Genomic DNA, 72,089 nt, shown 5'->3' on the forward strand with positions numbered 1-72,089 from the left:
CAGAGTCGGAGAAGGTACGGTGGGATTCGAAATGGTCGGTGATATTTTTGTTAACTTGACTTTCGAAGATCTTGGAAGGAGAGGTGGGATATACATAGGTCTGTAACAGTTTGGGTCTAGAGTGTCTCCCCCTTTGAAGAGGGGGATGACCGCGGCAGCTTTCCAATCTTTGGGGATCTCAAACAATACGAAAGAGAGGATGAACAGGCTAGTAATATGGGTTGCAAAAATTGATAACAACAGATAATTTTAGAAAGAGAGGGTCCAGATTATCTAGCCCAGCTGATTTGTAGGGGTCCAGATATTCCAGCTCTTTCAGAACATCAGCTATCTTGATTTGGGTGAAGGGGAAATGGGGAGGCTGGGCAAGTTGCTGTGGGGGGTGCAGAGCTGTTGACAGGGGTACAGAAAAATGCTTATTGAAATTCTCAATTATCGTGGATTTATCATGGTGAGGCCTAGGCTATATTTAAAGTGTAGTCTATATATAAATAATATGTATAAATAATAGGCCTAGGCTATATATAAATAATTATGCTCAAATTGAAAATCATTAAACAAAATAATGAGGATTTCTATCAACCTAATCAAGGTGTTGGCCTAGATTATATCCCACATTCCAGTGTTCGAATTTATAAACACAGCTGCATGGAATTCCAACACTTTGGAAAAGGTCAGTGGTGTAAAGTACTAAAAATACTTTAAAGTACTTCTTCGTTTTTTGGGGGTATCTGTACTTTACTATATGTTTTTGACAACTTTTACTTTTACAACATTCCTAAAGAAAATAATGTACTTTTACTCAATACATTTTCCCTGACACCCAAAAACTTGTTACATTTTGAGGGCTTAGCAGGACAAGAAAATGGTCCAATTCACACACTTATCAAGAGAACATCCCTGGTCCTCCCCATACTGCTTCTGATCTGGCGGACTCACTAAGCATAAATGCTTAATTTGTAAATTATGTCTGAGTCTTGGAGTGTTCTCCTGGCTGTCCATAGATTTGCTTAATATAAGGAATTATAAATTATTTATACTTTTACTTTTGATATTTAAGTATATTTAGCAATTACATGTATTTTTTATACTTAAGTATATTTAAAACCAAATACTTTTAGACTTATTCTCAAGTAGTATTTTATTGGGTGACTTTAACTTATACTAAAGTAATTTTCTAGTATGACAATTGGGTACTTTTTCAACCTCTGAAAAAAGGGTTCCAATACTTTGACGGTCCCCATAGGAGAACCTTTTTTAGCGCCAAGTAGAACCCTTTTGGTTCCAGGTAGAAGTCGTTTAAGTTCCATGTAGAACCCATTGGGGAAAGGGATCTACATTGAACCCAAAAGGGTTCTTTAAAGGGTTCTCAAAATGGGAACAGCCGAAGAATCATTTTAGGTTCTAGATAGCACCTTTTGTTCTAAGGGTGTACTATAATATGACCGTGCAGCCAACGTCCACGAAAGCTATGCCGGGACCCGCTTGTGGATTTGACAGCTCTAACGCGGTTCCACCTCTATCCCGTCAAAACACCAGCTATGTGGGTGTCGGCTAGCGTGAATCTGATTGAATCAAGCCCTATGTCTGTGTCTGTGTGTCCACAATCTCCCTGTCAGCCGTTGTGACTGTTTCTCTCTTTGCTTAACCCGGGGTTGTGTGAGAGGATTGTATGTTTTTAGAAGAGCTGTCTGGTAGTCTGCTAGGCCCTGCGCTCCCTCCGTTCATCATGACAAACTCTGTTAGTCTAAATGAAGCTCCTATGTTCATCTCTGCGTCAAAACCAGGGGCGCTGCGTGCTAGGAGCAAATGATTTCTCCCGGGTCAGGTCTGAAAATCCCTCAACCCTCCTCTGCAGTGTTTTATGTCTTCTTAAACATGTCCTTGAGGACAGGAGATCAAAAGATGCTTTGGACGTCTACTCTGTCTACTCTACAGGTCCTACAGGATGCATGGAGCATGTGTCTGAGAGTTGGACAGTTTCCTAAGTGGCACCCTATTCCTTATATAGTGCACTTCTTTTGATCATGGACCATAGTCACAATGTAGGGAATAGGGTGCCATCTGGAACACAACCTTGGGTTCAAAAGCTCACATATCTTTAGTATAACATTGTTTGGTTTATCGTTGATTTACTGGTTTCCCTATTGTAATATTTTAGTTTATACACATATTTTTCCAGTGGTGTAAAATACCTAAGTAAAAATACTTTAAAGTATTACTTAAGTTGTTAGTTTGGGTTCCTGTACTTTAGTTTACTGTTTTACTTTTACTCCAATACATTCCTAAAGGCAATATGTACTTTTTACTCCCATACATTTTCCCTGACAACAAAAAGTACTTGTTACATTTTGAATGCTGAGACAGGACAGAATTACTGTCCAGTTCACACACCTATCAATATAAAGCATTGTCATCCCTACTGCCTCTTATCTGGTGGACTCACTAAACACAAATACTGTGTTTGTAAATTATGTGAGTGTTGGGATGTGCCCCTCTCTGTCCGTAAAAAAAAAACATTGTGAGGTATGGTTTGTTTAATATAAAGAATTGTATAGCATTTACTTTTACCTTGTACTTTTACTCAACTTTGAACAACTTTGAACTTTTACTCAACTTTGAACACTTTTTACTACATTAATACCAGATACTTGTAGACTTTTACTCAGGTGACTTTTACTTTTAGTCAAGTATGACAGTTGAGTACTTTTTTCACCACTGTCCTTTTCAAGTATAGTTGTCTGTACATGAACAATGTAGCATGCGTTACATAACAAGACATGGTAGGTAGTCTTTGCTCAGGGCCTCCTTAAGGCATCCTTCTCAATAAGTATGGCTATACATACTGCTGGGTGCATACACACACACACACACACACACACACACACACACACACACACACACACACACACACACACACACACACACACACACACACACACACACACACACACACACACACACACACACACACACACACACACACACACACACACATTTCACATTTGAAACCACCAATTAAATTGCCAAAAAAAGGATCCAAACATTTCAAAGCTCCCCGTCTGCACGGCACTCAAGGAAAGCACCTCCTCCAAACAGATAGGCTGCCCACGACAGCTGAAACAGAGCACTACTGAGCCAATTGCTTTTCCTTCGTTTCTGTCTTCTTTTATTTCAAGGCTTTAACTCTCAGTACTGGAGAAGTTTGAATGAATTGGACCCATCACTAATGTGTTAGAATTCATACCTTTTGATTAGTATTTATAACATGTACCTAAGATGCTTATTTTTGTTTTATTTTGTTGTTGTTTTTTCAGCTTTTGTGACATATCACGGAAGAATGCTTCACTAGGAGTTAAAATAATTATTTGATCTCATACTGATATTTCCCGAAAAAACGGGTTGTTTTTCAAAAATAAGTAGTTGTGACATCTAGTGGTGAATAGTGGTACTTCAAAACTGTTTTGCGCAGGTACACTCAGAAGGGCAAGAACAAGCAAAAAGTCAGAGCCAGAGGCAGCTCCAGCGCACAGTATGTGTATGCAGGTGAAAATAATGAAGTGTATAGGACATTTATGTTCATATTAAGATGTGATTATATTTTATGCCAATAAATGTGGTGGTAATGGTGTAAAAATTACAGGGGACCTACAAAGGACAAAAATATAGCAAATTCCATTTTGAAGTTGCTGTGGAGTTTACTTAATTTCATTAACCTGTGGCCAGGAGGGGGAGACGGCTTGCGAATGCACTCTCCACGGGGCCTTATTAGCTTTCTATTCAACTGTGAAGCCCTAGAAGCAGAAATTAAACAGTTGCTGTAAACTTGGAGAGAGACAGACAGGCAACTTTCTATTGTGAAACAGTGTCTGCCAAACATTGACCAGTAGAGTAAACAAACAATTCTACTTCCCTCGTTCTCTACAAACTTTACTGACTGTGATGCAAGAACGTTGAAATCCAAGCATTTGTGCCAGGCTTAAAAAGTATTTGCCTTGCGTAAAATAGCATGTGTTCCATGCGTAAATATGAGGCATATATGCTATTATCAATTAGAGAAAGAAATATACAGTACCAGTCAAAACTTTAGACACACCTACTCATTCAAGGGTTTTTCTTTATTCTTACTATTTTCTACATTGTAGAATAGTAGTGAAGACGACATCAAAACTATGAAATGACACATATGGAATCATGTAGTAGCCAAAAAAGTGTTAAACAAATCTAAATATATTTGAGATTTGAGATTTTTCTGTGAAGCAATTATTTGGGCTGCAATCAGAGGTGCAGTTAACTCCAATGAACTTATCCTCTGCAGCAGAGGTAACTCTGGGTCTTCCATTCCTGTGGTGGTCCTCATGAGAGCCAGTTTCATCATAGCGCTTGATGGTTTTTGTGACTGCACTTGAAGAAAATGTCAATGTTCTTGAAATTTTCCAGATTGACTGACATTAATTTCTTAAAGTAATGATGGAATGTAATTTGTGTTTGCTTATTTGAGCTGTCCCTGGTCAATACAAAATACCACATCCCATGAGTCACAGAATGGGAATTACACCTCTGCCATGAGGTGCTACTTCAGTTTCCTGACCAGAGAGAGGTCCTAATATGGACTTGGTATTTTACCAAATAGGGCTATCTTCTGTATACCACCCCTACCTTGTCACAGCACAACTGATTGACTGAAACACATTATTAAGGTAAGAAAGTCCACAAATGAACATTTAACAAGGCCACACTTTTAACAACAACTAAAATGCATTCCAGGTGACTACCTCATGAAGCTAGTTGAGAGAATGCCAAGACTGTGAATGCCGTCATCAAGGCAAAGGGTGGCTACTTTGAAGAATCTCAAAAATAAAATAACTTTTTTGGTTACTACATGATTCCATGTGTTATTTCATAGTTTTGATTTCTTCACTATTATTCTACAATGTAGAAAATAGCAAAAATGAAGAAAAACCCTTGAATGAGTAGGTGTGTCCCAAATGTTGACTGGTACTGTGTGTGTATATATATATATATATATATATATATACAGTATATGTATATATGGAGTGAAAGGTCATGGCATGTGTCTTTTCAGACCGCAGAGCAGGTGAGAGCTTCCAAGGAAATGTTTAGTAGCTTACGTCTCCCTCCCTCCTTGCCGGTCTATTCTGGGCTGATATCTGCTTCCTTGCTTTTTATCTGCGCCAGGAGATCTGTCTCCACTCCTCCAGTGGTGGGTTGTCCGTGTTCTCACCCAGCTCACGTTCTGAGATAGCCAAGGCATGGGGCACGAGATAGGATGGAGGAGGGACTCCTCTTGCCCCCAAAAATAATTACCATCTTGTGTACTTCATTTAAACTGATTAGAATCTCGATAAGATTGTTAAAATAACGTTTTTAAGTTTACTTTTGCAAGTTAATCAATAACTTGTCTGTTGTCTGTGTAACAGACCGCTAATCACCAGAAAATCATCAGCTAATCATCAGTGGCTATAAGTTAATAGGCTACTAGTTCTGTAACATATTATAATTCAGATTATATCAGTTGTGGAAAGTTGAGTTGGGAGCAATCAGCAAAAGATGTATTACTTTAAAATGGTGCTGTCCATGCTGTCGATAATGGCACAGATACAAAGAGTAGTCCTCTATATCTATGGCCTGTTGTTTACACATGCACCTTGTAGTTACAGTTGTTTGTATAAAAATATTATTCATCTAACTCAAACAATCTTTTCATAATTATGCAAACGCCTGAACATGTTACTTTGTGACCAGTCTCCCCTAAAAACATGGAAACCATGTGTTTGATGTGTTGGATACCATTCAATGTATTCTGTTCCAGCCATTACTATGAGCCTGTCCTCCCCAATTAAGGTGCCACCAGCCGCCTGTGGGTAAACATCAGTGAATCTACAGAAGCACACAGAACACATATCTCAACTGTGATGGACAAATAGATTAGCATCATCATGTCATTGTCTGGCCCTGATTTTAGTGAAAGGAGTCTGTAGCCTACTCATCATGAGTCATGCTGGGTTGGTTGGTTGAGATCAGGAAGAATGACAATTTTTCATACCCATGGGAATGCATGTGAAAATGTGGTCAAAACAGAATATACAATTACTGTAGCTGTTTGTTTTTTTTACAAAACAAAAACATTACATGAATAACCGTATATAACCATATAAATAATTGTAACCTAATTAAGGTGCGCAAGAGATTTTGAGTTATCTGGTTTAGGCTTCTCTTGTGCTCTTTTGAATCATGCACATACTTTTGATTAACTCGTGCACACATATTACTTAATTTTGTTCCACCAGGCCCGGTAGAGATTCCGTTAATGTATTTTGTAGAAACAATATAAAAATAGTAGCCTACACTGATCAGTGAACAAAGTTGTGAATAGTCTTGGCCTTTTTACCCCGAACTGTCACCAATCATTAGTTGCGATCCATGAGTCTGCTAAAGGAGCCTATTGATCAGTCATTGACTGATTGCTTTAGACAAATAGTTTGTTATCCGAGAGTGCGAGGTCGAGTAGCTCACTCTTTTAATTGAAGATAACAGAGTGGGCAACAATGGCCCCATAATAGAATGAGAGTTTTGTGATTATTGCTGCAGAAAGAAAAGAAAAGAAACAAGAAGGGGTGCTCTAATTAGAAGAACCGTGGCTGGCGGGATCTCCCCCTGCTCCCCCTGCCATTGTGCACGGGTGTGGGGAGGCTGTGTGGCCGGTAGGCAGGCGACAGGCGCCGGTTGCTGGACAAAGGGCTGTCTGCTGCCAAAGGGACTAGGCGTCCAAGCACCCATCCTCCCAAGCACCCATCCTCCCAAGCTTCCCAGCCTGAGCTGTGGTGCTTAATTAACCCTTTCACGGTGATACGGGACAATTTGTCTCCAACCAAGGCATCTCTCTCACGCATAAAATATGTCCATACAATAACAAAGTGTTCATCTGTACTAGCTCATGTGAACACAATATTTGCGTCATTTTTGGAAAGTTATGCCTTCAGTTTCTGTAAGCCATTCGTCAACAACAAAAAAAGCTTATAAGTCCTATGACATGTTGAGCGCTACTGTTTAATTTAATTTGTGGCAAATTTCTTAAGAAAAATTATTATTCATTTGACCCTCCTTAAAAAGTCCATTCTTGTTGATTTGAGTAGACCTATGGACTACCCTATGTGTGTCATACAGTTTTTCCCATTCACTCAAACAGTTAACTGCGTCTATAGGCCAAGTGCTATTGAACGTGCAGAGGATATGTGCAGTTGAAGTGGAGAGGGGGAGACGAAAGTTCAGTGTCTCGCCCTCCTTTAAATACTCCTATATTACTATTCTGTTCTATTAATAGTAGAATACAGACAATACTAGAGGAAACACTTATATAAACACTAACAGTAGCTCCGTTTAAAAAGAGATGCCCTGCATGTCATCACTCACGCTCCTCTATTCAACGGCATCGCAATGTAAATATGACAATTATAGGCCTTATAGGCCTAATAGTTATGAGAATACAATTCTTTGGAACTAATGACAGTTATACATTCTACATTGCTCTTATGAACAGAAATATACAATACATCGATTTGCCTTTTCAATATGATATGTAATATTTCGTTTGAATTTGTTACACAATCATCACTGATAAAGAACTAGAGAAATACTGGGCTGAAAAACTTGAATTTTATCCTCAAATATACTGCCGACAGGGGGCACCATACACTAAGATAACTACTTAGGTCTTATTTCAATTTGTAAGGGGTATTATCATTCATTTAGAGGCCTCATTCATCTGATGTTGGGAGATAATAATCATCATAATTAAGCTATAATTATAAAAATAGGTAGCTTATATACATTATTAATAATTCATTTAAATTATTATTATTATTATTATGAATTTCAAAGATACTTTAACTGTATCCAATAGGTACAAAATATGAGTGAACACAACTTTAACACATTGTTTTATTTGAATTGAAATTGTGAGATAATTCAACAAAAATCGCAACCAGCATAAGCGAGATACGCTTTCAATTTCATTTTAAATATATTTATATATATATATATATATATATATATATAGATATGCATTATGCCCCATTTAAAGAGAACTGTTATCATCCTCTCCTGTGTTGGAGTGAAATGACCTGAGGTTTTCCTACATCTCTGCCTCTCCTGCAGATAATAGTCAGGTAATGTGACAAATAGGCAGCTTTCTCTCTATCTATCTCTCTTTCTCTCTTTGCTGATATTAGTTTTTGCAGACAGAGATAAACATGGCACACATGTTAGTTTCCTTCATGTGTCACAGGCAGATAATCAGCTATGCATTACAGATAAAAACTTTCTGGTTCAAACCAACAAGCGCCTAATAGCTTTCATTTTCAGAATACGTTCATGTAAAATAAAAAAGAATAAAAAGCAACGAGTTAAACTCTAAATATTATATACACGTCAATGTACAGTCTTAAATAAATTAATACCAATTGCATATTCTTGGATTCCTTTATAGCTTATTTACAGAATTTATTTTAATTACATAAATAATTCAAACAAAAAAATCTGTCAGAAACGATAGGCCTAAGCGTTCTTCTATCAATTATTTTTCACGGAACGTTCATTTTATGCATCCCTTTTGAAATAATAGCCTATGTTTTAAAAACTTTTGGGATGTAGCTTGTTTTCCTGTCGTTTTACAGGTTGCACCTTCTCCATAATGCGGGCAAAACGCACGCCGGTGTTCATTCAGTACTTATGCTGCTGTAGTGCTCTCATCATTTAAAAAAAGCACGTCTATTGATTATAGTTTGAAACTGTTCTCTCTTCAGTCCCTAAAAACAATGCCACGACGTTGCCACTGCCGTTTAACATCATTATGCTCGACATGAAGAATGTTGTTAGTAGGTTTTCCTCCTTGCGGTATCCTCTTAGTGTGCTCTAGTTTTAGCCAGACGCCTAAAAATTCAGTGCCCACTTTTGGTTTTCATATTATTTCGATGCTTCAGTTTCCTATAATATTGAAAGCGTACCCCACACAGAAACAGTAAGTGACGACGCTGGTTCTCTCTCCTTCATTCCCTGCCTCTTTTCTCAGTCCAGGCGCGCGAAAAGGTAGGCCTGTATTGACATTTCCTCGCATAATGTGCTGTACAAAATGTCTCATAAAGTCCTCTGATATTTCAAGCCAAGTCGTGGTGGAATATATTATTCCATTAGTGAGATCACTTAGGAGAGTCTCTCGGGGGATACGTCTCTCTCTGGCTCTCCAGGCCGCTCACTAGTCTCTCGGGGGGTACGTCTCTCTCTGGCTCTCCAGGCCGCTCACTAGTCTCTGGATGTTTTGGAGCTCATTGATAGAGTCCTTCATCGATTTGGGAGAGCTGGTCCTATGACTCGACCCCGCTTTGTGGTTGTGGAGCTCAGGCACGGGACTCGTCTCCCTGCTGCCCGATTTGGACGACTCGGAGCTGGGGTTTAGGCCGACTGGCAGGCCGGTGGTGAATAGACTTGTGCTCTGGGCCATAGACACGGGGAGCTGATAAGGGTTGAACCGGAGCCGGGGGCGGGAGCTGGTGAGGAAGGGATTTCTCGAGAGCGAACTGGCTGTAGTGCTAGCGGGCATGGCGGAGGCTGCGGCGGCAGCGGCAGCCATGTAGGTGTACGGGTACGGGAACAGGCCTCCAAAGGTCGGCATGGAAATGCCCTGAAATCAGACAGGAGAAAATGGCAGTTAGTACCGGGACCGTGATAGTGATATATTCAGACCACGATGTAGCCTACTCAAATGACTAGGCTTTCTGAACCTTGGGGAGCCAGCTCAACGACCAAATTACGCACGGCCTGAATAGCTAGTTCACTTCAATAATTAAACCTACAAGGAATTCGTCTTCTACGATGTTAAAGAACCATTTAGAATAATGAAGGTTATATGGATGGGATGTTAAAAAGGAGAATACTTATTCGCATTACAAAGGGAGGTAAATAAAAGCCAGGCCTCTCGTTTTTACTCCTACACATTCCCTATGAGTGGTTGATTTATGGGTGGCCTTTTTTTATAAATTTTTTATTTTACTAGGTAAGTAAGTTCAGAACACATTCTTATTTTCAATGACGGCCTAGGAACAGTGGGTTATAACTGCCTGTTCAGGGGCAGAACGACAGATTTGTACCTTGTTAGCTCGGGGATTCAAACTTGCAACCTTTCGGTTACTAGTCCAACGCTCTAACCACTAGGCTACCCTGCCGTCCCGTCTTCTAAAGCATGTTCTTTTAAAACAAATATCAGACTGCTTTGAAACACCATTAACAGAACTGTTGTTCAAACTAATACAAATAATAATATAGGCCTAGACATGTTTTGGTCGCTCTTCTGGCAGCATGTATCCTCTCACTGCGGTAAGTGTCAAAGAGCCCCAGGGCTCCCTAATCCTAGTGGCAGTGACCTGATAACTGCGCATTTTTAGTTATGCCGAGATTGGGCCTGCTAAATATGTCCAGTCACATGTGCAATACAAGGCGTCTACAGTGGACATACTTTAGTTTACTTGTAAGACTCGTGCTTTGTCAGTCAACGTCTATTCTAGTGCTAAATAATAATGTTCCCAACGATGGTTGGCGCCATCAAACGAGCATAAAGGGCTATAAGTGATCACTGAGTTCAAACAAACATTTTTTTACCGTGTAGAATTAAAGTCGCCCTTACCTGAGAGGCGAGCATGTGCTGCGATAGATGGAAGGGGAAAGGGTTCGGCGCGCCCCCGGTGCCCTGTGCGGAGAGGCTGCAGTTGTCCATACCACTTGCCCCGGATACCGAGGCCAATAGATGTCCCATGCTCATGGCAGAAAACGCACCTGGGCCCATAGCGAACTGCCCAGGGTGAAATAGCATTTGTCCGGCGTTCATTGGATTAAAAAACTGCTGGCTGTGCAAACCAGACAGGGCCAGACTCTGCAGGTGGCTCGCGCTGAAGTGTGAGGGGCTCTCTGTTTGAACCATGAGCGGGGAGAAACTTTCTTTGGTTGCGCTTATCGCGCCGCTGTCTGCGGTGTCCTTTTTTGACGAATCTGTAGTGTCTTTCCTGTGTCTGTTCTCCGTTTTGTCTCCTTTCTCAATGTTCCTTATACTGAATATGGAGTCGCTCGACTTTCTTGAGTCCAGATAAGTCTTTCTTTTCCAGACTCGGCTTTTCCTTCACCCGGTCCTCGCACCTCGGGCTGAAGGGAGAGGGCGGCTCGGGTTCAGGGCTGTTCGATGCGGTACAACGCTCATCCTGATGATCAAGTTCTTGCTCACTGTCAGTACAGGCTTTATCATCTGTAATAAAATGAAAAAGTTGTAGTCAGAATTGGCTGTAAGTTTTGTAGGCTTAAATGTAAAATAACTGACAAAATGCCATGTCATGCTCAGACTTAATTGATTTTTTTTTAAATAATGGAAAGTAAAATATCAGTTGAAACGGCAGTGGTTAAAACATTCACAAGCACACGTGATGATTTTAATTGCACAGTCATGATTCAGTGTCAACATGCCATGTTAACCGTTTCCTTCCTACATGTCAGCCCAAGAGTTTGCCTCGGAGCGTTAACATGGGGCTTTATGTTGTATTTTTATGAGGGCAACTCTCTTTGTTTCCTCAGAGTAAATAGACTTCATGTATGAATCGAAAGTTGAGCGGACAGCAGTTGCTGTTTTTCGATGGTCAAATAGCCTGATTAAGTCTATGCATTACAAGACGAAACAGTTTATAATATTTCTATAAGTGAGTTGAACAAATAGCCGGTCACAAAATAACACTTTAAATCTGAAGAACAGGAGCTGCTGAAAACATTCAAGGTACATTTTGTAATTAGAAAATGTACTATAACACTGTGTTTTCTTGGTAAATTGCACATAGATTTGGACATAATACATGAAATGAAGTGGACACAAACCGTATACTGTTGCAATGCACAATGTGGGTATAGGCCTATAGCCTATTCTCTTAATAGGCTAAATTACTAGAGGATTTGGCCTATTGTCGACTTATGTCAGCCACCGTAAGTCTAAATGCCATTGGCCTTATGCTTAAGTCTATCAAACGAATTGAGATTTAGATTACATATAATTTATCTTACCTGGGCTGATTCGACTAAGCGGGCTGGATCCAGGTCCGATTGGAGACTGTGCACCGTCTCTGCCGGTTGTTGGTTCACTAGACGAGGCATCAGAGTCGCCCCCGTCTCGGTCTGCTTTGCATTGGTCTTCATACATCCGCAGAGAGGGAAGGGTCAACTGTTTCCTAGAGTTGAACGGTTCCCTTTTAATAATAGTGGGTACATGTATTCAATACACCATTACCATGACATCAGGGCAGCTGTGGGCCGACCTACATTCAATCATAAGCCTACATCAGAGTTGACATGCATTTTGTCATTTTTATTTTGTTAACTAATAAACAGTTGAAATTGAATAACGTTGGGGCATGGCTGAAACATGCATAACATATTTCCTATGCATATGATCGTATTATGATAAATATCATTTATCTAGAAGTAGGCCAGACTACACAATGTGATGGGCGAATCGACATAGCCTATGCTTACCTTTTCTCTCTTCTTCCATTTCCGGTGTCTCTGAATCCTTTGGCAAAAGGGTTATTATCAATTTTCAGCTGTGTTATCTGAGGACAGGAAATGGAGAAAATATATTAAACAGTGCTGGGTGTAAAGAAGATAAACCATGAAAAATAGACCTAACCAAGACGTTAGAATGAACTACTACTACTACTAGTAGTAGTAGTAGTAGTAGTAGTAGTAGTAGTAGTAGTAGTAGGCCTTAACTCGGCCTATAGGTACAGGCCTAATAATGAATTGACCTATATATATGGTCACGTGTTTTTCTCAACATGATTTATTCTGATATATTTCTCCCACACACATTGTGTCCCGTTAAACACACCGAACAGAACTCACTCTGTTGAAAGGAAGCCCCGGTAGATGTTGCATTATTAATGGAGGATTAATGACGAGGCGTTATTCTCACGACCCCCATGAGAAACATTGTTTCTCCGTCCATTTTATTCGGATATCTGAGTGTGGGCGACTTGAACAGATGACTGACTATCTTATCCATAATTAATCATGTGGTTTGGATCATTGCTACTTCATGCAAGGCTTGTATGGAACAAATACTGCATGGGCTTTGGAGCCACCCCCGTCACTGGAACCGCTGTGCACGCTGCTTGGTTTGTCCTGTTTCCCCCCTCCTCATCTTGTATGGAACTCTTGAGGAATTCGCGAATCGACCAATCAGGGAATCGCAGTTCCCCGTCTGTCACGCTTTGATTGCACAGGCAGCCTCTGACACTGTGTAGCTCGCGGACAAACTGGCGAGGGTAGTGCCTTCTAATCGATTGTGATTTTTTGCCATAAACTTTAAGATAGCAACAAGACCACCACAGGCCCCTCTGACACGGACGCCAATTAGACTCAAGGAGGGGGAGAAGAGAGGGGGTCGCAGGGAGCTAGATAATTTTAGACTGCAACTAAAATAAATACTCAATACATCAAATCTAAGAATTACTGATACCCCGAAGAACCATGAGATATCCGTCTTTAACCAAATGGTGTCTGTGTCCAAAGATGCGCCATCTAATTAGATTTGAATGGAATTGTAGCCTTTAGTCAACAGCAGCAACTCGTCCATAGCCCATAGACGGAAAGACAACAGCAAGATAACGTTTTCAAATACGTATTTTACTAGGCAAATATATGCCTGCAATTGTAGGCTAAACTGGTTACGTCATTTGACAATGACGACCAACATGCAGTTTGATTGGGCAGGTGCATTTAGTCCTACAGATTACGAAAGCCCCGCAGAAAGGGTTTCACTGTAAAACTTCGGACTAAATTCGTCAACAAAGATCATTAAATGCAACAAGGTTGTACAAACGAGTGAGGCCATCGAATTCCACAAATGAGCCAACTTTTCACAGCATAAAAACAAACAAAACAAAATTAAATTAAACATTTTGCTGATAGAAAATCGTGGCATGTATGTGAATACAGGCCCAACCTCACATGGCAAGGTTATTTCATGGTCTCTAACATTAATGTAGCCTGTGTTAAATTCCACTTTATTGTACTGTATTGTGTAGGCTACTGTATTGCTTACCTTGTCGTTTTGATAAGCTGTGACAGCGATGAAGTCTGTCTCTGGGAACACGTATGTCCTAAACGTGCTGTAGGGGAGCTTCAGGATGTCGTTGGCCCTCACGATATGAAACCTGGGCTGGTATTTGTGCATGGAATTAAGAATCGTCTGTGGAGGGAAGGGAAAAAGATTATTATTATCATTTCATCGACATCATCTGATGCTAGGCCTATCTCAAAGTCACTCTTAGGCCCATACGTGAGTAATACAATACAATCACGTATATCACATTAAATTAATATATGTTATTATTATTACTTATAAAGATTATCATTCATAACAATAAGTAGGTCTATTCAGAATTGGGCCTACTGCGTATTCTTAGAATGCAAGAGAACACACCTTTGGTCAACACAGATCGAGATAGAAAACAATACTAAAGATAAACATTCATGTAATATTGGCATTATCACTTATGCTGGCTAATCTACTGGGTATCTGATAACATTTATAACACATGTATATTCTATACATTCATTAAATACTACAACATGTAGGCCTGTACACACTGACTGGATAATTAAAGATACAGGTTGGATAGCATATGGTAAAATGTAGGCCTAGATCTATTAGAACACGGTCTGCAACATTTTGCAAAAACGTCTGGATGCGTCTGGCATGTAAATGTTCAATTTGTTTACAGTCGGTTTGTTTGCACATAGGTTTATGAGCTTTGAACAAACACACGCTGTAACATTGCAGCTTCTCTCTAGCCGACTTTCCGAGGCATCCATAATTCTCCTCTTCTCCGCGCTTTATTTTTTACAGTAGGCTACAAACAGCACTTCAGGGACCAACCGCGAAACATGATCGGTCTTCGAGTTCGAGTAAAGGCTACATCCACACATTGTTTTTATTCCAAGCTGCTCAAGACAGTGAGGCTAGGTCAGAATAAAGCAATCAAACCCTATTTCCACTCTACACAGTTTCCTTGACCAGATTTCTGACTCTCATAATCCCCATTTCTCAAGAATTCCCCCTTTGCTTATATGATTTTTTTTAAATAGCACATATAATGCTTGAATCGTGATTTCAATCCTCTTCCTCAATCGTGTAAAACTTAGTTTTATAAATGTGTAAATGCGTTATATTATTAACCTACTATATCTACCAACAACAAGAGCATTCGTGATATTAGATTTATAGTCTACTTTTATGAAACTTTAGACAATAATATATTGGGAGATCATATTTGGAAACAGGCCTATGTCGACATTGAACAATGGGGGCATGTTGTCCTTCCTGCATGTCGACAGTGGCAACAGCGTGGCAATACTAAGCCATACATATTGGGGAAAATGCAGTGCCAATACATTAGGCCCACTAAAATAATGTTGCAAATAGAATAAGAGTATCCAAGAAATATAGACACATCTCGCTCATAAAATCCAACAGTATCAGTCTTTAAATACACGGTGTTACTCCATAACCTAAAACATATGCTGTATAAATGGCATATATTATTATTATTATATGCTGTATAAAATGTGTGTCATGTATTATTATTAATCACAAATACAATTGCGTGTTTAAATGTGAATAAAAGTCAACATACAGTACTTACAAATCCATGCTTGTCCGATATATTGTTGGTCAGCTTCAGTTTATGAAAAGCAACAGGCTTGGCCATCCACTGCTCTCCCGTAGCCGGGCTATCCGGGTGAATGTACATTCTTTTGGGCATCTCCGGATCGGCCTTTCCCGCTACCATCCAGCGAGAATTGTGGAACTTGTAGCGGCAGTCGTCGGCAGCGACTATATCCATCAATAGAATATACTTGGCTTTTTTATCAAGCCCATTTATTCTGACTTTAAACGGAGGAAACATTCTCCTAGAAGACAGACCAATATGCGTGGAATTAACTGCATGTAGGCTTATTCATAAACATATGACATTTAATGTTGTCAGACAAGACACAAAAATCTGGCAATAACATTGTATGAAGATGTCATTAGGCGAGTCGCGCTCTCCTTTGTGTCCAGGGAAAATGCAACACTATTTAATCGACATAGGCAAATAATAAAGTAATATTAATTGACAGAACAGTTCTTTATAATAAAATCATTCAATCGAATTATGTACATGCAACTTTGAAAATACCATGATAGTTGTAGGAAATAAAACGAATAAGTTATCGGCCTAATAACCTACTTAAAAGTATTCGGTATTTATTTGATGATTATAATATTTATATTATAATATAATATTTTAGGAATTCGTCTGTAATCAGTCAAGTGAAATATATTTATGACATGACACTATCACTTAGGTTAAATCACAATCCTCTTTTTCCAGTCTGTCAGTCTGTTTACAAAATCCAGAAGCTCAACTGTCATGACAGAATGCAGTTTGATCCATATGCTGGTATCGTTTTGCTGACTAAAGCCAGTGGAGGTTTTTTTCCCTCTCTGGCAAGACTACAAACATAAACCTAACTCAAAACGGCTCGTCTTTAACGCATTCAACATTTTCTAAATATAGCAAATATTGATCCTTTACGGTCTCTGATAGCGTCTGGAGGAGATGCTGTCAAAGACGCTCCGAACTTGATTATAACAATCGTACCATCGAAACTAAATAAAATGCTATAAATCAGGTCACAATAGTACGCTGTGATTGTATTTATCACTTTTAAGTTAAATAATGAACTTATTTCGATAATAAACTATACGTTAAAGAACAGACAATAATCTACAAAAAATAACAGCATCACATAGCGCCAGTCTAGCCTACAGCAGGCCCTGTAATATTGTTTCGCTGTAATCCTAAATGTAACTACCTCTTTCGAACCCTCTTGCTTTCGCCATTATCTTTCTGAAGCGTTACAGAATAAATCTGAACACAAGGCATATCTGAACACAAAGCCTATACAGTATGGACACTATTTGTCCCACCAAGATTTACATGCTATTATCGCCATTGATGGACAGAGAACAACCATGACGCTGTAGTCAGCCTCGCTGGCAATAATTATCAGAGCGCACTCTCACCTTCCAGATTTGGTAATAACCATCTCTGTTCCTATTTTGTGAAACTGGTCCCATAGGTCCTTGGCCTCCAGTGTGACTTTAGGGTCGTCCTCCACCTCTTCCTCGGGCTCCAGGCTCTTCAGACTGCGGAGATGAGCCGCCTGGTGGTGGTGGCTGAGAGCCGGGTGGAGCCCTGCCTCCGCGGCTCCAACGAGGTGGTCCGACATGGGCTTAGTAAGAGCCGCGTGAGGCAGAGTGAGCGTCGGGAAGAAGGAAGGCTGCGCGGCCGCTAGGAAAGCTGACATGGAGAAGTCGGTCGGCCGGTGAGCGTGGAAAGGGTGATAAGCCATGGCAGTCCCTGTGAAAACTGGATCTCTCATCGGTGCATCCAAAATATCGAAGTGAAATTATGATATACAGTGCGATTCTCCCCCCTCGGCAAAAACAGTAGGACAATTTCCAGAATAATGTATTGTTATTTCTGTAAGAAGTATACAGAAGTAATGTCGAATACTGTGCCAGATAGGCTATGAATAGACGGGTTATAGACGGTTATTAGCAGAAAAAAAACTGAATTGATAGGAACTAGCCTATACTACACGTAAACTCCCGTTGCTGGTAACTCCACGAAGTGCAGTAACAATATCAGTCAAAGATAGTGAAGCAGCTACGCTTTGAGAGCAGAATCGGGGTTTCCTTCTTTCTCTCGACCAGTCGCTTTGAGAAAAATAAGATGTGCCTCTCTGAAGGCTGAAGCAATCATTCCACACGGACACGGAGTTGAAATGGTCTTGCCCTGTTCACCGAAGAACTGTGACTATCTCACATGTTCTTCCTGCCTCGATCCCAACACTAATGAACCAAGCCCCTTTGATTGCTGATTTTACGCTTTCTGGACCAATTGTGGGCCTCTATAGGCGTGGTTTTGACAGCTCCTGCCAGACTCGGAGAGAGGGGGGTGGACAATAAGGTGTCGGAAGCATTAGCAGTAAGAAAACATGTCAACAGAATAAAATATTAACCAATGACAGGAAAGCTCGGGAAATCCCACCCCCATCTCCAAGCCAAACACCGGGTCAGCCCTCAATTCTTGACCGGTGGAGGCATCACCTCGGTCGGCTTGCGCTTTATACTTTCGATGAGGTGCATAACTCCAGCCCAGAACCGGTGCCCGAATAGATAGCCTACGTTTATTGCTCTGTAGTCGCTTTCATGATAGCCTATAGGTAGGCTAAATAATGTTAGTAGGCTATACCGGTGATTGATTTTTTAAAGTATGAAGAAGATTCCAAATAGATTCGTTGTGGTTCCATTGCATGTTAAAAGATTATATTATCAGTTTCGGTCCTCGTCATTTTTGACCTCATAACCATTCTATCTCATTTCGTTTGTTTAGAAATCCGCGTGCAGTTTTATCTGTTTAAGTGTTTATCTTGGTTTGGCCATAATAACATACAGTTCCATCACTGCTTGTGCGTAATGATAGATTTAGATAGACTACGCTGAGACGGTAAGAGAGTCCACAGCCTCCCGTACCTGAATGGTAGGCTATCGGACTCGATTTAGTGATTATATTCTAGGGCTGTCGATTTCCGTGACTCGCTGCTGTTTTGTGACCGCTTCACCGCAAGGACAGCGACTCATAAACCGGACATTGCCACTTTAAAAACAGCCCAGGGTCATTCGAAAAGCGCAGGACCAGATGCTGCATCGAAGCATGAAGAAAAGAAAACAGATGAATGAATGAATTTCGAGAGCAAAATTGACAGATAAAACGCGGTAAGTGCTTGCTTATAGCCTTACAGAAAGTAAATATATATTGTTTTTCTGACGTGTAACCTATGTCCCCTTCACAAAATAAATCATTCCTGCACACGTTATAACCTACGCAATGTGAATTATTGTACATTCACTTTATTTGATTGCCTTATATCCTAAATAGTGAAAATAATAAAACCAGGAATAGCCTGACGTAGCCTATCAATAGCTATCCGATACTATACTGAATTCCTTTAATTCTAATATGATCTTATTCGCTCTCATTTTCAGCATAAACTGACACAGCAATGATATGATTTATAATACATTGTCATGGGCAGGCTCTCTTCTGAGCGTGAGGGAACAACTGTGTCCGGACTCGCCCGGGCTGTTTGTTGGTATGTGTCAAACCACATACACGTACATTACACACTTCAGACCTTTGCAACGAACCCTACCGCGAACCGACCAGAAACTCGGTCTCGGTACTGCTCTGTTGTACCTTTAAGAAATCCAGTCTGTGGACCCTAGGCTTGATTAACATGGATTCGGTTGGTTAAAGAGCCGTTTGGCGCCAGTCGCCTGACGCACCACAATAAGAGCAGACCCTTGTCACTTCATATTTACCCTAAAATCCTACCAGCGAGCGCCGTCCAATCCCCCTTGCCATCCACACCAAAGCTGCGGTTTATGCTTTGCGTTTAGGGGCTGAGAATGCACTTTCGGAATGATTATTACTTTGCATCAAAATGTGAAAATGTGGATATAGACGGAACAGTCTGCCCAGAAGTTGATCCGACGCATACAAGTAGAACCGGTTCCGCCCTAGCTCAATCCAGAACATCGTCACTTCGACATAAAAAAGGAAACAAAAACGAATAATCCTTCCGAATAAATTCTTCAGATACAAAATACACATTTCCGATTAACCATTATATTGCCGGTTGAATCGGTGTTTTGTGTAGGTCTTACATTTCCTCCTTAACGGTGTTCGCACATCTCCATTGACATTAGAGTCAATCGAATATTACACATTCCTTTCCAAGTGCATGTCGAGAGCTTGAAGGATTTACATGAGATTTTTAAAAAACGTAATGAAATTAAACGTAACCTATGCTTAAAAGTAGCCTACTTTTGAGAGTTTCACACATTTTGAATGGTATAAAGTGCAGTAGCTATTGACCTTGTTTGGTGCTCTGTTCTACTATGTTATTCCAGCCTTTATTGATATGATGTGATTAGTCATGTATCACTAATGGGAAAATGAAATATTACCCACCCTGTAGCATGTTCCTTGGTGGTAAGAGGTGAGACACTTGTTACTTATATCTGAATCCAGAGTCAGTGGAATATTTTCGGAACATTGATCACTTGTTTTTGCAGACCTACTCTATTAAAACCTGACTGACGTCTCTGTGCACTATGCAAACGAATTTCTATTTATTACAAAACTCATTTTGCTTCCAATACCATTTTTTTAAGATCTGAGAGACATTCTGTAAATGGTTGTATTAACTTATCACACCAGCCGTGCTCAAATTTGTAGTGAATTACTTAGGCCTTGTTGTCAATACATGTTGTGATCACAGCGAGCAGAATAAAACGTGTAGGCAGCCCTTCATCAGTCTTGATCTGAACAAATTATTCTGCATAACCTAATTGGAATCTTTATGTTGTGGCCTAAACTTAAAGCAATCAGGTAAATTGTGATTCTTTATTTCGTTTCAATTATGAAGAATATAATCAGAATAATGAAAGTTGTTGTTATAATAGGTTAAGGGTGGTCAATTATGCATAATGGATAAGGATATAACATTTGGCTACTAATTTTCCAGCTCATTAGGCCCAGCATGTTTCATCATTTAGTTTTGTGAATATAATGTTCTTATTAAACCTTTGAAATTACAGATAGGGAATCTATTAGGGTAGGGCTACAGTTTCAGTGGTATTTATCATTAAGCCTATTTTAGATCTATTTGATTTAGTTTGAATTAAGGATCATTTATTTTTATCAATCTCACATCTTTAAAGCGCTATGCTTCCTTTTAAAAAAACCTGGTCAGTCTTTGTACTTGTCTGTCATGGTTTTCGTCCTATATAGGCTATACATTCAACTCGTGGTCGACTGAGTCAGTCAGTAGCCTAGTCAGTGAAATGAAGTGCATTCTAACAGACGCTCACTGCTGCTAGACTGTGTAGAAGACTCGTCGTTAAAGCTTAGCCTACTTACTCAGATTCAAGTTAGGGAGAAGAAACATTCTGAGTGGGAAAAGATCAGCACCACATGGAGAATGTTAATGGTTTTCTATGAATATACTTAAACAACTAATTACATCAACAACGGGTTTGCAATTACGCTGCATGTATTTGCTCTGTATACATACCCTCCATGTAGTGCCTTCAGAAAGTCACCCCTACGTTTTCAATATTTCGTTGTGTTACAACCTGAATAAAAAAAAATATTAAATTGAGATTTGGTATCACTGATCTACACACAATACCCCATAAAGTGAAAGTGGACTTAAGTTGTTTGAAGAAAATGTTCGAAATTTACAAAAAATGAAAAGCTGAAATGTCTTGAGTCAGTAAGTATTCAACCCCTTCGTTATTGGAAGCCTACATAAGTTCAGGAGTAAAAATGTGCTTAACAAATCACAAGATATATGGACTCATTGTGTGTTCAATAATAGTGGTTATAGAATTGTTGAATGACTACCCCATCCCCATCACACATCTGTTAGGTCCCTTAATCTGAGTAGTGAATTTACAGCACAGATTCAACCACAAAGACCAGGGAGGTTTTTCAATGTCTCGCAAAGAAGGGCACCGATTGGTAGATGGGTAAAAGTTTTTAAAAAGCAGATATTGAATATCCCTTTGAGCATCATGAAGTTATTAATTACACTTTGGATGGTGTATCAATACACACAGTTACTACAACGATACAGGCGTTGCTTCCTAACTCAGTTGCCTGAGAGGAAGGAAACTGCTCAGGGATTTCACCATAAGGGAAAACTGAGGATGGATCAACAACATTGTAGTTACTCCACAATGACAGAGTGTAAAGAAGGAAGCCTGTACAGAATAAAACATTTGAAAAACATGCATCCTGGTTGCAACAGGGCACATAAGTAATATTGCAAAAAATGTGGCAAAGAAATAAACTTTTTTCCCTGAATACAAAATGTTATGTTTGGGGAAAATCCAACAACACATCACTGAGTACCAGTCTTCATATTTTCAACCATGGTGGTGGCTGAATCATGTTATGGGTATGCTTTTCATCAGCAGGACTAGGGAGTTTTTTAGGATAAAAATAAACAGAATACAGCTAAGCACAAGCAAAATACTAGAGGAAAACCGGGTTCAGTCTTCTTTCCAACAGACACAGAGACAAAATCACATTTCAACAGGACAATGATGGTGGCAGGTAGCCAAGTGGTTAAGATCGTTGGACCAGTAACCAAAAGGTCACTGGTTTGAATCCCTGAGCTGGCAAGGTGGAAAAATCTCAGTTTAGATTTATATCGGCTTGAAAATCTATGGCAAGACTTAAAAATAGCTTTCTAGCAATGATCAACAACCAATTTGACAGAGCTTGAAGAATTATAAAATAATAATTAATGGGCAAATATTGTACAATCCAGGTGTGCAAAGCTCTTCGAGACTAACCCAAGAAGCATCAAAGCTGTAATCCCTGCCAAAGGTGATTCTAACATGTATTGTCTCAGGGGTTGAATACTTATCTAATCAAGGCATATTAGAGTTATAATTTGTATGAATATTTTATAAATGTTAGAATTATACAGATTATTTTGTGTAGGGCATTGACCAAAATTGACAATTAAATCAATTTTAATCTCACTCTTAACACAACAATGTGGAAAAAAGGCAAGGGTGTGAATACATTCTAATGGCAAAAAGCAATCATCAAGTGATATGGTGTTATTACTGATGGTTTTTAATCTCGTTCATAACAGAAGCGTTCCCCATTATATCCTACTACCTGTTAAAGCAGAGATGAGAGATGTGGCAATAACGAAAATATTCAGCATATTTCTGTTAAATGTCGAACATAGTCCTTTAGAAATAGGCCATTTATGTCTTTATGCTCGCTCCTGTGCGTGACAAGATATCTGCTCGCCACACCTTGAGATCATTTCCTATGTAAAAGGTTATAACTCCAAAGGACCATACATTATTTTGCATTAAGCCCTAATATAATTTGTTTAAATGCAAGCTTTGGGTGAAAATGTGCAGAAAGAGCAGTGCACCTTCAGGGTGTGTTGACCAGCGTGTTACTGATATGCTGCGGGAAAAGTCTAATTACGAAATAACGGGAAACTATTGTAACTATTACAGCCGTATTTGTCTGTAATTTAGTAGGGCTATTGTTATTTTTTAGGCTACTCTCGCTACTTTATTAATTTTTTCCTTTAATATTTTCTTCCCATCTCTCTGCATCATCTCTCCTGCTATATTTAGCCGGTAGACTGAGGTCTTGGCGCCAGACCGTTTAAGACCTGTCAAAGTCCCTCATATTTCCCCTTGTCACATGTATACCCAGCGCCTCCTTCAGCCAGGCTACCACCAACCCCCTCACCCTCACCCTCCTATTCCCCATCTCTCTTTCATTCTCGCTTACTACACTTCTCCGCCCCCTCTAGCGCGCTCTCTCGCTCTCAACACACACACACACACACACACACACACACACACACACACACACACACACACACACACACACACACACACACACACACACACACACACACACACACACACACACACACACACACACACACACACACACACACACACACACACGGCCTATTTAATTTTCTCTCCATTTCTTCTTCTCCCACTCATTAAAGCCGGGTTTTAATCCCTCTTTCCCGCCCTCTGCGAACTTTGTGCAATTTGCTCGTCTTCGTGCTCGTGTTGTCTCATTGACCCGAGTCAGCAGGGCTGCCGGTGGGCTGTCCTGTCCGCTTGGACAAATTGCGACTGATTGATGAAAAATAACAATTCTCACAATGAGCGCTGGTAGCCGAATAGGCGCTCCTCAACCCCCCGCCCGCCCCTCACAACCAACAACCCAACAGGGCTCGGAGGGTTCAACGAATGGAAGCCCCTAATGCTCTTCCCGACCCTTGGCACCACCAAAACAGCCCCACTAACACTTTGGCAGACAACCCACACACAGATTGAGTCAAACATCCGTTTAACACTTATTGTTCATAAAACACGTTTTGTAAAAGTGGAGGGCAAAAAGACTGTTGTGACAAAATCCCAAACTGGTAATTGCTTATTGATCAACAAATGTGATTCCACTGATGTTATTTTCACGTGCAGCTATCACCTTGAAAGTCGGCTTTAGTAATAATAGGTTAAAAGGAGGTTATTTGTAAAATAGTAGCCCGGAACTGGTGATTATGCCAGGTCCGTGAATTGGAAATATGTTTTATGCTTTAAAATCTACGTTAAATTCTTATTTAGCGAATTGTATAGCCATTTGTCTCTGGCGCACAACTTGAATGCTTGAAGCGTTTGTCTGGAGAAATTGACAGCTAATATAGCTAATTCTAGTTCCTAATTCTATGTGGTGACAGCCTACCTTTCGCAGGTAGCAACAGGTGGGGGCGCTAAAATGACCCCACGGAACACCCTTAATGCTGCTCTCCAGTCTCCTTGTTACTCCACTAAACCAAAACACTTCATGTTCTCTGTGTTGTTCACTGTTTCCCTCTGTCCAAGTTCATTTGACTATGATTCAAAGATCTATAGTCTATAGTTTTTGACAAAACAATCTTCCCACCAACATTTACCTGCATTGTCATTGTCTGTGGTTGCAGGGTTGAGCAGGTTACTTTCTAAATGTAATATGTTACAGTTACAAGTTACCTGTCCAAAATTGTAATCTGTAACGTAATTTTGTGATTACCCAAACTCTGTAATCTGTTTACATTGAGTTACTTTTAGATTACTTTCCCCTTAAGAGGCATTAGAAGAAGACAAAAATGTATGTTAACATTTACATTTACATTTAAGTCGTTTAGCAGACGCTCTTATCCAGACGACATCTATGGCCGGATAAATCAATGTCAAGGGTCAAATGACCCTTTATGGGTTGGTAATGTAGGCTTCTTCTAACCCATCGCTTTCTACTGCATATAATAATACGATTCAATTATATCTTTGCATTAAAAACCAACGTCTATCAGAATTCCAGTCATTCCAATAAATGTTATACCCCTTGATCTTCAGGAATGGGACTTGGAAATATTGAAATATAGATTAGCCAATTTGTTTTACCTGAGCACAACCCCAAAACTAAGGACTTATTAGCCAGCCCTACTCTGTTGTTTATGATTTTGTTGTCGTGGTGGACTGATTGGGCTCATTGATTCGGGGTAAAAAAATAAATGCTGCGCTCATGGAATGGCATGATTTGAGCACTAGTGAAAAGTGCTATTTACATGTGAAAAATGAACATTGCTATATGCCTTTTGTTTTCCTTTTTGTAGTCAACACTTTGATATCTTGATAATATGCAGCTCTTTAAAGTGCAAATCCACAGAGGAAACAATAACAAAATGTATTCCCCGCCTCTGTTTTGGTAAAAAGATGAGGGATGGGCCTGAGAAATGTAACCACTCTCAGATTAATAGAAAAGAGCTATGGATGGATTTACAAACATTGGAGAAAAACAAGCTTTTTTTGGATTCTCATGGAGTGTGAAAGTTGAACTAAGCTCATGAGACATTTATAAGTTATATTCTTCAATAATCAATGGATATATATATATATATATATATATATATATATATATATATATATATATTATAAGTCCACAAATGGATGAAGCAACTACAAACTGCCCCTGTAAGTCTACCAAAAGTGTGTGAGTTCGCATATGCCTATTAGGCTTTTGGATATAAAAAAAATATCAGCATGAATTAGATTTTGCAATAGGCTGGGATCCTCACTATGCAGCTGTTGCAAGAGCGCATTTTTGACTGGCTGTCCACTGGTTTCAAAAACAATGATTGATAGGCAGCTTAAACTGATTTGAATTCAACCATTATTGGGTTCAAATACACATTTAGATTTGTGAACAGCCATCCGCAAGACGTAAGGCGCAAATAGCCAAATGAGAGAGCATCAATGTGATTCACATCAATGCGCTATGAAAATATCAATAATAAGTGATATCCGTATCGCCGTAGAGTACACCACTGCTGTCATCCTTACCTCCAAGCGTTTATTCAAATTGGTTAATCTTTGGATGCCGACAGCAGTCGCACCATTGGAAGACATATCTTGGACTGTAGCCTACAAAAGCCTATTCCTGTTCCTTTCCCGCTATTCATCAAACACATTTGGTGTGTCGTCATAGTGGTCTGATTCGCTCAGGTGGAACAAATTTAAACTTCCGCCCCTTTTCAACGCTGATTTTAATGTCACTGAGAAAACACATAAGTGTCAAAGTTTTTTTCGCTTACAATATTTTAGCTGGTAACGTAACTGATTACAGTTACCGTTTTTTGTAATCCCTTACATATAACGGATTACATGTAATACGTTACTCCCCAACCCTATGTGGTTGAACGTGAATTGAGTTTTTGTTTCTTTTCTGCTTCTGGCAACACAGGTTGAAAGCACAGGTTGAAAGCACACAATACTCCATGCAGCTTCGGGAATTTCCCTTTCCGCTGCCGGCCCTCTCGTCCCCGGATTCCCTACCTTTGATCAACGAGGCCTGGCCCCAGAGCCACCGGAGCGGTGCAGCATGTGGGATGCTTATTCAATTACAACCCCGTCCGTGACCCTGGCATATATCATTAACCCCCTTACCTTCAATGCAGCGCGCTTTACACATGCGTAATGGGCCAGGTCACAAGTGAACACGTTTTTGCGCCTGCAGGATCTGACTTGAGTGCAAAATAGCATAAAGACATATTTGTTTGGCCTTCATTGATTTTTGAAAAGATAAGGACCAAAATCACCAAATTACTTACCATCTTTAAGCATATCATGCAATTGTACACACAATTACTTGTTACTTTTATTTCTTATTCTTATCAGTATTTTTTTAAAACTGCATTGTTGGTTAGGGGCTCGTAAGTAAGCATTTCACTGTATGGTCTACTACACCTGTTGTTTTCGGCGCATGTGACTAATACCATTTGATTTGATTTGATTCAATGAAACTTCCATATCATGGTTTCGGTCGAGTGACATTGAATGGACCTTAATTGATAGTTTAACTGATAACAGTGACTTACATAAAAAAAAATTTTTTTTAAATACCCTCAACATACCTCAGAGATGGCAGTTTTAGGATGCTGCTGATAGCAACCTGATAGAATAACATGGCTACTAAATCCATCAGGTATTTATACCACGCATTATAGCCTAATTATTTTCATTAAATTGTGCGGGTTAAACCGTAGGATATTTTGTGTGAGTGACCTATCCAACTGAAAGAGATCTGATTCTGCGAGTAGGCCTAGAATACGTTTAAAAAGCATTAGCCTATGGAGAAAGGAGAATAGCCTGAAGATTTTTTAAATATTTTTTAGGCCTACTGTTTACATCTTGTGAATACTGACAATTAAGGTAACAAAAAGAAATGATCCACCAGTTCGTTCGTGTTAAACTTTGACAATAGTGTTATAACAGTGATATATTTGACAATAGTGTTATAACAGTGATTTATTTGACAATAGTGTTATAACAGTGATATATTTGACAATAGTGTTATAACAGTGATTTATTTGACAATAGTGTTATAACAGTGATTTATTTGACAATAGAGCTAACAGTGATTTGCACGCACCTTTGAATTTGTGTTGCAATGCTTTTTCTTTGTGTCGATAAACTGATGTAATGGAAGTCTTTACTAGATATATATGTTATAACCGCGTTAAGGTCATAATGCTACTGATTCACAACTTGTAAACAAAGCTGCTGTACTCGAACATTGTTAGAGTTAGAGATATAGGACACATGCAAGTTACCTGTAAAGTGTATTTTATGTATCTAAGAAAATGAAGAAAAAATGTAAATCCATGTGGGTCGATACTGATGTAGGCTACAAGTAGGTCTACCTACTAGATGGGGAAAGGTATATAATTAACTTCAGTAGCAAGCTTCATGTAATTGTTGCATCTGCAGTTAAAATAAACGGGAAAATAGTCCACAACAGAAATAAATGGGAGATTATAGCCTAGGTGTTGGAAGTTCTCTGACCGACTTCAGAAGTGGAAGGTAGACAATATAGCCTAGTCCTATAAACCAGTGGTGCCCAGACTTTTTTCGGTTACTGTACCACCAACTGAATTTAGCTCTCCCCGGAGTACCCCTGAAGTACCCCCTCGTGCATTTACCAGTAGACTTCTCAAGTACCCCATGTGGATCAACCTTGTGGATAGGCCAAGTAGCCCCAGGGGCCTTAGTACCGCTGGTTGGGAACCACTGCTATAGACTAACCATTTTGGTTTGTTCAAATGTCTTAGCTCAAATAGCTATGAGAGAAACGATAAGCTAATGTCGTATTGATGGAAAAACAACCCAATTGACAACATACATGCGTATAAAGCAGATCAATTTCTGTTCAGGATCGTAACTCTATAACAGCCTTGATCAATTTGATGTGATAGGCTATTATGTTTCACATGCATTCAGTTCCCTTGAAAATAACCTAATTTTTCGGCTTATTGCTTTCTACTATAGGCTACAGTCCTGTCAAATTCGTGTTCACTTAATTAACAGAGTTGAACTTGTTGACAGTGCTTCAAAATTAAATGTTCAATTCATGCAGCAGAAGAAATTGAATCGTAATATATACAGAGGCGATATGAAATTACCCGAGGTTAGGGGGAAACTACTTATTTCAGTCATACTTTAATTTATCGACAAGAAAAGCACTTTCCCGTATTACATTTCGAACGTAACCTCTCACACGATGGTCTCTATCATTGAACTAGAAATAAGTGTACACATACTATAATCTTGTTCAGAATAAGGCGATTAGGGTCCTCAAAAGTAAGTGTTTTTCGTTTGAATAAACCCATTGATGCGTAACATTTTGGCACCGTAAACAATACAGAACTGTTAGGTTATATCAACGAATATTCGCCTCCGGTTAGATGATTGAAAAGCACGACCTGAAAAGTGACAATATTACAATTGTATATTCAATTAACAATAATAATAGCCCTATGTGAAGTCTAATTGGTCTTTGGGTTGTTGTATTTACTAAAAGATCATAACATGTCATCAACATACCTGCAATAACCACGGTATTTCCCACTATACTTTGTCTGCCATATTCATATGAAAATAGGATATAATGAAATGCCACTATACATTCATCCGCAAGTATGACTATTTGATACCCATTGACATTCTTACATTTATCATTTAACAGACGCTCTTATCCAGTTGATTTACAGTAGTGAGTGTATACATTTAGCTCGTTTCATTCCTATTCGCTATCCAGTTGATTTACAGTAGTGAGTGTATACATTTAGCTCGTTTCATTCCTATTCGCTATCCAGTTGATTTACAGTAGTGAGTGTATACATTTAGCTTGTTTCATTCCTATTCGCTATCCAGTTGATTTACAGTAGTGAGTGTATACATTTAGCTTGTTTCATTCCTATTCGCTATCCAGTTGATTTACAGTAGTGAGTGTATACATTTAGCTCATTTCATTACCTATTCACTATCCAGTTGATTTACAGTAGTGAGTGTATACATTTAGCTCGTTTCATTCCTATTCGCTATCCAGTTGATTTACAGTAGTGAGTGTATACATTTAGCTCGTTTCATTCCTATTCGCTATTTCAGTAGTGAGTGTATAGTTGATTTACAGTTGATTTACAGTAGTGAGTGTATACATTTAGCTCGTTTCATTCCTATTCGCTATCAGTTGATTTACAGTAGTGAGTGTATACATTTAGCTCGTTTACATTTAGTTGCTTGTATACATTTTCATTCCTATTCGCTATCCAGTTGATTTACAGTAGTGAGTGTATACATTTAGCTTGTTTCATTCAGTTGATTTACTATTACATTTAGCTATTCCAGTTGATTTACAGTAGTGAGTGTATACATTTAGCTCGTTTCATTCCTATTCGCTATCCAGTTGATTTACAGTAGTGAGTGTATACATTTAGCTCGTTTCATTCCTATTCGCTATCCAGTTGATTTACAGTAGTGAGTGTATACATTTAGCTCGTTTCATTCCTATTCGCTATCCAGTTGATTTACAGTAGTGAGTGTATACATTTAGCTTGTTTCATTCCTATTCGCTATCCAGTTGATTTACAGTAGTGAGTGTATACATTTAGTTGCTTGTTTCATTCCTATTCGCTATCCAGTTGATTTACAGTAGTGAGTGTATACATTTAGCAGTTGATTTCATTACATTTAGCTTGTTTCATTCCTATTCGCTATCCAGTTGATTTACAGTAGTGAGTGTATACATTTAGCTTGTTTCATTCCTATTCGCTATCCAGTTGATTTACAGTAGTGAGTGTATACATTTAGCTTGTTTCATTCCTATTCGCTATCCAGTTGATTTACAGTAGTGAGTGTATACATTTAGCTCGTTTCATTCCTATTCGCTATCCAGTTGGCTCCTTTGAGGATCAAAGGAGTGTTTCATTCCGCTATCCAGTTGATTTACAGTAGTGAGGAAAATATTCCTATTGCTATCCAGTGATACAAAAAATAGCTATCCAGTTGATTTACAATTTTAGCTTGTTTCCTAACAGAACTATTTGCTAACAATGTAACCGTTTTATACTCTATTTAGTTGAGGATGACAACAATTAAATGCAATCAAAATATATAAGATCTGATATTGTACACACAATTAGTCTATTAGTCTGTTGGGAAATTATTGAATGTAAGTGAACAATTTTCATCACATTTCAAGACAGATAAGTACACTAATAAATCACACAAAGTTAAAGAAATATACACGTTTGGATAGAGATAATTTTATTTAATTCTTCTACAGTGGATGTTGTTTTTTTGAGCAAAACAATGTTAGCAAAAGCTTAGCAAACCTGTCCATAAGTGGTTGTAGCTAGCTATGTATTAATGAGGCTTCTCTCCTGGTGCCAACCTTCTCTCCTCTCTCTGCTCCTATTCAGAGTTTGCTGGCAGAGGAGGATGGGTATTAATGGAGACTGTCACAGGAGAGGAGGGTAACGACCAGGGGCCTGTTAAGGAGGCAAACAACGTTTTGAAACAGGGAGGTACGATTTGGACTTGATCAATAAGAACACAGGTACAGTTTTTCAGATGTGAAATGATCAGTTAAGGTGTGCCCTCCTTATCTGGCCCCTGCCCCTGGTAGAGGTGCCAGCTGGGGCACTGACCTGGGCATGGTCCCCTCAGACTCAGAGAGACATTGCAAGGCACCATGTCACAGCAACAGGGGAGTGTCAGTGGGCAAACCATAGAAATATAACGGAGAGAACAGGCATCCCCATTCAAGTCTATTATGCCATAATAGAGCCTCACACTGGAGGTGTCATAACTCTCATAAAACCTAGTGGTCAAACAGGGAAATGGTTCCAATTGTTTTTCCACCATTCATTTTCCCCATAGGGGATTTTAGAAACACTTAAAATAAGGGCTGTGTTTTGTGTAGGTTTACCCTGGCGTGATGTTTTGATAACCATGTAAATCTCTCTCGGACATGGTGACAATATATTCGGCTCTATTTACTCTCAGAATCGAAAGTGCTAATTAGCATCAAACTAGACATCATGCAAAACTACAAATCCCTGCAAGCTCCTGCACATCATCTCTAGCTGACACCTTTGCTAACAGGTATTGTGTCAATTTAAACAGGACAGTTCACATAATTGTCTATTTAAATAAATGTAGCCAATTTATTCATTACTAGATTTAGCTAACATTAGATAGTTAATTCAGAGATTCTTACCTTTGCCTCGATTCGTCAGTCTCGCCCAGATCATCATGGCATTTGTAGTTCTTCATGATAGCCATATTAGCAGCTAATTAGCATTTCATTGTTGGGGGGTAAATAAAGGTGAATATATTAATATATCCTACAGAGATTTACATGGTTATTAAAACGTCACCCCAGGGTAAGCCCACATGAAACACAACCCTTTTCTTAAGTGTTTCTAAAATTCCCTACGGGGAAAACAATTGGGACCATCTCCCTGTTTGACCGCTAGGTTTAATGGGTATTATGACTCATAGGGTGTGTTTGTAAATTCCCTCTGGTGTGCCTGAGTGTGCTCAGAGAGCCCTCTGGCCATTCGGAAATTCAGAGCATTTTGCTCTCGGAGCGTTCAGAGCGTACACTGGATGCTCTGGCCGAGGAGTAGGGTTGATCTGAGCGTTCTGACCTCACAACGGCAGTCAAGCACCCAAGCTAACTGGCCAACGTTGGCTAGCTTGCTAGCTAGCTAGCTACTTCCAGAAAACAAATGAGAGAACACCTCACGCTGACCATTTTACTCACCCTAGCAGAGTTGATTAGGCTGTTTTCATGTTATCCAGAGCGTTGGTGACTGTTACTGTGCTGCTGGCAACTATTTAATTACGCTTTTTTGCCGACGTTTACTGGCATCAGCCATATTCAACGGGTGTTGAGCGTTTGTAAATTCAGCCGTTATTCTGCGTTCTGGCACACTCAGACAAGAGTGCTCTGAAATTGTAATAGATAGCCAGAGTGAATTTATGAACGCACCCATAATGGGCTACTCTATCGGTGGACCAGTAAAATCAGGTCAACATGGCAGGGTTAGGGGTTCCAAGCCCGTTCTATTGATTCTTTTTGTATGGAGAAAACAACCTGAAGAAGAGAGCAGAGCATGCCTGAGTATGCCTGCTCAAACACATTCACATGGCCATTGCTTCAGTCTCAGCTCCGGTATTGGTCGCGTCTAAGGTAAGTGAATTGCATTTAAATAAGACAGTTGCACAAGACAGTTCACATAATTGTCGATTTAAAGAAATTCAGCCAATACAATACAAGCCTTACATCAATTAGTCTTGTACTGATATTTGAACATTTTGAAGTTCATTTGACTCTAGATCTGAGTGATAAGTTTGAACTTCTTTGAGATAGGGGGCGCTCTTTTAATTTTTGGATAAAAAACGTTCCCGTTTTAAACAAGATATTTTGTCGAGAAAACATGCTTGACTACGCATGTAATTGACAGCTTTGGAAAGAAAAAACTCTGACGTTTCCAAAACTGCAAAGATATTATCTGTGAGTGCCCCAGAACTAATGCTATAGGCGAAACCAAGATGAAATTCCATACAGGAAATGGTCCAGATTCTGAAGGCGCTGTGTTCCAATGTCTCCTTATATGGCTGTGAATGCGCCAGGAATGAGCCTGCACTTTCTGTCGTTTCCCCAAGGTGTCTGCAGCATTGTGACATATTTGTAGGCATATCATTGGAAGATTGACCATAAGAGACTACATTTACCAGGTGTCCGCCCGGTGTCCTGCGTCAAAATTATTGCGTAATCTCCAGCTCCATGCGCGTTTCCATTTTCTTCAGAGGAGAAAGTCAACTGCCACGAATGATTTATCATCGATAGATATGTGAAAAACACCTTGAGGATTGATTCTAAACAACGTTTGCCATGTTTCTGTCAATATTATGGAGTTAATTTGGAAAGAAGTTTGTGTTGTAATGACTTAATTTTCAGGTTTTTTCTTACCCAAACGTGATGAACAAAATGAAGCGATTTGTCCTAAACAAATAATCTTTTTGGAAAAACTGAACATTTGCTATCTAACTGAGAGTCTCCTCATTGAAAACATCTGAAGTTCTTCAAAGGTAAATTATTTTATTTGAATGCTTTTCTTGTTTTTGTGAAAATGTTGCATGCTGCATGCTAGGCTTAATGCTATGCTAGCTATCAATACTCTTACACAAATGCTTGTTTAGCTATGGTTCAAAAGCATATTTTGAAAATCTGAGATGACAGTGTTGTTAACAAAAGGCTAAGCTTGAGAGTTAATATATTTATTTCATTTCATTTGCGATTTTCATGAATAGTTAATGTTGCGTTATGCTAATGAGCTTGCGGCGATAATTACACTCCTGGATACAGGTTTTATTCGTAGCCAAACGTGATGAACAAAACAGAGCGATTTCTCCTACACAAATAATCTTTTTGGAAAACTGAACATTTGCTATCTAACTGAGAGTCTCCTCATTGAAAACATCTGAAGTTCTTCAAAGGTAAATTATTTTATTTGAATGCTTTTCTTGTTTTTGTGAAAATGTTGCATGCTGAATGCTAGGTTTAATGCTATGCTAGCTATCAATACTCTTACACAAATGCTTGTTTAGCTATGGTTCAAAAGCATATTTTGAAAATCTGAGATGGCAGTGTTGTTAACAAAAGGCTAAGCTTGAGAGCTAATATATTTATTTCATTTTATTTGCGATCTTCATGAATAGTTAACGTTGCGTTATGGTAATGAGCTTGAGGCTATAAATAGGATCCCGGATACGGGATTGCTCGTCGCAACAGGTTAAGAGTGTTGTATTCACCGTCTGCTTTTCCACAATAAACTGGCAGGAAATGTGCACTGGCTTTGGTGTGGTTTATTTATTTTCATTAAATTAAACGAGAAGTCACTTTACATTTACAAAAGCACTTGCTGATAACTTTTGTTCACGTGATTGAAACAATGACTCTGCAGGTGTAATATTTATTGAGCATATATGAAATCATTGAGTATCCAGGGGTAATAATAACACATCAATACATTTCATTAACATGAATGTATAGCAAATAACGATTTGGTATTTTACAAAACCAATATTAGTAAAAATGTATTAATAAACATATGTTCTGCATTAAAATGAATAAATTCATCATGCCTCTTTTATGTTACATTGTCCAGTGACCAAGCAGCAGTAGCCATCGACTCATTCAACATGCAGAATTACGGGAATATGGCTGTGTTCAGTAGGGTGAAACATTCCCGAACATTGCAGATAAATATGTAATATATAGATCTGTAATGACTCCCTTTTCCTACAGGACAGACAGGAGTCACATGTTCTATAAAATGTATTTCTACCTGAAAGTCCTGTAACGTAGCATTTTTCTGAACAGACCCGTTTAGTCAACCAGACATCCATTCCCCAGACAAAGGACTAGGATTGTGTTATAAAATTAAAATGTTGACAAACACTAAATACAAAATCAGTGACCAAATATTTAGAACCTGTTTTAAGTCTCAAAGGTGAGTCTATCTTTCTGTTCTCACTAGTGCATCAGATCACACTTCATTTCAAGTCCTATGTGGTCTGGTCAAGTCTAGCAATGACCCATTCACTAAGAAAAGCAAGCTGGCAAAGTAGTTATTCAGCATACAAGCGTGTGTTTGTGTTTGAGGTGTGTGTGTGTGTGTGTGTGTGTGTGTGTGTGTGTGTGTGTGTGTGTACGCAAGTAAGGAATAAGCCTTTTCTTTTGTTAAAGCACAAACCTGTTTTTTTGTTGCAAAAAAAGAAAAAGAAAATCATAATCAAAGCGAGATGAAATCATCAGAAGACACTCGACTCAACAAACTAAAAAGATACCCACCAAAACCATCAATGTTACCAAATGAAGAGAAAAGCATACATGGAAGTGATTTGGTCTTAATAAGCAAAGCTAATATACATTACAGCGCGCATGCTGTGCTAGGTCGTTATCTTCAGAAGTAAAACAGCTACAGCTACATTAGGTCCATCACCATTTACAAGCTTGTGAAAAAGTCAAAGTGACACGTAGTTAATCAACTCCATAAAAACATGTCTAGCTAAATAACAAACTTCAGCTATTTCACACACCCAAAATGAAACACGCGCCATGTGACACATCGACAGACAGACAGACAGACACACACATCGGTAGGTGGGAGTAACACTGGACAGTTCCTGGATTTGGAAAGAGAGAGGAGGGAACATGAAAAGGGAACCACTGCTCACAATAACATCCTAATGAACAACAACATGGCGAGAGACCGGAAGACATCAGGACTGTCTGGCTGTGCTGTGTGAAGCGGTAGGATGGATGGTAGGTAGCAGACCTGGGTTCAAACACTTTATCTGGGCTTTATTGAGCTTGTCTAGAACCAATAGAATAGTTGTAAAATGTAGTCCCCTCCCATCAGGCACCCCAGGCAGACTAAAGCAAACACTCAAAGCATTTGAAAGAATGGTATTTAAAATGGTATTTGACCCCAGGTCTTGTAGGGTGGTAGGCAGACTGTTTCCTGGTCTCCTCTAGGGGAATCCGGAGGGGAAGAGGCTGAGGGGCTGGCTCTCGTTGGTGGGCAGTGGAGAGCGGTAGCCCTCAAAGTTACGGGGGATGGAGCCGCTGGTGGAACCAGAGCTGTTGCTGAGAGTCTCAATGCTGCCCTCCCTCTGGAGCTCTGTGGGGGTGACACACACACACACACACACACACACACACACACACACACACACACACACACACACACACACACACACACACACACACACACACACACACACACACACACACACACACACACACACACACACACAATGAAAATTCCAATCTTCTATGAGCTGTACATTGAAAGTGTTGTAACGATGTAAGTAGATTATGTAGTGCTGAGTGGAATTTTGTCTTGTTTCGGTCTGTGTACCAAACCAATAAAAATGTACATTCACATATAAAGCCGCCAGATGTTGTCTTTATCAGAGGCCAAGGCGGAGCTACAACCATTTTGCGTCTCCCTATCCAACTCTACCAGATCTACAACAGATGAAGTGTCTATAGGGGACAAGGGCTAGGGGCTGTTTCTGGACAGGGCCCAAAACGCCACTCCCTCCACTACCATGTCTCTGGGTTGGTTGGTCTGCTCTGTCAAACACACTGACTATCAACCTGATTCATTAACCATCCCAGTAGTAACAGTACGGTATGCCAGCTAGCAGTCTGCTCCTGTGTAGACTGACACACTGTCTGACAGGCTGCTCCAAAACCATTCACAGGAAACGGTTACATGTCAGTCTATGGCCAAACGGAACATATTAAAGAGAAGACATGTTGTAAAACATATCCGTCAAGATGGGTGCAGACTGGCATGGTGAGGAAGGAATGAAGGCAGTGATCTACGTGATGCATTTTGACACAGATCAGACATATTACACCAGTCCTATTGATGATGGTATATATGACGACGATGGGGGGGGGGGGGTATGGGTGGGGTCAGTAGCGTGTGCGTGCTAACCCCTAGACCCTCTGCTAACCCCTCGGCCCTCTATCCTAACCCCATCCCCTAGCCCCTCTACTAACCACTAGCCCCTCTACTTACCCTAGCCCCTGTCTCCATGTCCCAGCCCAGATCATGATGGCATTTGTAGTTCTTTAAGATAGCCACATTAGATGGCATCTTTGGGGGGTAAATACAGGCAAATATATTAATAAAAGTTACCTGGTCTTAGTGAGATTTACTTGGTTATTAAAACGTCACCCCAGGGTAAGCCCACATGAAACACAGCCCTTATTTTAAGTGTTACTAAATCCCCCATGGGAAAAATGAATGGTAAAAAAACGATTGGAACCATTTCCCTGTTTGACCTCTAGGTTTTATGGGTATGATGACCCACAGGGTGTGTTCATAAATTCCCTCTGGAGTGTCTGAGTGTGCTCAGAGAACGCTCGGAAATTCAGAGCATTTTGCTCTCGGAGCATTCAGAGCGTCCAGTGTACGCTCTAGTCGAGGAGTGGGGTTGATCCGAGCGTTCTGACCTCCTGGAAGGATATCGACCTCATCCCGTCAGCACAGGATGCATGGTTATTCTTTAAAAGTGCCTTCCTCACCATCTTAAATAAGGATGCCCCATTAAAAAAATGTAGACGCAGGAACAGATAGAGCCCTTGGTTCACTCCAGACCTGACTGCCCTTGACCAGCACAAAAACAATCTGTGGCGTTCTGCAATATCATCGAATAGCCCCCCGTGATATGCAACGTTTCAGGGAAGTTAGGAACCAATATACACAAGCAGTTATGAAAGCTAAGGCTAGCTTTTTCAAGCAGAAATTTGCATCCTGTAGCACAAACTCCAAAAAGGTTTGGGACTCTAGAATTGAAATCTAGAATTGGCTTCCTATTTCGCAACAAAGCATCCTTCACTCATGCTGCCAAACATACCCTCCTAAAACTGACTATCCTACCGATCCTCGACTTCGGCGATGTCAAAATAGCCTCCAACACTCTACTCAACAAATTTGATGCAGTCTATCACAGTGCCTACAGGGAGGAGGTGAGGGCCCTTGGAGTGTGGTGTCAGGAAAGTAACCTCACACTCAACGTCAACAAAACAAAGGAGATGATTGTAGACTTCAGGAAACAGCAGAGGGAGCACCCCCCTATCCACATCGATGGGACAGTAGTGGAGAGGGTAGTAAGTTTTAAGTTCCTCGGCGAACACATCACGGACAAACTGAATTCGTCCACCCACACAGACAGCGCTGTGAAGAAGGCGCAGCAGCGCCTCTTCAACTTCAGGAGGCTGAAGAAATTGGGCTTGTCACCAAAAGCACTCACAAACTTCTACAGAAGCACAATCGAGAGCATCCTGTCGAGCTGTATCACCGCCTGGTACGGCAACTGCTCCGCCCACAACCGTAAGGCTCTCCAGAGGGTTGTGAGGTCTGTACAACGCATCACTGGGGGCAAACTACCTGCCCTCCAAGACACCTACACCACCCGATGTCACAGGAAGGCCATAAAGATCATCAAGAACAACAACCATCCGAGCCACTGCCTGTTCACCGCGCTATCATCCAGAAGACGAGGTCAGTACAGGTTAGAGGTCGACCGATAAATCGGAATGGCCGATTAATTAAGGCCGATTTCAAGTTTTCATAACAATCGGAAATCTGTATTTTTGGGCGCCGATTTGCAGATGTAAAATGTTTTATTTTTTTTAGACCATTATTTAACTAGGCAAGTCAGTTAAGAACACATTATTTTCAATGACGGCCTAGGAATGGTCGGTTAACTGCCTTATTCAGGGGCAGAACGACAGATTTTCACCATGTCAGCTCAGAGATTCCAATCTTGCAACCTTACAGTTAACTAGTCCAACGCAATAACGACCTGCCTCTCTCTTGTTGCACTCCACAAGGACACTGCCTGTTACGCGAATGCAGTAAGCCAAGGTAAGTTGCTAGCTAGCGTTAAACTTATCTTATAAAAAAACAATCAATCATAATCACTAATTAACTACACATGGTTGATGATATTACTAGATATTATCTAGCGTGTCTTGCGTTGCAATTAATCTGACTGAGCATACAAGCATCTGACTGAGTGGTGGTAGGCAGAAGCAGGCACGTAAACATTTATTCAAACAGCACTTTTGTGCGTTTTGCCAGCAGCTCTTCGTTGTGCGTCAAGCATTGCGCTGTTTATGACTTCAAGCCTATCAACTCCCAAGATGAGGCTGGTGTAACCGAAGTGAAATGGCTAGCTAATTAGCGCGAGCTAATAGCGTTTCAAACGTCACTCGCTCTGAGCCTTCGAGTAGTTGTTCCCTTTGCTCTGCATGGGTAACGCTGCTTCGATGATGGCTGTTGTCGTTGTGTTACTGGTTCGAGCCCAGGGAGGAGCGAGGAGAGGGACGGAAGCTATACTGATACACTGGCAATACTAAAGTGCCTATAATAACGTCCAATAGTCAAAGGTTAATGAAATACAAATGGTATCGAGAGAAATAGTCCTATAATTCCTATAATAACTACAACCTAAAACTTCTTACCTGGGAATATTGAAGACTCGTGTTAAAAGGAACCACCAGCTTTCATGTTCTCATGTTCTGAGCAAGGAACTTAAACGTTAGCCAACTTACATAGCACTTTTACTTTCTTCTCCAACACTTTGTTTTTGCATTATTTAAACCAAATTTAACATGTTTAATTATTTACTTGAAGCTAAATTGATTTTATTGATGTATTATATTAAGTTAAAATAAGTGTTCATTTAGTATGGTTGTAATTGTCATTATTACAAATACATTTTAAAAATTAGCTTTTTTGGCCCCCAATAATCGGTATTGGCGTTGAAAAATCATAATCGGTCGACCTCTAGTACAGGTGCATCAAAGCTGGGACTGAGAGTCTGAAAAACAGCTTCTATCTCAAGGCCATCAGACTGTTAAACAGCCACCACTAACATTGAGTGGCTGCTGCCAACATACTGACTCAACTCCAGCTCACTTTAATAATGGAAATTGATGTAAAAAATGTATCACTAGCCACTTTAAACAATGCCACTTAATACACTGCTCAAAAAAATAAAGGGAACACTAAAATAACACATCCTAGATCTGAATGAATAAAATATTCTTATTAAATACTTTGAAATAGTTGAATGTGCTGACAACAAAATCACACACAAATTATCAATGGAAATCAAATGTATCAACCCATGGAGGTCTGGATTTGGAGTCACCCTCAAAATTAAAGTGGAAAACCACACTACAGGCTGATTCAACTTTGATGTAATGTCCTTAAAACAAGTCAAAATGAGGCTCAGTAGTGTGTGTGGCCTCCACGTGCCTGTATGACCTCCCTACAACGCCTGGACATGCTCCTGATGAGGTGGCGGATGGTCTCCTGAGGGATCTCCTCCCAGACCTGGACTAAAGCATCCGCCAACTCCTGGACAGTCTGTGGTGCAACATGGCGTTGGTGGATGGAGCGAGACATGATGTCCCAGATGTGCTCAATTGGATTCAGGTCTGGGGAATGGGCGGGCCAGTCCATAGCATCAATGCCTTCCTCTTGCAGGAACTGCTAACACACTCCAGCCACATGAGGTCAAGCATTGTCTTGCATTAGGAGGAACCCAGGGCCAACCGCACCAGCATATGGTCTCACAGGGTATCTGAGGATCTCATCTCGGTACCTAATGGCAGTCAGGCTACCTCTGGCGAGCACATGGAGGTCTGTGCGGCCCCCCAAAGAAATGCCACCCCACACCATGACTGTCCCGCCGCCAAACCGGTCATGCTGGAGGATGTTGCAGGCAGCAGAACGTTCTCCACGGCGTCTCCAGACTCTGTCACGTCTGTCACATGTGCTCAGTGTGAACCTGCTTTCATCTGTGAAGAGCACAGGGCGCCAGTGGCGAATTTGCCAATCTTGGTGTTCTCTGGCAAATGCCAAACATCCTGCACGGTGTTGGGCTGTAAGCAAAACCCCCACCTGTGGACGTCGGGCCCTCATGGAGTCTGTTTCTGACCGTTTGAACAGACACATGCACATTTGTGGCCTGCTGGAGGTAATTTTGCAGGGCTCTGGCAGTGCTCCTCCTGCTCCTCCTTGCACAAAGGCGGAGGTAGCGGTCCTGCTGCTGGGTTGTTGCCCTCCTACGGCCTCATCCACGTCTCTTGATGTACTGGCCTGTCTCCTGGTAGCGCCTCCATGCTCTGGACACTACGCTGACAGACACAGCAAACCTTCTTGAAACAGCTCGCATTGATGTCCCATCCAGGATGAGCTACACTACCTGAGCCACTTGTGTGGGTTGTAGACTCCGTCTCATGCTACCACTAGAGTGAAAGCACCGCCAGCATTCAAAAGTGACCAAAACATCAGCCAGGAAGCATAGGAACTGAGAAGTGGTCTGTTGTCACCACCTGCAGAACCACTCCTTTATTGGGGTTGTCTTGCTAATTGCCTATAATTTCCACCTGTTGTCAATTCCATTTGCACAACAGCATGTGAAATTTATTGTCAATCAGTGTTGCTTCCTAAGTGGACAGTTTGATTTCACAGAAGTGTGATTGACTTGGAGTTACATTGTGTTGTTTAAGTGTTCCCTTTATTTTTTTGAGCAGTGTATAATGTTTACATACCCTACATTACTCATCTCATATGTATATGTATATACTGTACTCTATCATCTACTGCATCTTGCCTATGCCGTTCTGTACCATCACTCAGTCATATATCATTATGTACATATTCTTTATCCCTTTACACTTGTGTGTATAAGGTAGTAGTTTTGGAATTGTTAGGTTAGATTACTCGTTGGTTATTACTGCATTGTCAGAACTAGAAGCACAAGCATTTCGCTACACTCACATTCAAATCTGCTAACCATGTGTATGTGACAAATTAAATTTGATTTGATGTTTATGGTTAGGTACATTCGTGAAATGATTATACTTTTTTCGCAAATGCGCTTTTGTTAAATCATCCCCCGTTTGGCGAAGTTGGCTGTCTAAGTTAGGAAGAAATAGTCTTCACAGTTCGCAACGAGCCAGGCGGCCCAAACTGCTGCATATACCCTGACTCTGTTGCACAGAACACAAGAGACGTGACACCATTTCCCTAGTTAAAATAAATTAATGTTAGCAGGCAATATTAACTAAATATGCACGTGTAAAAATATATACTTGTGTATTGATTTTAAGAAAGGCGATGATGTCGATGGTTAGGTACATATTGGTGCAACAACAAGTGCTTTTTTCACGAATGCGTTTGTTAAATTACCCGTTTGGCGAAGTAGGCTGTGATTCAATGATAAATTAACAGGCACTGCATCGATTATATGCAACGCAGGACAAGCTAGATAAACTAGTATTATCATCAACCATGTGTAGTTAACTAGTGATTATGTTAAGATTGATTGTTTTTTATAAGATAGGTTTAATGCTAGCTAGCACCTTACATTGGTAGTCAGCCTGCCACGCAGACTCCTCGTGAAGTGCAATGTAATCGGCCATAATCGTTGTCCAAAAATGCGATTACAGGTTGTTATGAAATCTTGAAATCGGTCCTAATTAATTGGCCCTTCTGATTAATCGGTCGACCTCTACTCCTAACCTCTAGACCCCCTCTCCTAACCCCTAGCCTCTCTCTCCTAACCCTCAACCCCTTGCCCATCTCTCCTAACCTCTAGCCCCTCTCTCCTAACCCATAGCCTCTCTCTCCTAACCCCTCTCTCCTAACCCCTAACCCCTCTCTCCTAACCCGTAGCCTCTCTCTCCTAACCCCTAGCCCCTCTCTCCTAACCCGTAGCCTCTCTCTCCTAACCCCTCGCCTCTCTCTCCTAACCCCTCTCTCCTAACCCCTAGCCCCTCTCTCCTAACCCCTAGCTCCCTAACCCCTAGCCTCCTAACCCCTAGCCCCTCTCTCCTAACCCCTAGCCCTCTCTCTCCTAACCCCTAGCCGCTCTCTCCTAACCCCTAGCCTCTCTCTCCTAACCCCTAGCCTCTCTCTCCTAACCCCTAGCCTCTCTCTCTCCTAGCCCATCTCCCCTAACCCTCAACCCCTAGCCCCTCTCTCCTAACCCCTAGCCTCTCTCTCTCCTCAACCCCTAGCACATCTCCCCTAACCCTCAACCCCCAGCCCCTCTCGCCTAACCCCTCTCTCTCCTAACCCATAACCCTTCTCTCCTAACCCTTACTCCCTATCTCCTAACCCCTAAACCATTCTTGTTCTAACTCATAATAGTCCTACATAATAGTCCTAAGTAGGGTTTCCTTCCAATAAGTTGATCTCTGGATCAGATGTTGCTCTTGATAACATCAACACCCGATCAATCAATCAATCACACCCACCCTGATGCTCACACCCTCAACACAAGCCCATCTGCTCTAACGTGGATCTAAGCTCTGTAACACTTGACATAGAGCTAACCTTATGACATGTAGTTAACACCAACTAATCCCACCCCCCTGAAATCAGTCTGGTTAACAAAACAACTAGTCTGTTAACCAGGCTGGATTCACTCAGCTGTACATGGTAACTGCATAGTACCTACATGACAATGACTGAATCTAAAGAAACAAAAATCAACCACATTCTGTTTCAGAGTGGTTACTATATTTACATTTTCATTCACATTACTAATGTAGTTACATGTAATAATAACAATTAATGTAAAACTTGACATTTTCCACTAAAACACAAATACTTAGGGACAAAGCCTGGACAAACAGCAAGCTGAATACAGGGGAGAAAATACAAATTTAAACAGGGTGACTGGGCTAAAGATGGACCAGCACATTTGGCATTTGCAGAACTGTCCTATGGCCACTCCATCCCTGTCCGAATATATTGAAGCCGTGAAGTGAGACAGAATGGACTATATTTGGCCTCATGGTACAATCCAGCAAGGAGGGAGTTAAGCTTTGTGGCAAAACGCAATAACAGTTCTACAGGGCTCAGTAAATACATCATTACCAAGTGGACTGACTGTGGAAATAATGTCCAGAAATGATCCAGCATCCTGTCAATGGCCTCATCCTCTTAAACTCTCCTCTTCTCACTTAAGTCTGGCGCAAGCACACACACACACACACACACACACACACACACACACACACACACACACACACACACACACACACACACACACACACACACACACACACACACACACACACACACACACACACACACACACACACACACACACACACACACACACACACACACAAGTACAATTACAAATTCCTGCACATATACACACACAGACCCAAATAAATAAATACATGTAAAGCACAGACATACATGCACTCACACACTGAATCAACATACAAACATACAAGCCTCCTCACTGAGAGCATGTTTTGTGTCTTTGTGCTTGCTGTGTGTGTTTGCCGTCTGTGTGTGTGTGTGTGTGTGTGTGTGTGTGTGTGTGTGTGTGTGTGTGTGTGTGTGTGTGTGTGTGTGTGTGTGTGTGTGTGTGTGTGTGTGTGTGTGTGTGTGTGGGGGCCATATTAAGTTGAGAGGAGTGGAGAGAGGGGTCAAAGAGAAAACACAGCGTCTCTTAATCAGTGGGTCTGAGCTGATGAGAGAGGCAGAGAGGAGAAGGGAGAGGAGAGAGGAGGAGAGGACAGGAAAGGTGGAGAGGAGAAGGGAGAGAAGAGAGGAGGTGAGAGCAGGAGAGGGAAGAGAAGAGAGGAAAGTATAGAAGAGCGAGGAGAGGAGAAAAGAGGAGAGAAGAGGAGATGACAGGAGAGAAGAGGACAGGAGAGGAGCGTGGAAGAAAGGACACACGAGGAGAGAGGAGGAGTGGACAGGAAGGAGCGAGAAGCAAGGAGAAGAGAAGGAGGACGGGAGAGGAGTGAGGAGGAGAGAACAGGAGAGAAGTGAGGAGGAGAGGACAGGAGAGGAGTGAGGAGGAGAGGACAGGATAGGAGGTGAGGAGGAGGAGGACAGGAGAGGAGGAGAGGAGGAGGGAGGACAGGAGAGGAGTGAGGAGGAGAGGACAGGAGAGGAGTGAGGAGGAGAGGACAGGAGAGGAGTGAGGAGGACAGGAGAGGAGTGAGGACAGGAGAGCTGGAGAGGACAGGAGAGGAGGACAGGAGGAGGAGCGAGGAGGAGAGGACAGGAGGAGGAGGTGAGGAGGGAGGACAGGGACAGGAGAGGAGTGAGGAGGAGAGGACAGGAGAGGAGCGAGGAGGAGAGGAGAGGAGAGGAGTGAGGAGGAGAGGACATGAGAGGAGAGAGGAGGAGAGGACAGGAGAGAGGTGATGCCACTTTCTCGTCGCTCTTTCCTCTCCATCTTTCCCTCCTCTATCTCTCTTGTCTCAGAGAGTCTGGGAGTGAGGCAGTAACACACACCGATACTAGACTTATCCCAACTGAATGTTTTTGAGTTTTTAATTTAATCTCACAATTGGCCCCAGCTGGCTCTGGGGCCACATACACTCTCATGGGTCAGCAGATAAACGGTGGACTGCTTCATCTCCAATCAGACCTCATTACACCAGGCCTGCTGCATGGAGATACAATCACTCCTCTCTATACATCCCTCTCTATCTCCCTCTCTTCTCCTCATTACTTCCACTCATCTCTCCGGTAAAGAGCTTGTACTGGTTTTAAAGCACTGCTATACATCAGGATGCTGTGAAACGCTATACCACACACACTGATTGTCCCTCATCATTACCCCCTCGCTGGGTGTGTGGAAGAGAGAAAGTGTATGTGTGTGTGTGCCAAGCTGTTGTCAGTCTATGTTTATATTTAATCCACATTGGATTTAGAGGAGACTTCCTCATCAGTTGCTCACACAGATGATTTGGCTAGCTGTTGAAAATCTACCACACCATCCTCTCTAATACACACACACAAACAGACTACCACCCAAATAATACCCTATCCACCCATAAGACTCAACTGGTCAGTACATGAGTACATTATAGGGAATGGGGTGTCATTTAGGACAGAACCACACACACAAACATACCTCTGGACCTCTGAACCAAAACCTGAAAACAGGATGTTATTACCACAACTTAACCCCCAGACAAGTCCTCTCTGCTCTGTGTTGAGACAGAGGGCTCAGCTGAGCAGACTGGTGGTTGTGTGTGTAAGGTGCTATTCTGCTGTGAAGGGGACTTTCACTACAATCAGGCCACTCACTCGCTACCTTTCTACTGGAGTTGAGGTGCTGTAGTGTGTGTGGGTGGGTGTGTAGGTGGGTGCCAGCGTGTGGGTGGGTGGGTGCCAGTGTGTGTGTGTGGGTGGGTGCCAGTGTGTGTGGGTGGGTGGGTGCCAGTGTGTGTGTGGGTGGGTGCCAGTGTGTGTGTGTGGGTGGGTGCCAGTGTGTGCGGGTGCCAGTGTGTGTGTGGGTGGGTACCAGTGTGGGTGGGTGGGTGCCAGTGTGTGTGGGTGGGTGCCAGTGTGGGTGGGTGGGTGCCAGTGTGTGTGTGTGGGTGGGTGCCAGTGTGTGTGTGTGTGTGGGTGGGTGCCAGTGTGTGTGTGTGGGTGCCAGTGTGTGTGTGTGTGGGTGGGTGGGTGCCAGTGTGTGTGTGTGTGTGGGTGGGTGCCAGTGTGTGTGTGTGCCAGTGTGTGGGTGGGTGCCAGTGTGGGTGGGTGGGTGCCAGTGTGTGTGGGTGGGTGCCAGTGTGGGTGGGTGGGTGCCAGTGTGTGTGGGTGGGTGCCAGTGTGGGTGGGTGGGTGCCAGTGTGGGTGGGTGGGTGCCAGTGTGGGTGGGTGGGTGCCAGTGTGTGTGGGTGGGTGCCAGTGTGGGTGGGTGGGTGCCAGTTGGGTGTGTGTGTGGGTGGGTGCCAGTGTGTGTGTGTGTGGGTGGGTGCCAGTGTGTGTGTGTGGGTGCCAGTGTGTGTGTGTGTGGGTGGGTGCCAGTGTGTGTGTGTGGGTGGGTGCCAGTGTGTGTGTGTGTGTGGGTGGGTGCCAGTGTGTGTGTGTGGGTGCCAGTGTGTGTGGGTGGGTGCCAGTGTGGGTGGGTGGGTGCCAGTGTGTGTGGGTGGGTGCCAGTGTGGGTGGGTGGGTGCCAGTGTGGGTGGGTGGGTGCCAGTGTGTGTGGGTGGGTGCCAGTGTGGGTGGGTGCCAGTGTGTGTGTGTGGGTGGGTGCCAGTGTGTGTGTGTGTGTGGGTGGGTGCCAGTGTGTGTGTGTGGGTGCCAGTGTGTGTGTGTGTGTGTGGGTGGGTGGGTGCCAGTGTGTGTGTGTGGGTGGGTGCCAGTGTGTGTGTGTGTGTGGGTGGGTGCCAGTGTGGGTGGGTGGGTGCCAGTGTGTGTCGGTGAGTGCCAGTGTGTGTGGGTGGGTGCCAGTGTGGGTGGGTGGGTGCCAGTGTGGGTGGGTGGGTGCCAATGTGTGTGGGTGGGTGCCAGTGTGGGTGGGTGGGTGCCAGTGTGTGTGTGTGTGGGTGGGTGCCAGTGTGTGTGTGTGGGTGCCAGTGTGTGTGTGTGTGTGGGTGGGTGCCAGTGTGTGTGTGTGGGTGCCAGTGTGTGTGTGTGTGTGGGTGGGTGCCAGTGTGTGTGTGTGGGTGGGTGCCAGTGTGTGTGTGTGTGTGGGTGGGTGCCAGTGTGTGTGTGTGTGGGTGGGTGCCAGTGTGTGTGTGTGGGTGGGTGCCAGTGTGTGTGTGTGTGTGGGTGGGTGCCAGTGTGTGTGTGTGTGTGGGTGGGTGCCAGTGTGTGTGTGTGGGTGCCAGTGTGTGTGGGTGGGTGGATGCCAGTGTGTGTGTTGACATACACATATGAAACATACACACATCTGACAGAAGACAAAGACATGAGATACATCTAACATACTCCTACGGAACATTCCATGATCCAGCTGATACCCAACACCACAGTACCCCTCATAGTACCCTGCTGTCCCTTAACTTCAGGGGACACAACTACAGGACACAGCTACACATTCTCTCTGGCCTGGGACACCCTCCCACCCCCACCTCTTCTTTCCATTTACACCCCCCAATATCCCAGCCAGCCCTGTCTGTGTGGTACGGGTGCTTAGCGGAACCGGGAGGAGAATGAAAGCAAACTTGTGTTCCTTGGTCGGGGGACAGAGCTGTGCAAGAGGAAGGAGGAGGCTCGGACGGCTGTCCATTAGCAGCAGGCTAAACGGGCCATGTCAGCCTCCCTATTGGCTGGAGGCTGACCGTATCAACCTCGGAATTGGTTAGAACTGAGAGACACCCGGGTTGAGGCAGGGGTCAAGAGAGAGGACACACAGAGGTCACAGAGAGAGAAAGAGTCAGAGTTAAAAAAACATAAAGGGGTTCAGGACAAAGAGAACAGAGGAGACTCACGGCAAGACCAGAGGCTAAATACTGAATGCATGCAAGAGCATCTTGTCCTATAGACTGCCATTATGCACATTATAATGTACAGTACAATAGCTTTCATTAATATGAGCTGATTCTTGTCCATCTACAGTACAGTTCATGCTGAATGTGGAGCCAATCAAAACTAACTTCCCTGTTACCTTCAGAAAAGCACTGCTGATGTTGACCTCTTGACCTGGGACATGGCCCTTGCCCTGAGAGCAAGACATTGTGTTCATCCAAAATGGCACTCTTACCCATCCCCTATATAGTGAACTACTTTAGACCAGACCCCTATGAGCCATGGTCAAAAGTAGTGCACTATAAAGAGAATATGGTGCTGTTTGGCACGCAACCTTGGTCCGTTTGTCCTTTTGACCCAAGAAATGCAGTGAAAAGAAACAACATGATATGGTAATGGAAGTATGAATACGCTCTCATGGACTTCTGAGAAAACACACAGGGAAGAAAGGTTAACACATCAACAACGGCACTATTAACCCAGAGTGGGCAAACAGCAGCAGGCTAAAGACTGGGAGGACACAACAAGGCTGTCTGCAGGCCATATCAACTATTATATAGAGCCCGTAAAGTAGCTACAACCATTCAGAGCCTGCTCCCCAAATGGCATCCCATTCCCCAAAGAGCTCTGGTCAAAAGTAGTGCACTATGTAGGGAATAGGGTGCCATTTGGGAAGAAAAGGGAAGCTGGAGATAGGGCTATCTTCAAATGGTTAAAAAGGCTGCTTAAGCTGCTTAAGCCTTAGGGCACAAGTTCTCTAAGTACAGACCAGGGTTCAATGGATCATACCACTTAACGTTACAGTCCATTTCTACTAATCAACTCCTTATTCAATTAACTGACCGACTCCGTATTCCATTATTTAGTCTTCACTGACGGGGGCTGCGTCTCAAATGATACCCTATTGCCTCTATCGTGCACTTCTTTTGACTACAGCCCCATGGGCCCTGGTCAAAAGTAGTGCACAATATAGGGATAGTGTGCAAATTTAAGACACAAGCCTGGTTCTAAATGCCCGGGGGAGGGGGGGGGGGAGTACCATTGCCTCTGAATCAGCTTGTAGGTAATAATACGCCAGCTATTTAAACAGACGTGGAACATGATATATAGAAGGTTTATCCTAATATCACTAGCCATACCCTGAACGAGTCCATTTCGAGAAGAGGGGAAAAACAACATTAGAGCCTGTGTATGAAAATGACACTGAAATGAAGGAGCTCCATCATAGCTGGTTGTCTAAATGTAGCCATTTAGAGTGATTCTGGTTTGGCTTTGATCTTGGACACTCAAGTAGGGCCATGACATTAGATATGATGACATGTTATAATTAGTGGGTAGCTGTATCTGTGGGACATGCGCTACGTTGGTCTACAACAGGGGTGTCCAACTCATTTTGCCTCGGGGGCCACATTTGGTCTGCAACGAGGGCCGCACTGAAAATTCCTTGCAGTCAAAATTTTGAAAAAATTGTCCTCTATCCATCGTTTTTGGAATTTTCGATGCTCCCTACTGTCTAATGATTATCAGCGAGCTGGACAGTCAATAAACTATGAATATATGTCAATTATTTTGATTTGGTTTTAGTCATTTTAAAGTATAATGAGTCCGGTTCCCTCCTCTACATAAAAATAATAAAAATCAAAATGTGTTTTACTCCTGACACCTATATGTTTGACACTTCTGGACTAATAGTTGAACTCCTCTGAGAAAGATGGAACGGAGGAGAAATGTGTTTTACTCCTGACACCTATATGTTTGACACTTCTGGACTAATAGTTGAACTCCTCTGAGAAAGATGGAACGGAGGAGAGGAGCAGAGTGGAGAGGAAAGGAAGGTAGAGCATGGCGCTTGAGTCCCGCGACCAGCCACACATACTGTAAAATGTATTCAAGCATGACCAAGTCGCTTTGGATAATAGCATCTGCTAAATGACATATATTTCTCTCTCATCTCAACACTCCACACTTTCTCCTCCCATCCACCCCTTTTCCTCTCTCCCCTCCTCTCCTCTCCAAAAAGCGTATGAGTGTTTGCTGGGTACAGATGTGATATGTGAAGACAGCCCTGACTGGGCCTGCTGTTACACCCCTGGAACAGCAGCTCCACTCCGCAACGCAACCTGTCCATTATGTACCCCATCACTAATTCATAGCACATCTTTTATTGATACACAGACACACCCTTACGCGCAGATATGTGCGTGTGAGAATGTGAGTCACACTCAAATGTGAAAGAATGTTTAGGAGAGCCTCTATGTGCATATGCAGTAAATATATACAGTACCAGTCAAAGGTTTGGACACACCTACTCATTCAAGGGTTTTTCTTGATTTTTACTATTTTCTACATTGTAGAATAATAGTGAAGAAATCAAAACTATGAAATAACACATATGGAATCATGTAGTAAGCAAAAAAGTGTTAAACAAATCAAAATATATATAATATTTAAGATTCTTCAAAGTAGCCACCCTTTGCCAGCTTTGCACACTCCTGGCATTATCTCAACCAGCTTCATGAGGGAGTCACCTGGAATGCATTTCAATAAACAGCTGTGCATTGTTAAAAGTTAATTTGTGGAATTTCTTTCCTTCTTAATGTGTTTGAGCCAATCAGTTGTGTTGTGACAAGGTAGGGGTGGTATACAGAAGATATCCCCTATTTGGTAAAAGACCATGTCCATATTATGGCAAGAACAGATCAAATAAGCGAAGAGAAACGACAGTCCATCATTACTTTAAGACATGAAGGTCTGTCCATGCAGAACATTTCAAGAACTGTCTTCAAGTGCAGTCGCAAAAACCATCAAGCGCAATGATGAAACTGGCTCTCGTGAGGACCGCCACAGGAAAGGAAGACCCAGAGTTACCTCTGCTGTAGATGACAAGTTCATTAGAGTTACCAGCCTCAGAAATTGCAGCCCAAATAAATGCGTCACAGAGTTAAAGTAACAGACACATCTCAACATCAGCTGTTCAGAGGAATCAGTGAATCATAGTTGAATTGCTGCAAAGAAATCACTACTAAAGGACACCAATAAGAAGAAGACACTTGCTTGGGCAAACAGAACACAAGCAATGGACATTAGACCGGTGGAAATCTGTCCTTTGGTCTGATGAGTCCAAATGTGAGAATTTTTGTTCCAACCACCGTGAAGCATGGAGGAGGAAGTGTGATGGTGTGGGGGCACTTTGCTGGTGAGACTGTCAGCGATTTATTTAGAATTCAAGGCACACTTAACCAGCATGGCTACCACAGCATTCTGCAGCAATACGTCATCCCATCTGGTTTGCGCAGTGGGACTATAACAGGACAATGACCCAACACACCTCCAGGCTGTGTAAGGGCTATTTGACCAAGAAGGAGTGATGGAGTGCTGCATGGATGAGTTGGACCGCAGAGTGAAGGAAAAGCAGCCAACAAGTGCTCAGTATATGTGGGAAGTCCTTCAAGACTGTTGGAAAAGCATTCCAGGTGAAGCTGGTTGAGAGAATGCAACGCTGTCAACAAGGCAAAGGGTGGCTAATTTTAAGATTATATTTGGATTTGTTCAACACTATTTTGGTTACTACATGATTCCATATGTGTTATTTCATAGTTTAGATGTCTTCACTATCATTCTACAATGTAGAAAATAGTAAAAATAAAGAAAGACCCTGGAATGAGTAGGTGTGTCCAACATTTTGACTGGTACTGTACATATGCACATATAGGTGTATGCATGTGTTTGAGTGTGCCAGAATGAACAAATGCTTTAGTAAATATACAGATGTATGTAGTACAATCAGTGCATTTATTAGTCATCTACTCATGCTACAGGAGAAAGGCTGTATGGCTCCAGATGGATGCGAGTCATAGGTCAAAATAGTGGAGTCAGAGTTAAAGGATACAAGTAGTAATCATACAACAGACTAAAGTGGAGCATAACTCGGAGACACCTCAGATACAGCGTCCTTTTCCTCAATTCCACTCCTCTAAAATGCCTCCTGGTTTGAAAGTGTTTCACTGCAGTCTTGTCTAGACAACCCAAAACAGACCTTGAACATCACACAGACATTTGTAAGATGTGCTTCCGACTCTCCCGGTCTCACTCTCTCTCTCTCCCAAGCCCTGTTTCTCTTTCCTTCTCTCTTTCTTCATGTCTCGCTCTCTTTCTTCACAAACTCTTACAGCGTCTCTCCCCAAAGCAAACTGTTAAGTGCATGCTACTAAAACCGTCACAGAAAGACAATTTGAGAAAGGCTAGGACACTCTGCGCCCCCCTTCTCATAACCCTAACCCTAACCATAAACCTAACCCCAACCCTAATTTTAACTCTAATCCCCTAAGCCTAAAATAGCCTTCTTCCTTGTGGGACCGGCACATTTTCCTTGTTTTACTATCCTTGTGAGTACTTCTGGTCCACACACGATAGTAAAACTAAACACACACCTCTAGGCTAGCAGGGCAGAGTGGCACGATAAATGCTACAATGACATCCAGGCCTAACGTATCAGTGGAGGAGAGCAAAAGAAAGGGAGGAGAGGAGAAAAGGAAGAGGGGGGTAAGCGGTGATGGCTCTGAATACAGGAATTATTCTTCCTCGTCTCACACTGTCACCACGGATTACTCTCACGCTCTCGGCTGGCTGCAGAGAGAGGGAGGGAGGAGAGAGAGAGAGAGAGAGAGAGGGGGAGAGAGAGAGAGAGAGAGAGAGAGAGAGAGAGGGGAGAGAGAGAGAGAGAGAGAGAGAGAGAGAGAGAGAGAGAGAGAGAGAGAGAGAGAGAGAGAGAGAGAGAGAGAGAGAGAGAGAGAGAGAGAGAGAGGGAGAGAGAGAGAGAGAGGGAGAGAGAGAGGAAGAGGAAGAAAGGAAAAGAGAGAGGGAGAGAAAGAGGGAGAGAGAGGGAGAGAGAGAGGAAGAGAAAGAGAAAGAAAGGAAAAGAGAGAGGGAGAGAAAGAGAGGAAGAGGGAGAGAGAGAGGAAGAGGAAGAGAAAGAAAGGGAAAGAGAGGAAGAGGGAGGAGAGAGAGAGGAAGAGAAAGAAAGGAAAAGAGAGAGGGAGAGAGCGACCCACCAGTGAATGGAGGAGTGCTTGGGGGCAGAAATAATGACATTGCTCTTCTTTCCCTCTCCCTTGTTTTTCCTCAGCACCATACTCTTCAGCCTCAACTCACGTCACTTTCTCTTTTCTTTCACAGGGTTCCCTTCTTTTTTCTCTTTTCTTTTCGCAGCTCAGCTAAGTGTGTTTCAGTTGTACAGAGAATGCACTCAGTGTCTTTCTCTGTCTCCAGTGAAGCAAGGTAGAACAGGACCCTGGGTTTCTCTGTCTCCAGTGAAGCAGGTTAGAACAGGACCATGGGTTTCTCTGTCTCCAGTGAAGCAGGTTAGAACAGGACCCTAGGTTTCTCTGTCTCCAGTGAAGCAGGTTAGAACAGGACCCTGGGTTTCCCTGTCTCTAGTGAAGCAGGTTAGAACAGGACCCTGGGCTTCTCTGTCTCCAGTGAAGCAGGTTAGAACAGGACCCTGGGTTTCTCTGTCTCCAGTGAAGCAGGTTAGAACAGGACCATGGGTTTCTCTGTCTCCAGTGAAGCAGGTTAGAACAGGACCCTAGGTTTCTCTGTCTCCAGTGAAGCAGGTTAGAACAGGACCCTGGGTTTCCCTGTCTCTAGTGAAGCAGGTTAGAACAGGACCCTGGGCTTCTCTGTCTCTAGTGAAGCAGGTCAGAACAGGACCCTGGGCTTCTCTGTCTCTAGTGAAGCAGGTCAGAACAGGACACCGTGGGCAGGTGCCAAAATGAACAACTGATATTTTTCAGTGAAGTATACAAATGGTGTGTGAGGAGAACGGAGGGGTGACCCTCCTGCTGGTTAACCCAACAAGTGTGAGGAGAACGGAGGGGTGACCCTCCTGCTGGTTAACCCAACAAGTGTGAGGAGAACGGAGGGATGACCCTCCTGTTGGTTAACCCAACAAGTGCAAGGAGAACGGAGGGGTGACCCTCCTGCTGGTTAACCCAACAAGTGTGAGGAGGACAGAGGGATGACCCTCCTGTTGGTTAACCCAACAAGTGCAAGGAGAACGGAGGGGTGACCCTCCTGCTGGTTAACCCAACAAGTGTGAGGAGGACAGATGGTTAACCCAACAAGTGTGAGGAGAACGGAGGGGTGACCCTCCTGCTGGTTAACCCAACAAGTGTGAGGAGAACGGAGGGGTGACCCTCCTGCTGGTTAACCCAACAAGTGTGAGGAGGACAGAGGGATGACCCTCCTGCTGGTTAACCCAACAAGTGTGAGGAGGACAGAGGGATGACCCTCCTGCTGGTTAACCCAACAAGTGTGAGGAGGACAGAGGGATGACCCTCCTGCTGGTTAACCCAACAAGTGTGAGGAGGACAGAGGGATGACCCTCCTGCTGGTTAACCCAACAAGTGTGAGGAGGACAGAGGGGTGACCCTCCTGCTGGTTAACCCAACAAGTGTGAGGAGAACGGAGGGGTGACCCTCCTGCTGGTTAACCCAACAAGTGTGAGGAGGACAGAGGGATGACCCTCCTGCTGGTTAACCCAACAAGTGTGAGGAGGACAGAGGGATGACCCTCCTGCTGGTTAACCCAACAAGTGTGAGGAGGACAGAGGGATGACCCTCCTGTTGGTTAACCCAACAAGTGTGAGGAGGACAGAGGGATGACCCTCCTGTTGGTTAACCCAACAAGTGTGAGGAGGACAGAGGGATGACCCTCCTGTTGGTTAACCCAACAAGTGTGAGGAGGACAGAGGGGTGACCCTCCTGTTGGTTAACCCAACAAGTGTGAGGAGGACAGAGGGATGACCCTCCTGTTGGTTAACCCAACAAGTGTGAGGAGGACAGAGGGATGACCCTCCTGTTGGTTAACCCAACAAGTGTGAGGAGAACGGAGGGGTGACCCTCCTGTTGGTTAACCCAACAAGTGTGAGGAGGACAGAGGGGTGACCCTCCTGTTGGTTAACCCAACAAGTGTGAGGAGGGCAGAGGGGTGCACCCCCTGCTCATTAACCCAACAAGTGTGAGGAGGACAGAGGGGTGCCCCCCCCCCCTTGCTCATTAACCCAACAAGTGTGAGGAGGACAGAGGGGTGCCCCCCCTGCTCATTAACCCAACAAGTCTGTATTCTCAATGGTCTAAAGCCATGTCCCCAAAGTGCAAAAAGAGGTGAAGTGAGAAGTGCATTGATGTGGTGGACGTGTGTGTGCGTTCGCTACAGCGTGTGTGTGTGTATATAACCCTGCATGTGTGTGTATAACCCTTCATGTGTGTGTATATAACCCTGCATGTGTGTGTATAACCCTGCATGTGTGTGTGTATATAAACCTGCATGTGTGTGTGTATATAACCCTGCATGTGTGTGTATAACCCTGCATGTGTGTGTGTATATAACCCTGCATGTGTGTGTGTATATAACCCTGCATGTGTGTGTGTATATAACCCTGCATGTGTGTGTATAACCCTATATAACCCTGCATGTGTGTGTGTATATAACCCTGCATGTGTGTGTGTATATAACCCTGCATGTGTGTGTGTATATAACCCTGCATGTGTGTGTGTATATAACCCTGCATGTGTGTGTGTATATAACCCTGCATGTGTGTGTGTATATAACCCTGCATGTGTGTGTGTATATAACCCTGCATGTGTGTGTGTATATAACCCTGCATGTGTGTGTGTATATAACCCTGCATGTGTGTGTGTATATAACCCTGCATGTGTGTGTGTATATAACCCTGCATGTGTGTGTGTATATAACCCTGCATGTGTGTGTGTATATAACCCTGCATGTGTGTGTGTATATAACCCTGCATGTGTGTGTGTATATAACCCTGCATGTGTGTGTGTATATAACCCTGCATGTGTGTGTGTATATAACCCTGCATGTGTGTGTGTATATAACCCTGCATGTGTGTGTGTATATAACCCTGCATGTGTGTGTGTATATAACCCTGCATGTGTGTGTGTATATAACCCTGCATGTGTGTGTGTATATAACCCTGCATGTGTGTGTGTATATAACCCTGCATGTGTGTGTGTATATAACCCTGCATGTGTGTGTGTATATAACCCTGCATGTGTGTGTGTATATAACCCTGCATGTGTGTGTGTATATAACCCTGCATGTGTGTGTGTATATAACCCTGCATGTGTGTGTGTATATAACCCTGCATGTGTGTGTGTATATAACCCTGCATGTGTGTGTGTATATAACCCTGCATGTGTGTGTGTATATAACCCTGCATGTGTGTGTGTATATAACCCTGCATGTGTGTGTGTATATAACCCTGCATGTGTGTGTGTATATAACCCTGCATGTGTGTGTGTATACTGGAACCAGAAGGGAGTAATGATTGATTGGGGAAGTGGGACCTCCTACCATATCTGGATAATGCGGTGGTCTGCTGTGTGTGTGTGTGTGTGTGTGTGTGTGTGTGTGTGTGTGTGTGTGTGTGTGTGTGTGTGTGTGTGTGTGTGTGTGTGTGTGTGTGTGTGTGTGTGTGTGTGTGTGTGTGTGTGTGTGTGTGTGTGTGCTGTGTGTGTGTGTGTGTATGTGTTGTGTGTGTGTGTGTGGTGGTCTGCTGTGGTGTGTGTGTGTGTGTGGTGGTCTGCTGTGGTGTGCTGTGGTGTGTGTGTGTGTGTGTGTGGTGGTCTTCTGTGGTGTGTGTGTGTGTGTGTGGTGGTCTGCTGTGGTGTGTGTGTGTGGTGGTCTGCTGTAGCGTGTGTGTGTGTGTGTGTGTTTGTGTTGTGGTCTGCTGTGGTGTGTGTGTGTGTTGGTGGTCTGCTGGTGGTCTGTGGTGGTCTGTGTGGTGTGTATTGTGTGGTGGTCTGCTGTGGCGTGTGTGTGTGTGTTTGTGTGGTGGTCTGCTGTGGTGTGTGTGTGTGTGTTTGTGTGGTGGTCTGCTGTGGTGTGTAATGTTGGTCTTGTGATGGATATCTGTGTGTTAAAACAAGACTTGGTAGAAAGGAAAGTCAGTCACATAAACGACCTGGTAGTTTCTGCAAATGGCTACAAGAGGCTGTCCAAGTCAAACAGGAGATAGGAGCGTCATCACCAGACTACAGTAGGGAACAATAGAGGTTTTCACAGTGCTAACAGGAGGGTTGGAGTCTACATTCTAGCCACGTGCCTTAATATACCCAATTCATCAGACATTATGAAACTGACTTCATGAAATGACTCACATATACTGGCCCCAAGAGGAACATTCACGTTCACATGCAATAAGTGAACTCTTTCTAGAAATTCAGGGAGTAAAGAGTATTACATTAAGATCAGATTGAAAAGCAGAATGCAAAAGAGGTGTTTATGTGTGTGGCAAAAATGTGTATAGATAGAAAGGCCCTCTGCCCTTCTAACACACTCTGTCTGTTCCTAAGTGGGACCCATAGACCTAACTTCATAGTTCCCCTGACAGGTCCCCAAACACACTGGAACGTACCACTCTCTTTGGTAGGGAGGAAATCCTCACTCCACACCAACAGATTACATCAACTGCTTGCTTTCTTCCAAACCACACAGTGAGACACACAGTAAGACACACACTAACACACACACAGTGAGACAGACAGTGAGACAGACAGTGAGACACACACTGAGACAGACAGTGACACACACACAGTGAGACACACAGTGAGACAGACAGTGAGACAGACAGTGACACACACACACAGTGAGACAGACAGTGAGACAGACACTGAGACGCACAGTGAGACACACAGTGAGACACACAGTGAGACACACAGTGAGATACACACACACAGTGACACACACAGTGAGACACACAGTGAGACAGACAGTGAGAAACACAGTGAGACAAACAGTAAGACACACAGTGAGACACACAGTGAGACACACACACAGTAAGACACATAGTGAGACACACAGTGAGACACACACACAGTGAGACACACACTGAGACACACAGTGAGACAGACAGTGAGACAGACAGTGAGACAGACAGTGAGACACACAGTGAGACAGACAGTGAGACACACAGTGAGACACACAGTGAGACACACAGTGAGACAGACAGTGAGACAGACACTGAGACAGACACTGAGACGCACAGTGAGACACAGTGAGACGCACAGTGAGATACACAGTGACACACACAGTGACACACACACAGTGAAACACACAGTGAGACAGACAGTGAGACACACACTGAGAAACACAGTGAGACAAACAGTAAGACACACAGTGAGACACCCTGACACACACACAGTGAGACACATAGTGAGACACACAGTGAGACACACACACAGTGAGACACACAGTGAGACACACACTGAGACACACAGTGAGACACACACTGAGACACACAGTGAGACAAACAATAAGACACACAGTGAGACAGACAGTGAGACAGACAGTGAGACAGACAGTGAGACACACAGTGAGACAGACAGTGAGACAGACAGTGAGACAGACAGTGAGACACACAGTGAGACAGACAGTGAGACAGACAGTGAGACAGACACTGAGACACACACTGAGACAGACAGTGACACACACACAGTGAGACACACAGTGAGACAGACAGTGAGACAGACTGTGAGAAAGACAGTGACACACACACACAGTGAGACAGACAGTGAGACAGACACTGAGACAGACACTGAGACACACAGTGAGACACACAGTGAGACACACAGTGAGACACACAGTGACACACACAGTGACACACACACAGTGAGACAGACAGTGAGACAGACAGTGAGACAGACAGTGAGACACACAGTGAGACAAACAGTAAGACACACAGACACACACACATAGTGAGACACACACACAGTGAGACACACAGTGAGACACACACTGAGACACACAGTGAGACACACACTGAGACACACAGTGAGACACACACTGAGACACACAGTGAGACAAACAGTAAGACACACACTGATACACACTGACACACACACAGTGAGACAGACAGTGAGACAGACAGTGAGACACACAATGAGACAGACAGTGAGACACACAGTGAGACAGACAGTGAGACACACAGTGAGACACACAGTGAGACACACAGTGAGACACACAGTGAGACACACAGTGAGACATACAGTGAGACAGACAGTGAGACATACAGTGAGACAGACAGTGAGACAGACAGTGAGACAGTGAGACACACAGTGAGACAGTGAGACAGACAGTGAGACACACAGTGAGACAGTGAGACAGACAGTGAGACACACAGTGAGACAGACAGTAAGACACACAGTGAGACACACAGTGAGACAGACAGTGAGACAGACAGTGAGACAGACAGTGAGACACACAGTGAGACAGACAGTGAGACACACAGTGAGACATACAGTGAGACAGACAGTGAGACAGACAGTGAGACAGTGAGACAGACAGTGAGACAGACAGTGAGACACAGTGAGACAGTGAGACACACAGTGAGACAGACAGTGAGACAGACAGTGAGACAGACAGTGAGACAGACAGTGAGACAGACAGTGAGACAGACAGTGAGACAGTGAGACAGACAGTGAGACAGACAGTGAGACACACAGTGAGACACACAGTGAGACACACAGTGAGACACACAGTGAGACACACAGTGAGACAGAGAGACACACAGTGAGACAGTGAGACAGACAGTGAGACAGACAGTGAGACAGACAGTGAGACAGACAGTGAGACACACAGTGAGACACACAGTGAGACAGTGAGACAGACAGTGAGACAGACACCCACACGGTAATGTACATATAGACAAAAACCCAGTGCTCCATGTGATGGCAGAGGCAATGTTTTCTGTACCACGATAACATCAGATGGGAGGTGGAGCTCCTCCAAAACCAACACGCAAGAAGGTGGAATCAACCGGCCAAATCCCTCCAATAGCACACGGCAGTAGACCTAATTCATTCAATCATAAACTTATGTGGACTGCCATCCAACAATGTGATAAATTACTTAGAACACAAGGACCTGGTATACACAGGGCCTGGAGGCGAGTCACATACTTCCTGGGTTTGGAGGGTCACACACACTGTTATGAACACAGAGCACACGCACACTGAGTGTACAAAACATTAAGAACACCTTCCCTTTATTGAGTTGCACCCCCCTTTGCCCTCAGAACGGTCTCAAATCGTTGGGGCCTTGGATGCTGATAATGCTATACTGTAAATATTAGCGTTAACATGTGACGACTGGTTGACAGAGGTAGTTGCATGTCTGACACACAGTAGATACCAGTTCCATTACAATGGCTCATAGGTCAGGGCTAGATCCTGAACGTGGCTTCCAGAAACACTGGCCTGACACTGTCTGAGGACAAAGGCTGGGTTATGATATACTGGGGTTGGGCTGAGAGTAGACGAGGGCTGGAATATACTAAACTGCGCTGGGCTAAGAGAGGGGTCCTTCACACGGCTTCAATGGAATTCATGTTGGGTTGGCAGCATTAAGCAAAATCACATCTCCAACATTGTTACTTGGACAAAACTAATTCCTGGAAGAGTATGTTCAGGAGTCAGGGCTTCCTGCCCCACCTCCTTATCTCCCTCTCTCTCTTCATCTATCCATCTCTCTATCTGTGTCACCTGCCCCTGGCTGGCGACAGTAGGTCTCTGGCTCTGCGTGAGAACTCAATCTGTGTGACTGCAGGCTTTGTTCTGAGCGTGAGCCTGAGTGTGTGTGTGTGTGTGGTTGTGTGTTGAGGGAGAAATGTCAAAGAGGGTGATTTGTTACATCATCCAGCATTCCAATTCTCTCTCTCTGTGTGTGTGTGTGTGTGTGTGTGTGTGTGTGTGTGTGTGTGTGTGTGTGTGTGTGTGTGTGTGTGTGTGTGTGTGTGTGTGTGTGTGTGTGTGTGTGTGTGTGTGTGTGTGTGTGTGTGTGTGTGTGTGTGTGTGTGTGTGTGTGATAATGTGTGTATGAGTGAATCCTTCATGTCTTTGCCAATGGGGCCTGTGTGTGTGTGTGAGAGTGAGTGTGTGAGTGAGAGAAAGCCGGACAGAGAGATAATGTGTGTATGAGTGAATCCTTCAGGTCTATGTCAATGGGGCGTACAGTATGTCTAAGGATGGGGAAAGGGGAACTGGGCCCTGCACATGGAGACACTCTCTAAGCTATACACCATCTGGCCCTGCCCATCAAAGGCCTCTCTCTCTATGAACTTAACACACATACACTTTCTCTACATTACAGTCAGCCATCAACCAGACGTCCCTATTAGATTAGCCTCCATTACGTCCCAGTTATTCCCTGCTTGAAGCTTGGTGCCACTGCCACACAAAGACACAGGCCACATCCCAAACGGTACCCTATTCCATATAGTAGGGCCCATAGGCCTCTGGTCAAAAGTAGTGCACCAGAAAAGGAATAGGGTGTCGTTTGGGGATTCACAGTCAGACAGAATGGATGTGCATGTCTCAGATCCAGCTCCAGTTGACCCCCTCCAAACAATATTTAGCCCATTCCTCTATGTCTCCCTCAGGAAAGGGTTTTAAGTTCCTGTTTATAGGAGGGCCCAAGGCAGCGAAAAATGGGGGTAGATTGGATGCAATATGATCAGTAATTAATTTTGCGTTGCATTAGAGGGGGCTGTAGCCGTAAAGATGGAGGGATAAGCGCCGACTACAAGTGTCCAGGAGTCGGCCCTTGATCTAATGACAAGCAGAGTCATAGACACAAGCAATTATAGCGGGAAGGAGAGAGCGAGAGAACGAGCGAGAGAGCGAGAGAACGAGCGAGAGAGTCCCAAAGAGTGTCCATTCCATGTGACTGCTAGTGCTGCTGCAGGGGCCTCTGTAAATGAATAGGTCCAAGCAGCATTACGTTGTAATAGAAGGGAAATGAGAGCGAGAGAAAGAGAGGGATTGCAGAGAGAGGGATGAGAACAGGGAGCGAGAGAAGGTTGAGAGAGATGGAGATGAGAGGAGGGGGGGTAGTTGGTGCTAACACACATTAGGGCCTTGTGACTCTTTGCTGCTCCTAGTGGCAGTCTCCTCTCCCTAAGAGAAACCCCTCCCATAAAAATTGAAGGACCTCTTGGTCAGGAGAGGAAGAGCATCGCCACTTTAAAAATGAGTTCAACATTTGGATTGTCCGAAAGGCTGACACACACACATGCAGGCCCACACACGAGTGTACATCCACACACTTTTTGCAAAACCAAACAGGCGTGATTAAGAGTAGCAGTTGAAGGAGAGTAAATTAAAGTTCACACAAAGCTAAGTAAATGAAGTTGACCACTATCACATTTCACTTGAGAGAATAAATGGTCAGTAAATTGGTGGAAAGATTGAAACCATTAAATGATTAATGATGACAAATGATTAATGAGTGTTTGTGTGCACACGCGCATGTACACAACCATTCAAAAGCTTGGGGTCACTTAGAAATGACCTTGTTTTTGAAAGAAAAGCACATTTTTCGTCCATTAAAATAACATCAAATTGATCAGAAATACAGTGTAGACATTGTTAACGTTTATATGACTATTGTAGCTGGAAACGGCAGATTTTATATGAAATATCTAAATAGGCGTACAGAGGCCTATTATCAGCAACCATCACTCCTGTGTTCCAATGGCATGTTGTGTTAGCTAATCCAAGTTTATCATTTTAAAAGGCTAATTGATCATTAGAAAACCCTTTTGCAATTATGTTAGCAAAGCTGAAAACTGTTGTTCTGATTTAAAGAAGCAATACAACTTTTTGAACGGTAGTATATATACGCATGTACAGTGCCTTCGGAAAGTACACATTTAGCTTGTTACAGACCTATTCTAAAATGTATCCAAAAAATGTTTTCTCCTCATCAATTTCCACACAATACCCCATAATGACAAAGCGAAAAAAAAACAGTTAAAAAAAAAGTTTTAAATAATTTATATATATATATATAAAAACGGATATATCACATTTACATAAGTATTCAGACCCTTTACTCAGTACTTTGTTGAAGCACCTTTGGCAGTGATTCTTGGGTATGATGCTACAAGCTTGGCACATCTGTATTTGGGGAGTTTCTCCCATTCTTCTCTGCAGATCTTCTCAAGCTCTGTCAGGTTGGATGGGTAGTGTCGCTGCACAGCTATTTCCAGTTCTCTCCAGAGACGTTAGATCGGGTTCAAGTCCGGACTTTGGCAGCATGATGCTGCTACCACCTTGCTTCACCGTAGGGATGGTGCCAGGTTTCCTCTAGACGTGACACTTGGCATTCAGGCCAAAGAGTTGAATCTTGGTTTCATCAGACCAGAGAATCTTGTTTCTCATGGTCTGAGAGTCTTTAGGTGTCTTTTGGCAAACTTAAAGCGGGCCGTCATGTGCCTTTTACTGAGGAGTGGCGTCCGTCTGGCCACGCTACCATAAAGGCCTGATTGGTCAACTGCTGCAGAGATGGCTGTCCTTCTGGAAGGTTCTCCCATCTCCACAGAGGATCTCTAGAGCTCTGTCAGGGTGACCATTGGTCTCTTGGTCACCTCCCTGACCAAGAGCCTTCTCCACCGATTGCTCACTTTGGCCTAGCGGCCAGCTCTAGGAAGTCTTGGTGATTCCAAACTTCTTCCATTTAAGAATGATGGAGGCCACTGAGTTCTTGGGGACCTTCAATGCTGCATTAATATTTTGGTACCCTTCCCCAGATCTGTGCCTTGACACAGTTCTGCCTCGGAGCTCTACGGACAATTAATTCGACCTCATGGCTTGGTTTCTGCTCTGACATGCACTAACTGTGGGACCTTATATAGACAGGAGTATGCCTTTCCAAATCATGTCCAATCAATTGGATTTTCCACAGGTGGACTCCAATCAAGTTTTAGAATAAGGCTGTAGCGTAACAAAATGTGGAAAAAGGCAAGGGGTCTGAAAACCTTCCGAAGGCATGTGTGAGATTATGTGTGCGTGTCTGTGTATGGGTTAGTGTATGTTTATGACTGACCGGTAGCCGAGCCCACTATGTCTCTGGATGGTGACTCTGACATGGCGTCTGCCAGCCTCTCTCTCAGCCCCTCCTCGGTGGACTCCACAGAGCTCATGTGACGCAGGCCAAAGCTCTCTGGCCAGCTGCCACACACCTCCAGCAGGGTCACACTGCGGTCAAACGTCCCTGGAACACAAACACCACCATTTAGAGACAGTCAGCACAACACAACCACACACACAGTCAGTAGAAACCCAAAACATAGTCAGTTAAGGTACACAAAGTAGAAATATTTTACATATGATCTGTTAAAGTGCACTCTGATCAGTTTAACCATACACACTGTCAAAATACAAGCAAGAACCTTCTAATAGTCAGTATAACGGCATGCTCGCAATTGCACACATAGTCAGTCCAACCACATACACAACAGTCAGTCCAAATACACAACCACATTCACAACCACACACTAAATCCATATAACCATACAGATGGTCAAGTGGAGTACTGCCATCAAACACCTAAGCTGTGTTTGAATACTCGCACTAACTGTACTATTTGTGATGTACATTGAGTATGTAGTATGCTTATTGGTTTTAGTATGGATATAGTTATTATGCCAAATGTACCCGGATGTCGTGCTACATTTCCCCCAAAATTCGAAGAACACATGCAGTGGACACGATTCCCATGCTTTTAGGGTCCATAATGCAATTCTCCAGAAAATGAGCGTGGTACCACAACATTTTCAGATTTGAAGAAAATGGCGGAGAATATGCAGTCAAAGTCCGACAAGAGCGGATACAAATGTATTGCTTTAACTAATTATGACACATTTTAAGAGAATGTTGAGCAACGTAATAAAAAAGTAATGACTTTTCAAATAGGTTACACTTTATGCTGGCTGTCAGTTAGCAACGCTAGCCTTACAAACTGCATAGCATTATAGCAGTTGCTTGTATGTACCGGTATGTTAGCTAGCTACCTAACGTTAGTTGGCTACTAGTACATCGAACTTGCCAGTATATTAACTATATCTACCTAACTACCCAAAATGTATTGACTTCATTATTCACTTTATTCTTATCTAAGTGGTATAGTCGCTGTGTGTTCTCAATGGACATTGTTAAAGATGTCTAGTTAGTTATTTGTTATGCTAACAAGCTAGCAAGAAGTTGCATAGCAACAGCATCAACTTCCAGTAGACAGGCGAAGTGCTAGTACACTCAAATGAAAGAATACAATTGGTTTACAGTACACTAACATGAACTAATAGTATGTATAGTTGAAGTCAGAAGTTTACATACACTTAGGTTGGAGTCATTAAAACTAGTTTTTCAACCACTCCACAAATTTCTTGTTAACCAACTATAGTTTTGGCAAGTCGGTTAGGACATCTACTTTGTGCATGTGTAGCAGTGTGATGTTGCTCCCCTAGATTATGCACCAAGTTGCACACAAGGACCAATTCAAATTACAAAAAAATGTGTAGACTTCCACAAGTCTGGTTAATCCTTGGGAGCAATTTCCAAATGCCTGAAGGTACCACATTCATCTGTACAAACAATAGTACGCAAGTATAAACACCATGGGACCACGCAGCCATTATACCCCTCAGGAAGGAGACCCATTCTGTCTCCTAGATATGAACATACTTTGGTGAGAAAAATGCAAATCAATCCCAGAACAACAGCAAAGGACCTGCTGGAGGAAACAGCCAGAAGAGGACTGGCCACCCCTTATAGCCTGGTTCCTCTCTAGGTTTCTTCCTGGGTTCTGGCCTTTCTAGGGAGTGTTTCCTAGCCACCGTGCTTCTACATCTGCATTGCTTGCTGTTTGGGGTTTTAGTCTGGGTTTTAGTCTGGGTTTCTGTACAGCACTTTGTGACATCAGTTGATGTAATAAGGGCTTTTTAAAGACATTTGATTGATTGATTGAAGATGCTGGAGGAAACGGGTACAAAATTATCTATATCCACAGTAAAATGAGTCCTATATCGACATAACCTGAAAGGCCGCTCAGCAAGGAAGTAGCCACTGCTCCAAAACCGCCATAAAAAAGCCAGACTACAGTTTGCAACTGCACATGGGGACAAAGATCATACTTTTTGGAGAAATGTCCTCTGGTCTGATGAAACAAATATAGAACTGTTTGGCCATAATGACCATCGTTATGTTTGGAGGAAAAAGGGAGAGGCTTGCAAGCCGAAGAACACCATCCCAACCATAAAGCATGGGGGTGGCAGCATCATGTTGTGGGGGCAGTTAGCTGCAGGAGGGACTGGTGTACTTCACAAAATAGATGTCATCACGAGGCAGGAAAATGATGTGGATATATTGAAGCAACATCTCAAGACACCAGAAGTTAAAGCTTGGTAGCAAATTGGTCTTCCAAATAGACAATGACCCCAAGCATACTTCCAAAGTTGTGGCAAAATGGCTTAAGGACAACAAAGTCAAGATATTGGAGTGGCCATCACAAAGCCCTGGCCTCAATGCTATAGAAATTTGTGGGCAGAACTGAAAAAGCTTGTGTGAGCAAGGAGGTCTACAAACCCGACTCAGTTACACCAGCTCTGTCAGGAGGAATGGGCCAAAATTCACCCAACTTAGTGTGGGAAGCTTGTGGAAGGCTACCCGAAATGTTAGACCCAAGTTAAACAATTTAAAGGCAATGCTACCAAATACTAATTGAGTGTATGTAAACTTTTGACCCACTGGGAATGTGATGAAAGAAATAAAAGCTGAAATAAATCACTCTCTCGACTACTTTTCTGACATTTCACATTCTTAAAATAAAGTGGTGATCCTAACTAGCCTAAGACAGGGAATTTTTGCTCGGATTAAATGTCAGGAATTGTGAAAAACTGAGTTTAAATGTATTTGGCTCAGGTGTATGCAACTTCAACTGTATACTCATTAAGTATGTAGTATACATACACACTGAATTAAGTCAAGAGATTTAGTAGCTGGGACAAAGGCTGCAGCTACTGACTATGGCCCTGGTTAAAGGGATACTTCGGGATTTTGGCAATGAGGCCCAGTCACGGCTCTAACGCTAGAAAACACTGCTAGCAGGGCGAGTGGATGGGAGGGATGGCATCAAACTAGGGAAAGTTAAGAGCCACTGGACTGATAAACAGAGCGGAAAGAGAGAGAGAAAGGCAGATGTTGAGAAAGACAATGACTGACAGAAAAGGAGGCATGATGGAGCAGAGGAAAGAAAAAGGCAAAACAGAGAAGGAAATAGAGAGAAAAACACCAGAACAAGACTGGAATGATCTTTATCATAGAAGAGTTGCTATCGTTTTGTTCTCTGGTGGTTGTTTGCTGGTTGTTATTTGGGGGTTGTTATTTGGTTCTCTCTACCTGACACCTTGTCCCCTGGCCCAGACTGGGTCTGTGTTATCAGAAGGAGCAGCGACAGTGGACTCTTTGATCTCAGAGTTAAGTTCAGTGGCTATCTAGGCCCTAGGTGTATGGAGGTCTGGCCAGCCTCAGCCACACTCCAGCCCACTGACAAGCTCTAATGCTGGGGCGAGAGCCTGCACGGGCTGCACTGACAGGCCTGGTTTTACACACAGATAGGAAGGACCAGGTCTCCACTTGGCTATCTGCTGTTAAGACACACACTACACCGGGCCAGGCAGGAGAAGCTGATAACTTTGCACCACTTCATAAAGAATCTGTGTGTGTGACTCCTCAAAAGATCCCCCCCTTGCCAGCAGGCCCACAATCAAAGCCATGGCCAAGAGCCTGCCTGTAGGGTGTTGTGGTGTGTGTGTGAGAGAGAACAGTAGCCCTGTGTGCCACAATAGCGCTCTTGAAGGTGACATGATGTTATTATGGTTACCAAGCGGTTGATTTTATGTTTTACCACAGTGTGGAATTGAATTTTCCACCGTTAAAACAACCCTCCGGCAATGCTGTGAAATGTGGCCTATCTTTCTGAGACCTCACTATGCTGGTATGTGAACCGTGAGCTAGTTCATTTGTTTACATGGGCTGAGTATGTAACGAGTAAGTAATGCATGTAATTGAGGTGTGCAACCTTGTGTTAGGCTGTGTCTGCGTGAGCGTCACTGTGTCCTCCTGAATTCACTGTCACAGCACTTCAGACGCTCTATGGAGACTTCCTTCACAAATCTATTAACCCATCAGTCTCAATTAACATGATGGCAGGACCCTAATGGTACGACCTAATTACTCTCTCACTCACTCACAGTCACACACACCCACCCACCCACCCACCCACCCCTGGGGTTCACATCAACCACTACAGAGCAAAAACATTAAACACAACACAGAAACCATTACACCAAAGTATGTTGTTTTAAATACTATTCCAAAACCACCATGACACTGGCCAAATGGACAATTTTGGACTATATAGATGTAAACCCCAGAGAATGGTGAGCCAGATATGTAGCTGTCATGGTCAGTAGTCCCCCCCTCTCTCCCTGCATCAGGGGTGATGTCTGCTCGTTTATCCCATGTGTAACTCTGTGTTGTTGTTTTTGTCACACTGCTGTGCTTTATCTTGGCCAGGTCGCAGTTGTAAATGAGAACCTGTTCTCAACTGGCCTACCTGGTTAAATAAAGGTGAAATAAATAAAAATGTCTCCATGCTCCAGCATGTGACAGCAAGTCCCACTCCTCCACTCCGGTCATTATCATGATGATGCTAGTGAAATAACAGCCAGACTCCTCAGGGTTAGTAGGAACCGAGGGGCGTAGTGAGTGTAGAGCAGCAGGATGGGATTCTTCCTCTGCAGGGTGGGGCTTTGCTTCTCCAGCCCTCTTCTCATTTTTCACTGACAATGTTCTAGGAACAACTAAAACATGAGGACATGATGTTCACAAGCATTTTAGTGACAGGAGAGAGAGAGAAGAGACAGAGGGGAGAGAGAGAGTGAGAGAGAGAAGAGACAGAGGGGGGAGAGAGAGAGAGAGAAGAGACAGAGGGGTGAGAGAGAGAAGAGACAGAGGGGAGAGAGAGAGTGAGAGAGAGAAGAGACAGAGGGGAGAGAGAGAGTGAGAGAGAGAAGAGACAGAGGGGAGAGAGAGAGTGAGAGAGAGAAGAGACAGAGGGGAGAGAGAGAGAAGAGACAGAGAAGAGACAGAGAGAAGAGACAGAGGGGAGAGAGAAGAGACAGAGGGGAGAGAGAAGAGACAGAGGGGAGAGAGAAGAGACAGAGGGGAGAGAGAGAGTGAGAGAGAGAAGAGACAGAGGGGAGAGAGAGAGAAGAGACAGAGGGGAGAGAGAGAGAGAGAGAGAAGAGACAGAGGGGAGAGAGAGAGAGAGAGAGAGAGAGAGAGAGAGAAGAGACAGAGGGGAGAGAGAGAGAGAGAGAGAGAGAGAGGGAGAGAGAAGAGACAGAGGGGAGAGAGAGAGAGAGAGAGAGAGAGAGAGAGAGAGAGAGAGAGAAGAGACAGAGGGGAGAGAGAGAGAGGAGACAGAGGGGAGAGAGAGAGAGAGAGAAGAGACAGAGGGGAGAGAGAGAGAAGAGAGAGGGGAGGGAGAGAGAAGAGACAGAGGGGAGAGAGAGAGTGAGAGAGAAGAGACAGAGGGGAGAGAGAGAGAAGAGACAGAGGGGGAGAGAGAGAGAGAGAGAGAGAAGAGAGAGGGGAGAGAGAAGAGACAGAGGGGAGAGAGAGAGAAGAGACAGAGAGAGAGAGAGAGAGAGAGAGAGAGAGAGAGAGAGAAGAGAGAGGGGAGAGAGAGAGAGAAGAGACAGAGGGGAGAGAGAGAGAAGAGAGAGGGGAGAGAGAGAGAAAAGACAGAGGGGAGAGAGAGAGTGAGAGAGAGAAGAGAGATGAGAAAGATAGCAGAGAGAAGAGAGAAAGAGACAGAGGGAGGATGTGGACAGACACATTTTTTCATCATGGTTAAACTAAAACCCAGGCTGGATTAGTTTTCTCCCAGCTGTTGGTTCACCACCACACCGACTGAAGATCAGGTCCTACTGATCTCTCCCAGCTGTTGGTTCACCACCACACCGACTGAAGATCAGGTCCTACTGATCTCTCCCAGCTGTTGGTTCACCACCACACCGACTGAAGATCAGGTCCTACTGATCTCTCCCAGCTGTTGGTTCACCACCACACCGACTGAAGATCAGGTCCTACTGATCTCTCCCAGCTGTTGGTTCACCACCACACCGACTGAAGATCAGGTCCTACTGATCTCTCCCAGCTGTTGGTTCACCACCACACCGACTGAAGATCAGGTCCTACTGATCTCTCCCAGCTGTTGGTTCACCACCACACCGACTGAAGATCAGGTCCTACTGATCTCTCCCAGCTGTTGGTTCACCACCACACCGACTGAAGATCAGGTCCTACTGATCTCTCCCAAAGCTAGTTTCCTTAAAGACTTAATCAGTGTGTTCACCTTTACAACAGGGCAGCAGCTCTGGATGGCACAGCTGGACACAAACACACACTGCACGCAACGCATAACAACCGGCCACACGCCATCATCTCTGGGCTACCTGGTTGCTAAACAGCCTAATGACGGGAGGCTAACGGTTGGCTAGCTGATAGCAGTAATTCAATTAGGCTTTACTGCAGGGGGGTGTCATTAGAGTGATGGAGCTAACGAGGCTTAGTGCTGTAAACGAAGGGTTGTGACTCTGGGACGGCAGTTATTTGTGTTGGAAAAACAAATGCCTTCTGTTAACAAACATGCCATGGCGTAAATCACGATTTGACCGGAGGGAAGGCGACAGAGGTGTACATTTGGAAAGATACAGACTAACCCTCTGAGTTGGACCTGGGCAGCCTGTACCTGGAGCAGGGAGGGTATGGCTGTCTTGGTGTGATGACTAGCTGGGATGTGAGGCGGCAGACTTGAGGTTGCGGCTGTGTCTTAATCAGTAGGCTCTGTCCTCACAGTGGTTGTGAAACACACACGCACACACACACACTTCCTCTTGCGCTGTGAACCAAGTCTGACAGAGTGTGTGTGACAGTGGCCAGGCAGGGCCATGGAAACAGGAGTCAGTGAAAGAGTGGAGAGCTGCCTGCCAGAGTAGTTTAGTGGTGGGCGACATGTTAGTGTTAATGGAGATGGATTAACAGCTGTGATAGGTAGCTAGGAGGTCTCTCTTTGCTCTTCACTAGATACCCTTTCTTTCATTACACTAGGCCCTGCTTTTAAATACATTTACCCCCCCCCCCTCTCCTGGGTCGACTGAGTACTAGTAATCCTTTCAATAGTGTGGCTTGCCCGGGGCCAAAGACTCACGCCCGCACGCACGCACGCACGCACGCACGCACGCACGCACGCACACACACACACACACACACACACACACACACACACACACACACACACACACACACACACACACACACACACACACACACACACTTATAAACACGCATGCGCGGCTGCGCTCACATAGTCATCACACAGAACACGTAAGCATGCACGCATGCACACAGACACATGTAAGCGCACACACACGTAAGCACACACACACAAACAGAGGCTCTTCACTTTGCACCTCCCTGTTTAAAGGAGAGTCAGAGGCGCAATGATGGCTAGCTCACGATTAGCCTTAAACCTTTAATAGGTGAGACGGTCTCTGCACTGTGTGTGGTACTGTCAGACAGACTTCAAAGTCTCTGAGACACGTATACACAAACACATACACTAACACGCCTCTGTACTGTAGT

General features: G+C 43.2%; 2 protein-coding genes across 5 annotated transcripts in view; both read right to left on the bottom strand.

Annotated features, from left to right (window-relative positions):
• Positions 1-7,100: 7,100 nt before the first annotated feature.
• LOC124005360 (T-box transcription factor TBX2b-like) lies at positions 7,101-18,118 on the bottom strand. Its single transcript, XM_046314536.1, is given in 9 exon segments — positions 7,101-9,340; positions 9,343-9,700; positions 10,700-11,159; positions 11,161-11,311; positions 12,112-12,275; positions 12,580-12,656; positions 14,150-14,296; positions 15,753-16,020; positions 17,180-18,118. Coding segments are annotated over 9 exon segments (2,106 nt in total). The 5' UTR covers positions 17,539-18,118; the 3' UTR covers positions 7,101-9,218.
• Positions 18,119-34,636: 16,518 nt separating this feature from the next.
• LOC124005537 (BCAS3 microtubule associated cell migration factor-like) overlaps positions 34,637-72,089 on the bottom strand; it is a 368,286-nt gene continuing 330,833 nt past the window's right edge. For all 4 annotated transcript variants that reach the window (XM_046314898.1, XM_046314900.1, XM_046314901.1 and 1 more), the window contains 2 exons: positions 64,426-64,593; positions 34,637-36,363 (listed from right to left, as the gene is read on the bottom strand). In XM_046314898.1, the coding sequence (XP_046170854.1) occupies positions 36,215-36,363; positions 64,426-64,593 (317 nt within the window). In that variant the 3' untranslated portion in view covers positions 34,637-36,214. The remainder of the gene's footprint in view (positions 36,364-64,425; positions 64,594-72,089) is intronic.

Source organism: Oncorhynchus gorbuscha, linkage group LG19, assembly GCF_021184085.1.
Source record: "Oncorhynchus gorbuscha isolate QuinsamMale2020 ecotype Even-year linkage group LG19, OgorEven_v1.0, whole genome shotgun sequence".
Lineage (NCBI taxonomy): Eukaryota > Metazoa > Chordata > Actinopteri > Salmoniformes > Salmonidae > Oncorhynchus > Oncorhynchus gorbuscha.